At 36.9% G+C, this 59,347-nt stretch overlaps 2 protein-coding genes across 9 annotated transcripts; one reads left to right on the forward strand and one right to left on the reverse strand.

Moving 5' to 3' along the window:
- Positions 1 to 18,736: 18,736 nt before the first annotated feature.
- LOC110692204 (phosphoribosylglycinamide formyltransferase, chloroplastic-like) lies at positions 18,737 to 21,363 on the forward strand. The gene is made up of 4 exons (XM_021869204.1): positions 18,737 to 18,766; positions 19,767 to 19,954; positions 20,482 to 20,608; positions 20,832 to 21,363. The coding sequence occupies exons 1-4, from the start codon at positions 18,737 to 18,739 to the stop codon at positions 20,940 to 20,942; spliced, it is 456 nt and encodes a 151-aa protein (XP_021724896.1). The 3' UTR covers positions 20,943 to 21,363.
- A 948-nt stretch (positions 21,364 to 22,311) lies between these two features.
- Positions 22,312 to 53,508, reverse strand: LOC110692133 (myosin-6-like). Of its 8 annotated transcripts, none has more exons than XM_021869125.1 (43): positions 51,970 to 52,783; positions 51,809 to 51,887; positions 50,831 to 50,959; positions 47,543 to 47,686; positions 46,990 to 47,135; positions 46,743 to 46,899; positions 46,002 to 46,060; positions 45,734 to 45,893; positions 44,720 to 44,869; positions 44,469 to 44,605; positions 44,241 to 44,387; positions 44,043 to 44,144; positions 43,603 to 43,660; positions 43,401 to 43,502; positions 42,904 to 42,941; positions 42,617 to 42,743; positions 42,342 to 42,512; positions 42,060 to 42,191; positions 41,852 to 41,961; positions 41,660 to 41,720; positions 40,317 to 40,494; positions 39,057 to 39,262; positions 37,231 to 37,350; positions 36,340 to 36,438; positions 35,248 to 35,463; positions 35,024 to 35,158; positions 34,804 to 34,938; positions 34,634 to 34,717; positions 34,402 to 34,541; positions 32,072 to 32,132; positions 31,954 to 31,989; positions 31,791 to 31,865; positions 31,493 to 31,663; positions 30,526 to 30,663; positions 30,181 to 30,360; positions 27,485 to 27,586; positions 27,333 to 27,403; positions 26,978 to 27,077; positions 26,109 to 26,165; positions 23,725 to 23,781; positions 23,148 to 23,228; positions 22,965 to 23,053; positions 22,312 to 22,882 (listed from the first exon to the last, which is right to left on the reverse strand). In XM_021869125.1, exons 2-43 carry the CDS (start codon positions 51,827 to 51,829, stop codon positions 22,768 to 22,770), a joined length of 4,797 nt encoding a protein of 1,598 aa, XP_021724817.1. In that variant the 5' UTR covers positions 51,830 to 51,887; positions 51,970 to 52,783; the 3' UTR covers positions 22,312 to 22,767. The 8 variants fall into 8 exon arrangements, with proteins under 8 accessions (XP_021724817.1, XP_021724813.1, XP_021724816.1 ...); XM_021869121.1 differs by lacking the exon at positions 51,970 to 52,783 and adding an exon at positions 52,852 to 53,508 and having other exon boundaries at positions 22,760 to 22,882; XM_021869124.1 differs by having other exon boundaries at positions 22,760 to 22,882; positions 52,013 to 52,783.
- Positions 53,509 to 59,347: the final 5,839 nt, after the last annotated feature.

The raw sequence follows: 59,347 nt of genomic DNA on the forward strand, positions 1-59,347 counted from the left end.
TTCTTAAAACCCAAAACTTGGGTATTTATAAGGAATGGAGACTTGATCTCCATTCGCCCATCAATGTGGGAGATTTGCAATTTCCTCTATTTTATTTTAATCAAAACAAAATAAAATTACAATTCAATCAACAAGCTACAAGTGGCACAAGGATGGAGAGTGAGTAGGTGAGGACCACCAAGGGGGGGGGACCAACTCACCTTGCTTGTAACACCCTAGAAATTCCTTCCCTTTAAAATACTTGTTTTGCCCTTTTTAAAATACGAAAAAGGAAAATCTAAGACATTACCGTCACCGTGTGAACGGCTAAGGCAATTATCAAAGACACACAGCGGAAGACTACCTTTAAAACTATTTAAAAATCAAGTCAACTTTAAAAGTCAAACCAAACGAAAGTAAAAGTCAAACAAAATCAAACGAAGACAACCTACAACTTGGAACCATTGTAGGCCCTTAAACCAAAACACTTGAAAATCCTTTCGCGTTAGTCTCATGATCAACATAAATAATAATAATAATAATTCAAAGCAATAACACATCATATTCTTATGAGAACTAAGCATGATTCCCTCTTCACTCAGGCCCATCATGAGTATGTTTCATCACTTGAAAAGCTTCTCTCTACTTGTCCCCACTACTTGCCATTAGAAATGGGTCGTCGTAGGACCAAGGTAAAGACAAGGCCAGACAAACACACAATACACACAATCAGCAAAGCTGAGTACATAAGCGTAATTAGCACACACTAACATGCTTTCATCCTATAAACATACAACTTACCTTGATGCACCTGTTTACAAGCACACAATATTCAACATTTGACTCGACTACTAACTAATACTTATTTAATTTTTTTAATTACACATCGAACGGGTTTCCAACCAACTACCTGCCTCAAATAAATTGAGGTAAACTACACCGGGAGCTAACCGAGTAGGCAAATGTCACATGAAGTGACTGGATCCTGCGAATAATAAATAATAAAAATGGAAAGTACAGCGTCATGTACCCCCAGTAGGAGTTATGGTCAAACATAAAGTCGCATAACCCCCCCCCCCCCATATGTTCATACTCAAGGTATATACGTTCTAAGAGTTTTGGTGTGTAATCTCTTTCACTTTACGTGATTTACAAATTATTAGACTTGGTGATGACTCTCAAACACAACACAACCAAACATTACAATTCACTCAAGCAATCAAACAACCAATTTAATTCTTGAATATTTAGTGACCATATAAATTTATTGTGGAATCCTTTTTAAACTACCTCAGTGTTAAATAACACCTTAAGTGCATAAGGCACCGCAAATCTTATCCCTCGGTGTTAGAAACACCTTAAGTGCACATAGGCACCGCAATATAATTTATCCATGTGTACTAGGACACTTAAATAGCTCTTTCCTCATGCTTATAGCATCAACAAAAATTATATGAACCATAATAAAATTCCTCTTCCATAATCCAAACCAAGATAAACATCCAGTTTAACCAAACATGCTTTCTAACATGCCAATAATAAAAAGTATGGTTCAATATCAATATGCCAATATAATTAATTCCAATCACCAAATCACCATAAATAATTCATCATCACAAATCATTCACCAACATTAATCCAATCAACAAATTTCATCCAACACCTATCATGATACTACTTGGAATTAGTTTAACAAAGCCTAGCATTCTTCTATACACTTAAACTTTACCAAGTACGCAAACGTACCTTGAATAAGATCTCAAAATAGCCACGATTACACAAAGTCATTCACTTGGAAGTCTCTTACAAACCACAACTATAAAGGAGTATTAATACCCTTCTAACACAAAATTCCAGCAATATATACTCTCTTTAAAAAACTCAAAAACCCCTTTAAAATAATCTGAATTTTTATCTAAAACCCTTACTTTATACCCCAATTAAATGGGTAATTAAAGATCTTTTCAAGAGACTTAAATTAGACTTATATATAAAAATTCCAGCATTATTAAAACTTATAAAATTGTTGTAATTTGGTTTTAAAACATTAATTTTAATAATTTCAATCAACCACAATCAAATTCCATCCATAAACATTAATTTAAAAACCTAGGGTTTCCAATCTTGGGGCTTTTTAATTAAAAACCAAAATCTGAAAATTATAATTAAAATACTTGTTATTAAACATCCTAATAATCATCACAAAACCCAAAAACAACAATTGGATTTAGGGTAGATTTAATTAAAATAAGAAAAACAACATATATCTTTCGTTAAAATAAAAACTGCCCAAAAACCATATTTAGAGGCTGAATTTGGCCACGAAAGGGTGGTGAATACTACCATAGGTAGTGAGGTTTGTATAAAATATTGTTTACACACGAAAAACACTATTTTTTTGTAAAATCGGACGAGTTAGAATTTAATCGTGATTGCATCGAGATTAAGAAAATTACGAACGGAGAATACGTAACATGCAACCACATGGCCGCCGCTGCCACGCTGTCTGGTGGCTGCTGCCACCGGCGAAGGTTGTTGGTGGTGGCCGGCGTGTGTGGTGGTGGTGTGGTGGTTAAACAATAAATAATAAAATTAATTAAGTAAAGGGAAAGGGGAAAATAAAATAACAGGAGAGAGAGAATTTACCTTTGGGTGAACTCTACCCTAGGCACATAAGGGGTATTTATACCCTCTCTCTCAATCCTCCTACTTACTTCCCTTAGTAATCCCTTTCCTAATCAAATTAGGATTTGACTTTCTTTAAAACTTTGATTTTTAAATTGTTTAATATAAAATAATGTGCCCCAATATTTTAAATCATAAAATCTAATATTTTCAAGATTATTATATAATAAAATATATTTTTAATTAAAACCATTCTTTTTGTATTGAAGAAACCCTAAATAATTTATTTCATATTGTTTAAATACTTCAAGAAATACTTATTTAAATTTAAAATACGTATAAAAATACGGGGTATTACATTGCTCCCCAGCCAAGCACCAACCATTGGTCCCCACACAAAAAACCGGACCACTCCACCACTTGGCTTACTGGTAGCCTGCCAAGGTTTCCAGCAGGCGCCTAGCAGCAAGGCTAGGCTGTCCAGCAAGCACGCCTATGCATGCGTGCTGCTAGTAAGCCACACATGCTGGGCTGGTGCCTATGCACTGCTGGGCTGCTGCTACGCGAGGCCTAGCACGCATAACGTGCTGCTGCTTGGTACCCCTACGTTGGCACGCAAGCACAACATGCAGCGATGCGTGGCCCAGCTTGGCTAGCAAGCATGCACGGCCTAGCACTTGCATGCGCAACACGCTGCTAACATGTGCGATGCTTGGTGCTAGCGATGGTTGGGTGCTTGGCCTAGCATGCTAGCAAGAACGCAACACACCATGCTTGCGATGCTTGCGGGCTATGCTTGCCTATACCTATCACGATGCCATGGCTAGCGCTGCTATGCTAGCACGCCTAGCCATGCTTGCAAAGCCACACAACACACACGCATGCACGCATCTTGCGATGCTTGTGCCATGTGATGTGCGTGTGCTAGGGGATGCTAGGCACCCATGATGCGCATGGGTTGTTGACCTTGCCTAGCCTAGAACTTTCATGGCTAGGCCAATGCGAGGCTACGACTAGGCTCAAACTTGTCTCTTGCTTGATTTCACGTCTCGTCGAATTCTAAATTCGAATCGACTTGTGACGCTCGGTCTCGACGCTCTAAGCTCGATATCCAACGTCTTTGTTCGTAATACTCTAATGACTCATCTAATCCTTCGGATTGATTCGTCGATTCAGAACGATTATCCGATTGGGGTACGACCCGAAGGGTTCAGTCAAGATTAAGCCGTAATATTAATTGTGCATTAATATTACTGATCGAAAGTGGCCTCCACCTAGGCATTCCGATCACTTGACCTCACTGAAGAATTAGCTTTCTAATAATTCCGAACCCTCTATCGGAATAATAATACTTGTTGGAAGGACACATTCCTTTCAATAACAAGTAACTCTCTGCATTATATCCCATCATGCTCTTCATGCTTCAAGTACTTGTTACTTCCTCTTTACTCAACTCTCTACTCACCATATAAATGGGTCATAGTAGGGTCAACCAAAGGAAAACCAAACACAAACAACAAAGTACGAATCCACAAAGCTGAGTACATATGCACCACACTAACATTAATATCGTAGCATCAAAATAAAAATAATTAAAACATGCTCGCCACATAATCACAAGTCAACTTACCTTTGACTCATAACTAGCAATATTAATTATTAATAATAATTTTGGATTACGCATCGAATGGGTTTCCTTCCTTGAAAATAGCCCATTTAAATATTGAGCTTCCAATCAGGGAGCTACCCCAATTGGCACCTACTATGTCACCCTGTGACGGAATTCCAGCGCATTAATAATAAAAGAAAGTACAACGTCCTGTACCCCTGTAGAAGCTATGGTTAAATATAAAACCCCATAACTCCCCTCATATGTTCATACTCAAGGTGTATACATTCCAACAGTTTTGGTGCGTAATCCTCTTACACTTTACGTGATTTACCAACATAACTTGTGATGACTTAAACCAATCAATCAAGAATACACATATCAACATTCAACACATACTTTAAATTCATTCTTAAATTAATTAGTGAGCACATACTATTAATTTTAATTAAGGTCCCTTGCCTAGTTTTGTGCACAAAATTGCACGATTACTACCTTGGTGCATAAAATGCACTACTAAACTTCCTTGACTCAAACTCAACTTACATGAGTGAGTAAATAAATAAACCAACTTCTTGACTCAGCACCAATAATAAATGGGTGAGAAATAAACTCATGAATCATGTTCAATAAATATAACTTTAGCTCTTTAATTCATATATAAGCCTTGCTTATTAAATACATGCTTTTCTTGATACTTGAAAATAAAACATACTTCCATGATTCATACATATTTAACTTGTATCATGCCTCAAATAACATATTCACATGCTTGCATAAAAATTCATGCTCAACCAACATCAATTCCAAGCATATAATCAACCAAACATGCTACTAATTCATCACTTACATTATACTTTACAATCCTAGCATGATACTACGCATACACAAATATTCTTGTGCACATACGTACTTTGAAAAACGCCTAAACTCGGCCACACTCGCTAGAAATCACCTAGCTCGAAGCTTCCTACAAATAAGAATACATAACTTTAATTAATCAACTATTCTCACAAATTTTCAGCAACTATAATACACTTTAAACCTTACTAATTAACACAATTTAATGACATAAAAGCCATAAAACCTTTTCTCTAAGTGGGTACCTCAAATCCTTTCAAAAAAGACTTAATTTTAATGACTTAAATAAAATTCTAGCATACTTATTTAATATAAAACATCACTAATAGAGTAGGAAATCATATTTAAATCATCAAAACCTTTTTCTTTTTTATGGGTTATCAAACCCTAACTCAGTAATTAAAAAGTAGCGTGCATAGATAAATTTCAGCATTAATTTGAGGGCTTTAAACTCATTAAAAACATGTTTAAACCACTAATTAAATAACAACAACAACCTAGGATCAAACCCTAACTGTTTCGGGGTTTTCTGATGTCCTGCGGGAGAGTTACAATTCCGAGACTGGAATCGGACGCCTGTACCTGCAAAACAAACGGATGCTCCGGATGATTGGAGATTCGCCTCCGACGGTCAAGTTAGTACTTGATTAAGGAGTAATTAATGCGGAAATAAAAGTGATTGGGTATCTCTAGGTGAGAGTGTTAAATGTGCGTAATCCCCCTTAATGAGGATTAAGGGAGGTATTTATGACCTTGGGAAACGTGCCAATCCTAGGTTTAGGTTAACCTAGGGCTGATTGGGCTTCCCTTGGAAGTTGGGCCTAGGTGGCCGGTTTCTCCATTAGGCATGGAGGATGCCACGTGTCATGACATAATAGGTCCAAGGTGGACGAATAGGCGTGTGCCACGTGGCGAACCCTGACAGTTCCGATTGGGGGACACTTGGCAGGACCTGATTGGCGCACGTGGCGCATTCCGATTGGTGGGAGCAAAATCCCCTAATCATTTGCCCCTCACAGGTGGCACGTGACTGGTCACGTGTTACCTGTGACAGGTGTCGCACTGTGACAGGCGACGACCTGCTACAGGTGTCACTCGGCGAAAGGCCGAGAGATTCTCCCGCCCAAATTTTGAATTTTGGAAGCGACCCTTCGCCTTCTTGCTTTGCCTATATAAGGGTGTGTTGACTTCAGTCATTTTCACACTTGAGAACTTTTTATAGAGAACATTCGGACCCCTGAACTTGCTCTGACATTTCGGACTCTTTCTGCCTACCGCCTGCTCTGACAAGCCGACTGCACAGGACTTTCAGAACTCCATCAACTGTACTCGTTTAGGTAACCGTCGGTTCTCTTACTCTTAATTTTCTCTTTATTTTATTCTTTTTTGAAATGGCACCACGGAAGCACACGACACGACCTAGGTTAGTGATCAGCCGGTCACCGGGGACGGCTGAATCTAGGACTAGGAGTGCCACCTTCCCTTTTCCGGACCCATCTTTTCCCTTTATACAAAGTCCGACTGTCTCTGTGTCTATGCAGAGCATGATGGCCAGAACAAAAAGAACTGCTAGGATTTTGAACTCAGACGGCTCCTCCCACAGGGTGCCGATAAGTGAAACATCTGACCAGGCGCCTGATGTGGAAGTGAATCAAAGCGGCTTGAAAGCCGGCAGTTCTGAGGGAGGAGTCAAAGTGACCCCTTCTAATTTTACAGTTGACAAGTCTACATTCTCTCCTGCTCCTTTTGAAGGAGAGGAGGCGGGCCCCTCTGGGAGAGGGAAGGAGTCGTCCTCTTCGGACTCGTCAGAGGACGAATCCGAGTCTAGCTCTTCTGGTCATGCTTCTATGGACACAGAAGAGAAAACAGTCGCCTACAAGAGGCGAGGCTTTCTCACGCAGTTGAGAAGGGGGACAATTGGGCGGAGCCATCCGCCTCTTACCGAGAGCAAAATACCCCCTACTACTGCACTGTCCCACGGGGCCGGATCACGGTCATGCAAGAGAAAGTGGGGAGCTTTATTGCAAACCACACAATGGGCCCCGGCTTTTTAGTTTTCGTGCCGGATCCAGAAGACACAGTCGTCTGGCCGGCTGGTACTAGTTATGATGGCGCCTGCTTTGGCTGCTACGAGGCGGCCATCAAGGCTGGGCTGCACTTCCCACTACATCCGACTGTTCAGCGGATCTTGGATGGGTATGAGTTGGGGTTATGGCGGTTAGCCCCGAACTCCTGGGTCAATGTACTCGGCTATGTGGCCGAGTGCGAACTGCACGGGGTGGAGCCAAACTTCGAGGCTTTCGCCCACATGAACTACCTCAGCCGGACCCCTAAGGCAGGCGGTACCGGCTGGTATCAATTGACGAGCCACAGAGGCTACCTCATGACAAGAGGTAAAGCAAACAAGTGGAAGGACTGGCGAAGCACCTTCCTTATCATTGAGAGTTCAGACACAGAGCTGAACAAGCGCTTCAACAGGTGGAACAGGAATCCGCCTCTTCTTGCAGGCGGCCGCAGCATGCCGCTTGTTCCCCCCAAAGCCAAGAAAGAGATCCTGGATAAAGGACTCTTTAAAGTAGAGTCGAGGGTCGACTCTACTACAGGGGTACGAGAGCAAGTACCCCTGCACTGCGTCCCGAGCTTCAAATGGCTCTATGACGAGTACTTTCTGGTCGCCTGTGGCCTTAGCAGTCGGTGTTCAAGAGGTAGCCGACCTGTCGAATACTCTGTTTTTCCATGCGTTACTGTTATGACTTTTTATTAACTTTGCTATTTGTTTTTGCAGCGGACGCCATGGGCAAAATTACCGCCTCCAAGACTGCGGCGGCCATGTTGCGGGCCTCTATCATGCAACAGTCCTCAACCGACTCCCCCAACAAGGGGGCGCCCTTGGTGAGCTTCGAACCTTTCACTCTCTTTTTGGAGTTGGGTTTATGCATATACTGACCGAGTGTTTTTTTTTTTTTTTTTTTTTTTTTTTTTTTTAGTCGGTCACTCTAAGAGCCTCTTCTTCCCAACAGCCGGACTCCAAGACCCGGAGGACGACTGTTGCGAGCTCTCCTGGTTCTGCCAGGAAACATGCGGCGGCTGAGAAACAGCCGTCCATTCCTTCTAAAACTCCAATCGGGCCGCCTAGAAGTATGAAGCTGTCTTTGTGAATTTATACTTGCTCCCTTCTTTACTAGGTTTAACTCGTTTGTTTATAATTGATGCAGCCGGCCCTCAGGAGTCGGACTTGGTCGAGGTGGCCAAGTCTATGATCAAAGTCGTTCCTCCAGCTGAAAGGGAGGCGGTCAGGGGTGTCGGCACCCTTGACCTTGACGGGATTGCAGGGGTCCTTGCTGAGGTATACTTAGCATATTTTTGGTTATTTAAATTCCAGGACGCCTGTTTTTTGTTTGGAAACTGACGTCTGTTCCCTTTTACTTAGGCCCTGCTCCGAGTGAATGGCCTTCGCAAGCCTCTTGAGAGGAAGAACAAAGAGGTAAAGGCTGCAAAAGCTATGGCCGCCTCTGACTGTGATAAGGCAATGTTTTAAATTGCCCAAAATGAGATTTTGACAATTGATATTCTTTATTATCAGGCGCAGGCTACTTCTGCTATCCAGGCTCAGTTAGAGGCGGCCCAGAAGAAAAATAGTGAGCTGGAGGCGACCATCAACAATCTCAAGGCCGATCTGAGACCTCTTCGCCAAAAAATGTCCTCATACGACACCTTGGAGAAATCCTTGGCGCACGTTAAGGAACGCCTGGTGACCCAGGAGAAGAGTCTTACTCAGGAGCTCTCGGCAAAGGCCGAGCAAGAAAAGAAGGAGCTGGTCCGAGAGATGATGGAAGACTCTACTCAGATCCAGCGCCTGACCTGGGGCCGCCTCTTCCCCAATGCCGACTTTTCCTCCTGGGAAAAAACGTACCGCCAGTGTTCTGATAGATAAAATCAAGAGATCCTGGCGGCTCCTGAGGACGAGGCGTTGGAGGAGGAGGAGCCGGTAGTGGCGCTTGTGCCGCTTGGGGGAGATGCATCGAAGAAGGATGCAGCTGAAGCCGAGTCCAGCAAAAAGAGTGCTGACCAGGCGGCAGCTGCTACTATTGAAGATCTGCCCCCTTCTTAAGCTTTATGTCTTCTTTTCACAGCCTGCGTGCCGTTTGTTTCTGTTTACCCGGCCAGGGAGCCGAGGTTTTGAATATTTTGCCGGTCTTAATGACCGGCTTCTTTTGTAGCTTTTACCCGGCCAAGGGGCCGGGGGTATGAATGTTTATGCAAAAAATGTTTCGTTTAAATTTGTTTCGATTTTGCTAAGTATCAAAACTTTGATATCCAATTGCATACTATACCGACTGTTTTGCATGGCCGATAGTTGCGGACAGGTACGAGGTAGTTAGTCACGCCACCTATGCCCCTGGACGACTGGTTGTCTGTTTCCAGGCTAAGCGATCAGTCGACCACTTTAAAGACTGGATCTCCTTCAACCAAGTAGGAAGGTGGTTTCCTACCTGCCTTGTTTGTTTTTTAAGCTAGAGACTCTAGTCGGTCCAGGCCGACTGTTCCCCGCCACATTTAATCTAGTGTGAACAGGCGCTGTATGAGCACCTTTTTAGTTTCATACTAAATTTTTAAGGAGTGACCAAGTAAACATAATTGTTACCTAGTCGCCAAGTGACTGAGTAGTAGAGGTATCAAGCGGTGGGTACCGGTTGTTCCCCTTTATTCGCCAATGTTTGTTGGCTATTAACTCTTAAGAGACCGACTGTTCTTATCCCAAGTAGTTCAGTCGGTTGGTTGACACGGATGGTTACTGCGAACACTTGTTTGACCTGATTAGTCAGTTAAGTGAGAGGTATCCTTGTCCGGGAAACGGCTACGTGGTTGTCTTGGTTAGACAGTCGTATAGGTGTCGTGTAATGATTTTATAGAACAATGTTCCACCCAAAAGGGAGCTTCTCTCTGCGACGAATTTCATCCGGATGGATGCCGTCGGACGCCTGCTATAATGTTAGGACAGGTCGAATTGAACTTATATTTGGATCAGTTGGCTTGGCGCCTGGTCTGATCATTTTAGCTATGAGCCTTTGATAGTTCTTGGTGAACTGTGTTATGGGAGAGTAGCCGGTTGTATGAAACAAACGGCGTGCCCCTCTTAAGTAAGAATGAAAAATAAACATGGAGAGTAGCCGACTGTTTGTCAGTAGGCATGCCCCTCTTAGGTAAGAATGAAAATTAAACATGGAGAGTAGCCGACTGTTTGTCAGTACGCATGCCCCTCTTAGTACAAAATTAAATGAAACATCAAACTTTTATTAAGTAGCCCTCGACTATTTACATTATTCAAAAGAAATATTTCTTAAGATTATCTACATTCCAGGTTCGAGGCAACGGTAGGCCGTCTGGTGTTTCCAGACGGTAGGTACCGTCCCTGACCTCTTCATAGACTCGGTAGGGTCCTTCCCAGTTGGGAGTTTCTCCAGTTGCCCCTTTTTCAGTCGTCCTAATGGCCCAGAGAACATGTGGTAATTCATCCGCCCATAGGCCGCCTGCTCGTTCAATCTTTTTCTTGAGACCGTCTGAGATGATTTTATTAAAGGCTTATACCTGGCCGTTTGCTTGTGGACGGCCGACTGATGCAAAGTGGTGTGCAATTCCTTGGTCACCCAACCAGCTTTTGAGAACAGGCGTCTCAAATTGAGGACCATTATCAAAAACCATAGACATGGGAACCCCGAACCGAGTGATGACATTTTTCCAGATGAATGAAATTACATCCTTCGTCTTGATTCCCTTTACAGCCTCCGCCTCCACCCATTTAGTGAAGTAGTCGACTACAACAAGTATGTACCTCTTTCCGCCTGTAGCAGGCGTATAGGGACCCAAAATATCCATGCCCCACTTAGCAAACGGTAGTGGGCTATGAATGGTAGTGAGGTCAGTAGCCGGACGGTGAATTAGTTTGCCAAACCTTTGGCACTTGTCACATTTTTTCACCATCTCCATTGCATCTGCTTCTAAAGTAGGCCAAAAGTAGCCCTGCCGCCTTGTCCGTTGAGCAAGCGACCTACCGCCTATATGGGAAGCGCAGTAACCAGAGTGAAGATCGTCTAGTATCTCTCGTCCCTTTTCTGGAGTAACACACTTTAAGTAGGGTTGAAGGTACCCTCTTTTGTGAAGTTCTCCCTTTATCATTTCAAAACTGGCTGCCCGTTTTTTCAGCGCTACCGCCTGGCGATGATCATCCAACAGGGTACCGTCTGTCAGATATGCCCTGATTGGATCCATCCAGGTTGAGCTTCTGTCTAGGATTCCAATAGGGTCTTCCTCGATGCTTCTCTTCTCCATTACTTCCCAAAAAACAGTTCGAGGAGTATCACAAGAGGCGGACGATGCTAATTTTGAAAGTGCATCCGCCTGGTTGTTTTCTGATCTCGGCACTTGAGTCAGATGAAAATCTTCAAGGGATCCGACTGCCTGTCGTACCGCCTGTAAATACTTGATCATGGCCGGATGGGTTGCTTCGTATTCGTCATTATACTAACTCACTATCAATTGTGAATCAGAACAGGCGTCTATCTTTCGTGCCCCTGCCGCCTTGCACATGCGGATTCCGGCTAGTAAAGCTTCATATTCTGCCTCATTGTTTGAGGCCTGAAAACTGAAGCGTAGAGCATACTCGTACCTGTCGCCCTTTGGCGACTGACATATGACGCCTGCTCCACAACCATTTGAAGTAGAGCTTCCATCCACATATACCTTCCAGACTTGGTCTGGATCTCGAGAATCAGGGAGACGAGTCATCTCAACAATAAAGTCAGCAAAGGCTTGCCCCTTCACTGCTTTTCTAGGCTCGAAAGTAACTTCGAGGCTCTGTATTTCTATGGCCCATTTGATCATCCGGCCTGACGACTCCATGGTGGTCAGTGGCCGCTTGATAGGTTGATCTGTATACACGACGACTGTATGTGCCAAAAAGTAGGGCTTCAATTTTTTAACAGCCATGAAGAGCGCAAGACCAAATTTCTCCACTAAAGGATACCTCAACTCGGCATTTTTTAGTACATGACTGACAAAGTAGACCGGTAGCTGACAGCCGTCTCTTTCAGCAAGAAGAACAGCGCTTAACGCATGATCAGAGACGGCTAGGTACATGTAGAGTACTTCTTTGGGCAAAGGGCTGACCAGCCTCGGCAAGGAATGCAAGTGAACTTTCAATTTCTGGAAGGTCGCCTCAGCATCCGGCCCCCATTCAAACCTTGCCTTCTTCTTAATGGCTTGGAAGAAGTATAAGCATTTGTCGCCTGATCGGCTTAGAAATCTTCCCAAGGCCGCCAGACAACCTGTTAACTTCTGAACCTCTCGGACGGTACGAGGCGACAGCATGTCGATGACCGCCTGCACCTTCTCAGGGTTCGCCTCTATTCCTCTCTGATTGATAAGGAATCCGAGAAATTTCCCAGACTCAACTCCAAATACACATTTCTTGGGATTGAGCATGACATGGTGCCGCCTAAGTGTGGCGAAAGTTTCTCGGAGGTACGACAGATGATCTATTTGAAGCTTAGACTTGACAATCATATCATCAATGTATGCCTCGACGTTTCTCCCAATCTGATCAAAGAACACAGTGTTTATCATTCGCTGGAAGGTGGCCGGGGCATTCTTAAGACCGAACGGCATGACCGTGTAACAGTATAACCCTTGATCAGTGACGAAGGTCGTCTTCTCCTGATCTTTCTTCCATAAAGGAATTTGATGGAAACCAGAGTAGGCGTCCATAAAGCTCATCAAAGCATGGCCGGCTGTTGAGTCGACCAGGTTATCAATTTTTGGCAGAGGGTAACTGTCTTTGGGGCATGCCTTGTTTAAGTCTGTGTAGTCTACACACATTCGCCAAGTGTCATTCGGCTTTTTAAAAAGCACCACATTTGCAACCCAGTCTGGGAAGTAACATTGCCGAATGAACCCTGCATCAAGTAGTTTTTTAACTTTGGCGGTTGCCGCCTGACTTCTTTCTTCGCCATGGTTCCGTTTCTTCTGCCTTACCGGCTTCTTTTTCGGATCCACAGCCAGTTTATGTACCGCCAGGTCAGGACTAATGTCTGGCATTTCGTGGACTTCGAATGCAAAGATGTCCTTGTATTCTTTCAATAGTTTGTGAAAATCGTCACCCAGGACTCTCAGAGCAGTCGTCCCAACTTTGACTGTTCGCTCAGGACGTGAGTCGTCTAAGATCAAGTCCGTATGCTCACCAGCCGGCTGAGGATGGAATTCATCCGACCGCTCCTCTGCCAATGATTGCTATTTTCTGTCTTTTCTTGCGGCCCCCGTCTGGGCTGCCTTTCTCTTCTTGCCGCCAGCTTCTTGAACAGGCGCACTCTCCTTGACATTGTCAAGGTCTGTTTTTCCACCACTTGACCCAGCGGCCATAAAAGTGGGCTTGATATCCGAGAGATAGCACTCTCGGGCCATCCTCTGATCTCCCCTTAGGGACCCGACTGTTCCATTATCCCTCTTAAACTTGAGCAACATAAGAGATGGGATTATAACAGCCTTGGAATTATTCAGGGTTGGTCGTCCCAGAATCATGTTGTAGGCCGAGAGTTCTTCTACTACCAGGAACCGGACTACCATGTGTCGTCCTTCCCCTTTTTCACCAGGCGGATGGGTAAATCCACTCGTCCCACTGGGTGGACGACTCCTCCTCCAAACCCTACTAAAGGGTGGGATGCCGGATGTATGCAATCAGTATGATATTTTAGTTTTTACAGACATTTGCTACTGATAAGATCTGAGGAGCTTCCAGTATCTATAAGGATTCGGCCAACTCTCTGGTTGGCCACTTTACATTCAATAACGATAGGGTCGTCATGCGGCCCCCTTACCCCTCTGAGATCTTCTTCAGTGATGACAATCTTAGGAAATGAATATTTGGAGGGCCGTTCTTGGTGAACGGAATTTACATCTAGCCGCCTTATATTGTTTTTGTTGCCCCTAATAGTGGGACCGCCTCCTGCGAAGCCGCCTGCAATGGTGTAGACGACTGCATCATCTGTATCAGAGCTGTCGGCCTGTTGACTCTTTTTGGCCGACTGCTTTTTCGAGGAAGTGTTCCCCGTAGATTTCTTGACATAAGAGTCAAGGTCGCCTTGCTCAGCCAGGCGGTCCAGATACCGCATGAGACTGATGCATTCGTTGGTGTGATGACCAACATCTTCATGATAATCACAGAATTTTTCTTGGTTCCGGTTGCTTGCAGAACCCTTCATGGGACCGGCTTCTCAATTGAGATCCGTCCCTTGATTTCCTTTAGGATAGCTTGGCTATCCTTGTTAAACGCATACTTTTGGGAGTATGGTTTGAATTCTTTTTTCTTCTTCTGGGCCGGCTGTTTAGAGGAATCAGCCGCCCAGACCTCTTTTCTTTTCTTCTCATCTTTGTTCGACAACTGTTTCTGTCGTCCTTCTTTTTTGTCGAACTTTTTCCCGTCCGACTGTTTTGTACTACAAAGATCAGTCGCCTGTATATAGGCTTCCGCTTCAATCAAGGCCTCTTGAAGAGTCGCCACCCTCTTTCGGACCAAATCAAATTTGAATGTCGATCCGTCTTTTAGGCCTCTGAAAAAGTCAGTATAGGCTACCTCATCCGGTAACCCTTGAATCTGTATTCTCATCAGGTTAAACCGCCTGATGTAAGAACGAAGCCCCTCCTTCTCGCCCTGCTGAATCGTTCCTAAATCAAGGGTCGTCTTTTTCGCAGGTATGTTCATGGCAAAGTTGGAGGTGAATAAGTAAGCAAGCGTCCTGAAGTTATTCACACAACCAGTCGGCAGGTTGCCGAACCATTGTTGTGCGATTCCTTTGAGAGTCGCTGGGAAACACTTGCACCAAGTGGGATCATCCAACCCTTGAAGGTACATCAGGTTGGTGAATGCCATCAAATGGTCTTCTGGGTTAGTAGTGCCGTCATAAGCGCCTACTAATACATTTTTCACTTTGGCCGGCTGAGCGGCTTCGGCAATTTCCTTGGAGAAGGCCGACGGTTGTTCCCCAAGTCTAAACAACCGTAGCTGCCAGTCCATAGGTTGGACATTCTTTGCTGCATGCCCACCAAACAGAGGTGGCTGCAAAAAATATTGTTGTTGCGGTACAAATGGTAAGTTTGGTACCGCCTGGTCACTATGAAAGCCGGACTGACGGGAGGTGCCGCCTGACTGACTCTCATGATACGACTGAGTATACTTCATCGAGGTATTGCGTAGACTGTCTTGGAAGTCTGAAGTAGAGGCCGACTTTGACAATCGGTCATTCTTTTTCTATTCTAGCAATAGCCGAGCATCTGTGTATGTTTTCTTCGACCCGTCCGCCTGAATATGACGAACAGGTTTCCTCTTTCCTGGAGTAGGAAAGCGGTACTTTGTGAAATCAAGGGCAGGCGGCTCCCACTTCCTAGAGTTAGGATGAGGGGTCGCCTCTCGCCCTTGAACTGGCTTCCTCTTCCCTGAAGTGGAAGGTTTCTTAGCCGACTGCTCCTTGGCCAGAGTAGGCTTCTTGTTGAGCAACTCTTGAATCTCTCCCTTGAAGCCCCTCATGAAGGTCATGAGTTCGTTTCTTGTAATGGGAGCAGACCCATCAGCCGGCTGCTGCTGAACAGGCGGTGCGCCGGCTGGATCACTGAGTCCAGTTTCAAGATGTTCTCGTTCCCTCCTTTCGGTATGACGGGTGCGTCGGGCCCTTAGGGTCCCGACTGAAGCTGTGTGAGCTTCAACTTCAAATTCTTCCTCAGTATCATGGTCCGACTGAACTTGAGGGTCGTCTAGGGGACGCCTCTCTTCAGGAGTTGGTACAGACGTGGATGCCATCTCAGAAGTACTCTCCCCACAGACGGCGCCAAGATGTTTCGGGGTTTTCAGATGTCCTGCGGGAGAGTTACAATTCCGAGACTGGAACCGGACGCCTGTACCTGCAAAACAAACGGATGCTCCGTATGATTGGAGATCCGCCTCCGACAGTCAAGTTAGTACTTGATTAAGGAGTAATTAATGCGGAAATAAAAGTGATTGGGTCTCTCTAGGTGAGAGTGTTAAATGTGCGTAATCCCCCTTAATGAGGATTAAGGGAGGTATTTATGACCTTGGGAAACGTGCCAATCCTAGGTTTAGGTTAACCTAGGGCTGATTGGGCTTCCCTTGGAAGTTGGGCCTAGGTGGCCGGTTTCTCCATTAGGCATGGAGGATGCCACGTGTCATGACATAATAGGTCCAAGGTGGACGAATAGGCGTGTGCCACGTGGCGAACCCTGACAGTTCCAATTGGGGGACACTTGGCAGGACCTGATTGGCCCACGTGGCGCATTCCGATTGGTGGGAGCAAAATCCCCTAATCACTAACCATAAACATTAAACTCCCAAATTTTAGGGTTGTAAATTGGGGTTTTTGATTGAATAAAAATCTGAAAATTACATAAATAATTTAACAACCAAATACCCAAAATCAATACTAAAACATAATTAAAATCATGCTTTAAATTAATGAAAACAATAGAATTAAATTAGGAAGAGAAAAAGGAGAGAGAAGGAGGGGATGGCTGGCGGTGCGTCAACTACTGTTGCTGGCGCCGGTGGCTGCTGGCGTGCGTGAGAGGGAAGAGGAGAAAGAGGCGTGGGAGAAGAAAGAAAAAGAAGAGAAAAAAAAAGGAAAAATAAGGAGAAAAAAGAGAGGGAAAATAAAGAGAAAACTTTTGGGATTTTTGTGAAATGTGACAATAATGATTTTAGAGTGAAACTTTTTGAGGTTTCGAAGTATTTATATTCTCATTTTAAAACAAAAACTCATAATTACAAAACTGTCATTACTAAATCCTACTCCACCTTGATTTTTTCTTTTGGGCCAACTTGTTGGGCTCTTAAGTGTCCTTAATTTCCCAACATGTTGATCCAATCATTTAAATAAAGATGACCCAATTCAAAACACTTTTATTGCCTCAATTAATGACTCATATTATTTTATACACACTTACATAATATTTAAATAATTAATTTCTTTTAAAATGAAATGAATCATTTTAATTTATAAAAATAAAAATAAAAAAATAATTTATATATAAAAATCTTATAAAAAAATGGAGTATTACAGTTTGAGTGTTAAGTCTTCTGTGCGGAGGTGCCGACTCACGTTTCTTCTATTATTGTTCCGCGCTCCGGCGAGTGGGACACTTCTAAGATTCATCGGCTCTTTGATAGTCAGTCGGCTCAATGCATTCTGGCACTTGAAAGACCACATCGAGCCATGGATGATTTTGTATACTAAAAGTTCTCTAAGGATGGTCGCTTTTCCACTAAATCGACCTACTCTTTGTTAGTCCGACAATCTGTCGTTTCGATTGTCAGCACTCCAGCTCCTGATCTGTGGTGGAATGTTTCTATGGTCTTCCTCTTCTTCCTCGAGTTAAGATGTTTTGCTAGAAGTTACTTTATGATGCTTTACCCTTACTGGAAACTTTATTTTCCAAGGGTCTTCCGGTTAATCCAGTGTGTATTTTCTATCACACCAACCTCGAGACGACCTCTCATCTTTTCCGCGACTGTCCCTTTATTCGTCCTCTTTGGACTTCAACCCTTTTGTCTCTAGATGGTAGGTTGCTGGTATCTACTCCATTTCATGACTAGGTTGTGGCTGTGGTTTCGTTTTATAGGCGGTCCAAGGATTTCGTTGGTATGGTATCTTTCGTCTCCTTCCTCTGAGCTATTTGGCTTACGCGGAATCACTATATTTTCCGGAAAGCAATGTGGTCTCCTTCTTTGATTTATCAACTTTCTCAGGAATGGACCACTCGGGCGGTTCAAGCTCAGGATTTTCAACATCATCTTTTATCTTTGGAAAGGCGTTCTCCTACTCCGTGTCAGGAGTTGGTGCCTTTGTGTCTGCAGGGGGTGCCTCATATCGTCTCCATCATTGGCTGATTTTTTACGGTGGTTGGCTTTGCCAAGATAATCGTGCAGGCGCCGGTTGGGTTTTCCGAGAGATTTCGTCGGATATTGTTCTAAGAAGTGGTGCGCGGGCTTGTCGCGTTGCTATTGCTCTTCAGGCAGAATTACAAGCTTGTTTGTTGGCCCTTCAAACTGCTGTTCGTCAGGATTTTTTTTCGTCTTCTCATCTATATGGACTGCGCTCCTCTGATCTCCACGTTTCAGCACCCTAGCTCCACTACTATATCCTGTTTGTGGCTGTTTAAGGAGATTCTCCCCGTTTTTCTGTCTGTCGGCTTTGTAAGGTGCCTCGAAATTGGGTTGCTCCTACACATTGGTTGACTGTTCGTGCTCGTGACCGCCATTTCCTATGCTGGTCTTTTTAGTTAGTGATTGTTGTTTTGTTCGTTTTTTTGTTAATGATCTTTGTAAAAAAAAAATAAATAAATAAATAAATAAATAAAACTGTTACCTGCCTATAGAACTCCAAGAGGAATTGATACTATACAAAGAGGTATAATTTTCATTTTAAATCATTATAAAATCCAACCAGTCCTAAAGAATTTATATAATTAGGCGATCGTATAAAGACTAGACCTATTTATTTATTAGACTGAACTGGGGCAGGCTACTCGTTGAATTGCTCTCTCTCTCTGAGTTCTCCATTGAAGCGCACTCAACATCGCACTTGACGTTCTCCACTACAAACCATGAAGTATTTGTTCTCAGCAGCTTCTGAGGTAAGTTGTTTCTTTTAGTAATCTTCATATCAATTTCACAATCCAGGGTTCAATTTTATTTAATTGTCAGTGCAGTAAGTGTAGGGTTCGCAAGTCTGAACTATTGGTACTAAATTATGTTGTTAGAAAAGAAAATTATGTGATTTTTGGGCATTGTTTGATAATTGAATCAAATTTGGTTGCTAATGTATTGCACAACCCTTTAATGTTAGACCTCTTCTTGTTTGATAATTTGTTTGTGTGTGAGGCTAAGAGAGGACATCTGTCGTGTTGTGTGTTTGATTAAACTTGATTTTGTTGAACTCATGTTTTAATTAAGCTAGTTTACGCTCCTGGTCACGAGGAGGAATGAAGCGAATGAGGAAGGGCTAATGGGATTAACCTGTTGTTTCGTTTGCCCCTTTGTTTTATACTACTCCATAGTACAGATGGCTCTGGGCCGTGTCGGGTCGTGCCAGGCCTACGTGCTTTGGGCTTAGTTAGGCCCGGCCCATGGCTTGGCCCACGAGTTTTGTGTCGTGCCGTGCATGGGCTAAGAGGGGTATGATGGTAAAGAACCAAAAATGAAATCAAGTAATTTGTGTAGAACATAAACGCAAAGTGATTAAAACAAGAAAAAGAAAAGATTTAGTAAAATACTAAAACATTTCCATTTAAATTGGGTAGCTCAATTGCACTCCATTATTGAGGTAATTCCATGTGTGTTTGTTTGATACTATTCATCCACTTTGAGGTCAAAAAGTTTATCTTAAGATTTGTTAACTATATTTTTTGCTTTTGCAAGATCACCAAATTTGTTGTTAAAGTTTAAAAAATCTGGCCACAGTAAGTCCACCTATAACTTTTGATGTTACTTTTTCCAAATGGGTCATGCCATAATAATTCTGATTCTGAATGTAAGATACTTGATGTGCCCCATCCACGTTTTTGAGGCTATTTCTGTAATAGAATTTTGGTTTGAAGATCTTGTTTCTCTGTGTACTTATTGTATCACTTTTGAATTTTATGCAGGGAATTTGAAGTGGACTTCATTCTTCTTGCTGGATATTTAAAGCTTATACCAGTTGAATTGGTTCAACATTTTCCTAAGTGTATACTAAATATACATCCTTCACTTCTACCAGCATTTGGAGGCAAAGGCTATTATGGGCTCAAGGTTCATAAAGCAGTTATTGCTTCTGGAGCAAGGTAATATTGCTATTAGGAATTATATTGTAGGTTACTCGTGATTTTTAGTATTTATATTGCAAAAAGTGTAGAATTTAGATTGCATTTGTTGGTTTTTGGCACGTTTAAATCACACATTAGATCATCGTGAAAGAATGAGGAATCTGATCAATTGTTTTCAAGACAGCTGCCTGTACTGCTGTACACTTTAAATTTCGATGCCAATGCTGTTTTTTTGGGTGGGTGCTTAAATATATCAAAAGCTGATGTGAATGGTTCTTTTACTAAAATTTAGATGTGTGATGTGAAATGGTTGTGTCAAAGACAATATCTTTTGTCCCTTGATTTCTACTTTAAATTTGCCCTTGATTATGTTGGTTCACAATATGTCAATACATAACCCAGATATGTGGCAATAGTGAATCATCGTGGCTTGATTAGCCAATTGTTTTTAGCATAGCTCTAAATGGAAGTGCAAGTGTCTATTTATTTTAGGAGTTTGACTCTAAGCTAACAATACTCTTCTTGAATACTCTTTTCTTGTCCAGATACTCTGGTCCTACTATCCATTTTGTTGACAAGGAATATGATACTGGCCGGATCCTTGCCCAGCGAGTCGTGCCTGTGTGTGCTTTTGACACTCCAGAGGAGTTGGCAGCTCGGGTTCTGCATGAGGTAATGTTAACTCGAGGGGCTTTGTTAAAAAATTAGTCTGCAAGAAGGGTAATAATGCAAAATTACGAGTGTCATTATATCCAAATTACCAAAGTTAGCGTCTACAGCTATGAACCTGCGTGGTCGATTTTCAAGAGTCTTGATTTCATCAGAAAATTATGTACTGCTCAAATAAACCTGTTTTATATCTTATGCAAAATCCTTTATTTTTTATCTTTTACAGGAGCATCAGTTATATGTAGACGTAGTTGCAGCATTATGTGAAGACCGGATAATTTGGAAGAATGATGGTGTTCCGCTTATCCATAGTAAAGAAGATCCGCAGCAATACTAGGTTAGCTTTGGCTGGTAGGAGATCAACCTCAGGGCAGATCACATATTGCTCTATAAAAAAGAGCCTTAATTTTTTTTGGACACATTCAGAGTCTGACAAATTTTGGCACTAGATTTGGTATTGGTGCCCTTCTATATCAGGATAGAGCTTCTAGGATTCGATCAAGAAATTTCTATTTCTGACCATTTGAGAATTGTACCAATAATGAATGATACACTTGTATCATCTATAATTAATGTAGAAGTTGTAATTCCAATCTCTTTTGGGATATATTGGAACGAGGAATGTCGATACACTGACCATGTTGGAGATAGCTATTGCACATTGTAAGATTCCGATAATGATAAATTAGCAGCTGAGTTTTGGTTTTACTTGCTATATAATGGCAAATGGCAAATACGAGGTACATTTTTTCTACAAATGTATTACTTATCACATCTGCTACTTAACTATTGTGGCAAATATGAAGCAGCTCAACACTTTCCTCTAAAAAACTACTCGTACTTTATATTATTTGTATACTCCAGATAATATCTCTTTCACCACAAAGATCCACAACCAAAGTACTAATAGTTAGTTTCAGTTTGTACATTACAACAATACCCTTACGCTACCCTTAGCTGGGCAAAATTACCCATGTTGATTAATTAATAGTAATGAACTGCATGTAAAACTTCTGATACACTGTATAGAAAGCCTGGGTTACTAGTAATAGACTAATAGTATAGCAACAAAACATCAAACCTACTATTCGGACATCAAGGGTGATTCTCTTTGGGTTGGACTAACACTACCTCCTCGACTAATCTTGAGTGCTCTTATTGTTTTCTGTATTTCCATTGTCATATCACTGTCTACACTATATGATGACAGTTTCTTATGTGATTTTTGCAAATGAAGTTCTAGTGAACTACTGCTCGGCCCAACATTCTTCTCGCATATAGGGCAAACTTTCATGGAAGGTTTCCTCTGTTACCACGTAACATAATTAGCCTTAATGACTGACGCAGTTAACCACTGCTAGTCATTAAGGGTATTTGGTGACATTTTTGTGAAACTCGTGGTTACATAGTGAATTTGAACAGTTTCATGGGTGGTGAATAAATAAATTATTCAAGGGTACATGGTGAAAAAACCGTAAAACTCTCCTCCCCTCCTATGCCTTCATTTCCCCAACCTCTTATTCAAATAAGGGAACTTGTTTTCGTCCATTTCCCCTCCTTTTCTCTCCATTTACACTTATCTCCAAACAAAATGTAAAAATAAACCATCCATAGATGAGACAATGCTTAATGCTTCTTCAAGAAGGAGGTAAGAAATTCAGAGTTCAGCCAATTTACAAAAAACTATTATTAGTGGAATGCGGAAATGCAAGAAGATTTGGCATTAAAGAATAATATTTCCATTGAATTCGACGTACACCTTTAGATACAACTGTACATACAAACCTGAAAAGATTTCCTATCTGTATTACCACACCAAAGAATGGGAGGAAGATAATCACAACTTCTCTCTCCATGCTACATCGAACACAAATATCCTACTCCTATCAAAAAATAAAAAATTTCGACGACTATTGGGGCAGTCCTAGAAATCAAAACATCCAGGGTCCATACAATCATTGATGATGACGAGAAGCCTAAATCTATGTATATCAAATACTGATAGTAAATTTACAACTAGGGAAATGGATGTTGCACTACTTTAGAAGAAAAATGGTACAAGAGATAGATAACCTTTATGTGTGAATGATGAATTTACACTGGGTTAGTTTGAGCTCATTAGGTGAAGCAGACAAGCGCTGGAGATACTTATCATCTCAGCCTCACTCCTGTAGAAACTGAAAATCTGGATTCTCAAGTAACAGAGGTGGTGGCTTCACACCGGCAAAGTCTCTCTCATCCAGAGAAGGAGATAGGTCATCAACAGGAAGGGGTATGCTGCAGTTAAAACATATTATCAAAAGTTTAGAATCGGCTATTGAAGGAAGAAAAGTGATTTCTGTGTGTTCTCTCTTTTTACCTGGAATTATCATGCAATGAACAGGCTTTATCACTGTCCATTTCACCCTCATTTTCTCCAGGCATTGATGTCTTCATACTTAAAATGACCTGTAAAAATCCAAAGCAGAATCGTGCCTTACACAGTTACACTAAAGGACAAGTAACGATAGAATATCATGACTATAACAGCTTATGGGCTTACATCTGGAGAAACACTAGTAGTGTTATAGTCATCATCCCAGTATGTTGTACATATTTTATATAGCTGCTTAACACTCAATAGCTGAAAATAAATACAATACCAAAGTTAGTAAAATTTGAATACAGGTAGAAATTATAGTCAAGTTTTCCATCATATCTTGAATTTTTATGTGATATCTCAAATGTTCAGAAAAGACAAATTATATTGATGAAGACTGCCCTCTATAGACATCCATAGCATAACAAAGAAAGAAAAATAAAGTTTTACATTTACTCTGTGCAGCCTAAATGGATGAAAGTTGAGTGAGATGATTATTTTCTTTTAACTTGGAATTTACGTAGCTCTAAACAAAGAGATTGATCTATTATGGGGTACTGAGTACTTTGTTCCAATTTCATTACCAATCCCTGGCTCGTGCATTAAATTGCACCCATTAAAGCTAATTTCCTCACCTAGGCAAAATGCTAAATTAATAACGGGATTTTACATTAGTTAAAAAATATGATTCCAGTTTAGAGCATCGGGTTTCTGTTTCCATTTGCAATCTACACCTACAGTGGAGAAGAAAGAAACTTACAGGACAGAGATCGCTTGTAAGATCTTCAAAGGTGATCCTCCCCTTGTGGTTTATAACCTGTTGATGAAAATATAAAAATCAGGTCATAATTCCAATTTTATAAGATTACAAGATCCCCTTTCATTGAGTTAAGCAGCAAGCATACCAATGAAACAAGAAGGCCAACCATACGGAATTTTTTACAAGCCAAATAATGGGAAACAGATGTTGACATAATTTATGTAACAATAAGAGATTGATAGGCCTTGTAGAAGCTTGTAAAATGAATTTATGTTGCAACATAAAATCTTGATGGACCAAAAAGTGAAAACATACAATATGACAGTTTGAACACTGTCATGAAGAGTATCATAAATGCATAGACAGAATGTTTGCCAAGTTCATTCAAACAAGATGGCCAATTGCTTGATGCCCAGTTTTTAGTTATTGCACTTTGTAAAGATTGTTCTTGTTATTATTGACAGCAGTATGAGGGTATATCAGAATTTACAGCACTCAGGCCTTCTCATAAGAAATAACTTGATGGAAAGAGTTGGTGAGGTAGCCAATCGCCAAGCCCTAACGAAGATATTGAAGAACAGATAAAGATGAAGGGCCTAAATTGATTTTATAAAAAAAAAATGAAAGACCTATACTTCCGCTGATCCCTTAGGAAGCAACAATCTAATAATTATCTCTTTCTAATTCTTAATATTGGGAAATTTAAGTATTACTTCCTTCGTTACTATATATTTGATTCATTTCTCTTTTAAAGGTTAAAAATTATAAAAAAGAAACTTTTTTAGAATCGTTTCAATGTGGGTATCCAAATAAAAAAATTCATAACTTACACTAGTGTGTATTTAATGATATAATCGATCAAACATACGCATTGGATATAGCACACAATGCAAGTGAGTAGAATGAAAAGCATATATATTTTTAAAATTCTTTTAAAAGTAAAAGATAAAATATGAAAACAATGAGATAAAATAAGAAATATCTACATGAAATATTAAAAATTCACTTACAAAAAGACAGATATTAAAAACAATGAGATTATATTTATATAAAATCAAAAATCAAACACTTAAGTTCAATCATAAGAAATTTATATGTAGCGCAAAATAAAAAGTATCAAACACCAAAAACAAAAGGAAAAAAATGAACCATCAAACACTGTCATTTGTGTTGTGACATTCAGTGCTAGAAACAATACTTAATAGAAGCAACTATCACTCTAACTGCACTTTATTTTACATGCCCCCACTCTACAAGAATTATATAAGCAACTTCATATGACTAGGATACACGGGTGTATTAGAGGTCTTTTATCTTATAGTTAATAGCAGTACTATCTTAATGGCAAATGTTATGTTCTATATTTTACATCATTGTAGGTTTGATTGTGATTTTTTGATGTAATTGTACTGAGTTATTGTAATTTGATGTAATTTGTTATCGTCAATTTATTCACATGTTTATTATGTAATGGACGTGGTAATGAATTTGTGACTATTGTTTGAGTTGCAGTGTTTAGTTTGAATATAAATCTTTACATTCTTGATGTAATTCTAAATAATTTTCTAATACTGTTTATTCAATGTGAATTATGCAATGGTTATCTCATACACCTCCTCTCTCTCCTACCTTATTTACAAGTATAGGCCATAACACTATCATTAAATTAGAGATAAGGTTGAATTAGTAACAGTGTTCAAATAAACGAGAAGCTATTTAAATGAACTCCATACTTCCTCCGTTTTTTTTTATAAGTGTAACATGTAAGGGAAGTACAATCTTATTAAAGAGGAGAGAGATAGAGAGAGATAAAGAAGTAGTCCCATGTGATGAGGGGGGGGGAGAGAGAGAGAGAGAGAGAGAGAGAGAGAGAGAGAGAGAGAGAGAGAGACCATTTCCAAAAGTAGTGATGTTGTACTTATTATGCAACTTCCAAAAAAGGGAAACGTCGCACTTATTAAAGAACCGGAGGAAGTATAAGAGATTATCAATGAAGTATATGGTAAGACCAAATCACATTAGTACGAGCTCAGATCCTTCTAAACACAGCTGACTAATGGTTATATTATCAATTAAGTGTTTAAAGAAAGATACTGACAAGAGTATGACTGTCATGTCAACTGATATTGCAATGTATATCCCAAATCAACTCATCCTAATCAAATTAATCTTGCCAAGTATAATATTAATCAAAGGGTAAAGTATGGGAAATGCTGGTTGAATTGATTTAAGCCCTTGTGCAAATATAAGTTTATCATTGGTTAAGAGATCACTCACAATAGATAGTCAATAGAACCATTGTATATTCACAAGTTCACACCTTCACACGACAATGAGTCAATTGAAAGGTAAAACTGTGGGAAAAAAACAGCATATAGACTTACCAGAAATCCAACAGCTTGCCTTATGTGCTTAAGTTCATCCCATGATGATCCTGTACACTGCAATTGACAAAGATTAACATAATTTTACAGTTCCAATAAATTGATATTGGCAGCAGTAGATGATTCCTGGCTTCCTGTCTACTTAAATTATAGGGTTTTCTTTGAAAATGAGTAGAGCATGGAGACATAACATTCCAAAGATTTCTATCATGGGACAGTCTATATGATTATATCCAGAAGATCTAACACTGAATATTTGAAAGTAAATAGTTTGTATAGAATACTAAAAAAATTCATAATTTACTGCTTGAAAAATCATATCTTTGGTAATATCTGATGCATAAAATGAATTTTCAAACAGCATTGATGAAAGTTTATGTAAAGCCCTTTTTTAATTATAAATATTTTTGTTGAAAAATAAAGTAAAAGTTTCATCAACCAAAAATCATGAGAAGACAAGTAGCAAAGCTACAGTAATCCCAAAAAATGTACTCCCTCCGTTTTGTAATAATCGCAACGGTAGGGAGTGCACATAGTTTAAGAAAAATATAGAGTAGGCTTGTAGGCTTCAACAAATAAGTGAGGTTGGTATGAGAGAGAAATAATAAAAAAATAGTGTAAGTGGGGTTGGTAGGAGAGAGAAATAATAAAATATTTGTGAAAGTGGGGTTAGTATGAGTGATAATTAATAAAATAATAATGGGTCCTTACCAAATAAGGAAGTGTTGCAATTATTATGAAACATACATAAAAGGAAAAGGGTGTTGCGATTATTATGAAACGGAGGGAGTAAAAAAAAGCAGCCAGATAAAACATTGTAAAACATAGAAAGAATATTTATCTAAAGCTGAAGATTGTCATACAGATACCTCATCTGTAGCTTCCCCACACCATGCTTCCAATTTGTCCAACCCAGCCTTGACATACTCCCCATTGCTGAATGTGCAACACTCACGATTCAGGAGTACACTGTTGATTTAGAGAGAAGAAATTTAGATTTTAGTTGCATGCTCCAATAATGTAGGAAATCTATATATTCACATTTTCCCACTGAGTTCAAGTTGTGCCTTAAAATTTCTTAAGACTCGCAGACCTACCTCTAAGCAGGCTTCCTGCCCTAAAAGATTTGGCAACAGATTCTCCTAGCATCAAAGGACTAAAATTATGTATCAAGACCACCATGAGATGTGATCTAGACCAGTTATTAGGAAAGCAGAATCTTACCTGTTAAAAAGTTGCACGTTGATATACGAAAAAATCTGTATAAAGATCTTTTGTACATATACTTTAGGAACCTGACACAAATACAACACTACTCGTGAGCGACAAGGCAGTAAGTATTGCCACAATTCCGAGGACTCAATGAAAGCACATACATGATTCTCCTTCAGTGTATTAAGAAATGAATCAAGGCAGTCAATGACGTCCTGCAAATGGTGAACCGATGGATCTTCTGCTACCTCTGATGTCTTTGGAGCCTATGTGTCATGATTGAAAATAATTAAATGAGAAAAATCCAAAAGTTGTATACCAGACATAAAACAGGAAATGGAGCAACTTGTGAGAGTTGTAATGTAGGTAACTTAGCAAGCTTACTGGAGTTATTCAACACCAATTCAAACTCATTGATGCCTTTTTGTTCTCTCTTTTGTCATAGGGTAACTAACTTTGGACATATTTATTGTAATAGACTAGATAATCTGACTTATTGTATATTGATTGAATAAGAAGAAATAATAAAGATGGAAGCTTGAATTTTGATTGACAATGGTGCAAAGGGGTTACAAATGATAGGTTTAATAGCTTTAGGCTATTACTTTCAAAATAGTGTGAGGCTATTACTTTCAAAATAGCGTGAGACTATAACTTTCTAACAATGGATTTAGGCCATAACTCTCTAAGGTTTCCCCACTACAAATTTCTGCCTATCTTCCTTCCACTACTTGCTACCTATTTATACTACTTACTTAGCTAAGCAAGTACAACTTCCCTGCATTTATTAATTCTTGTGTTCATCCCTAAAAGCCAACATGGAAGCTAATAAGCCAACATAACAACTACTGTCTACTGCAGCATTAAAGTAGTGCTTCCCCTTATGGTGGTGTGTTAGCCTATCCCTTTTTTCTGCTTCATCTGCAAGTGTGAATAACAGGTGGTGTGTTGGCCTGATTCATTACATTTATTAACTAATAATATGACTATGAACATAAGGTTATTCATCTTTTTATTTGATTATGAACAACTTGGTTATTATGTTTTATTCTATTTTTTTAAGAGATTAAGGACCAAAGCAGAGAGAATACGAAGAGATTAAGGAAGAAGAATAATTAGGAAAGAACAAGTAAAGATATGACTGTACTAATGGTTATTAAGATCAAGGTGGCTAGCCTCGTCAATCTTTCGAGAGCATTAATTACTTTCCATGACAATAAACATGATGTCTTTGTCTCTCATTTGGTCTATTTATAGGACTCCTTATCAATTTTTAATACTTCACACTTCAAATATGAAGTATGGATTTGCAATTGGTAAAACCCATACCATGTGTTTTGTTGACAAAATTATCTAAAAACTTGTACCACAAACCCATAAGGTACAGAATTTGGGTAGGTGGGTTTAGTTCATACCATATCTCTAGGTATCAATAAGGGGGTCATATACATTCCTTAAGGGAACCAAACTCATGGCATTAGGTATCAAGTACCAACCCTATACTACCTTGGTTACATTCTCGATTCCATATCCATACCACATTGAACCAAACGCCCAAGCTAATGATTCTTGTATCTTAGGACAACTTATACACATGTAAATCTAAGGGGTCGTTTGGTTCACTAAGCTGGAATGGATTGGTGTGGATTCTCATACTTGGGTGGTATGGATTTTATATCCCATACCAATCTAAAGTTGTTTGGTTTAACCATGGAATGGATTCTCATACTTGAGTGGTAGTATGGATTATGAATCCTTGGGTGGGGGGAGGGGGGTGGGTATGAGATTCCAATGGAATGGGGTGGAGTTAGAATCCCCCAGGTATGAGATTCCATACTTAAATAGCCTAACCAAACAAATAAAACCATGAAATGGATTCTAAATCCATTCCAACCCATTCCAAGAAGTTCAACCAAACAGCCCCTAAGAAAAGTTGCCCCCCACCCAAAAAAAAAAAAATCTCCCAATCCCTTGTCCCACTATAACTATCCCGTGTTTGATTTTGGTATGTCCCTTGGATTGTTCTATTTGAGTTGTTAAGAAGATATATTGTTAATAAAAACTACCTCTAATTTTTGTTATACTCAATATTAATTGGGTCAAGCTAAGAAAACAGTCTTTTGTTATTATAATACAAAACAAAAAATATCATGTGAGATCTTGTTAGCTTCATTCAATGTATGGTATCTAAATATGAAATATTCATAATTTACACAATATGAGCATATATAGGCAATCTGAGTGAGTTGAACAATTCAAATGAACACAGACATAAACTGGGCAGTTCTTGGCTCTGCTGAGCTCCTTCATTCTTTAGTTACAACATTAAAACCTGGATGGGATATGGTCTATACTATTGTTGCTTACTTGTCTTTAAAGACAGAGAATGAAAATGTTAGATCAAAATCCAAGTTTTCAAGCAATTGCAAAACTATAAAATGTCAGTGTCATGGAGTTCCGCAAATATTAAGGTAGTAAAACTGCAAAAAGAGTTGTTTCCTAAAAAAAAAAAAAAAAAAAAAAAAAAAAACCAAGAGGGGTGGGTGAGTTGATGCGAAAGATATGAACATTATTGTACTTCCTCCATATTGTTTTGGATGCATCACTTTCTAAATAAGGAAGTTTCAAATTAGATGCATCGCGTTACTTTTTAGTTAATAAATTCTCTCTCTCTCTCTCTCTCTCATACCACATGGGTCCTCTTTTTGCTTTCTCTCTATCTTTCTCATCTCCACAAACTACCTACCAGTTCGTGTTTTTAAAAATGATGCATCTAAAACGAAACAAAGGAAGTACGTTACTTAGATACCTCCACACAAAAATTTGATAAGCTTATGAAATAAAGCCAAGCACAATGAACCTGTCTAGAAGCAGAAAGTAGAGGTGACAACTCTGCCTTAAAATTATCTCGAATGATCGCAAAAAACATTTCGACATAAGCCGTAAGCTGTTGCTTGAAAAGCAAAGCTGGTTGCTTGGCCTCGACAGGGCGAACTATATCAATTTGTAGATTTGCAGACGAAGGAGAGGCGCGAAATCCCTAGAAAGTTAAATAAATTACAGAGAAGTTCAAGTAATGTTCAGGGATTATTTTAAAATATTTAAGTAACAGAGACCAAGTAATTGAAGACACAAGAAATAATCTGTTTAAACGAGTGTAAGCCATAAAAATCAAAACAACTCCAGATATATGAAGTGAAGTTACTTGGGCCATCCTCCCGAAAAATGTTGGCGGCTGAGGAGGTTTCCAATCTTTATTTGCCTTGAAGCTTCTTTGCAGCAAGAACAACAGTGTAGTTGTGTTAGACAGCCAATAAGCCAGATGACTATTATTATCTGAATTCTGCACCAATTAACATGAAGTGGTTGTCAAGTTTCTGGGAGAACGGAACAATGCATAGTACTGAATATACAATATAAACATGATGTGTCAAATCAACAATGGCTATGTTACACACAGAGTTTGAATATTTCGGATCCAGGAAATCAACAAAATTATATCTCTTCACCAGCCCTTTTCTTAACAAAACGTCCTTACTTCAATGGCAATGTTTCACACAGAGTTTGAAAGTTTCAGGGATCCTAGCTCTTCGTGAGGCCAGGATATGTTATGAATAAGCTAATATTTTTGTAGTCAGATGCGAGACCTCCGTTTTTTTTTTTTCAACTTTCCATCTAGGTTAAGTTTTTTGCTCTACAAACTTCTACTTTATTCCTTTTTTTTTTTTTTACAAATCTCGTTGTCCAACTTTTGTACCATCATTCTTTTCACAATTACTAGGGTGGCTAACGCGCGCATTGCTAGCCATGTCAGGGGAGCTCTAACAGTTTGACTTTATGTCACTACTTTAGTTTTTGATAGCATTCTCGAGAGAATATATATAGACACATTTTTTAGGGGTATAAATGTCTGCACACTATTCTTAATTATTAAAAAAAAAAAGAGTTAATTAATATTAATGATGGCAAATAAGAAAATAAACATTTTAGAGGTTATGATTGTCCAAAAACTATTTATAAAAGTTATCGCAAACTTTTTAAATGTTAGGGATTACTAACAAAAATTTCATTAGTCTAAAACAGTGCTGAAATATGAACAAGATATCAAAAAAGAGAACCAAAAAAATTCCAGGAGTACTGTCCAGAGAAATTATTTATAATTGTTTATATACCTGGAATGCAGAACTAATCAACTCGGTAAGCCGATCAAAAACATTTGTCCTTTCAGCATCAAATGTTTTCCAGTGAAGCAGACACTTGTACATTGTAACTGCAGCAACTGGTTTTCCCTGACTAAATCCAGCATCTCCAGCTACGCATTTGATAAGAGAATCTGCAAGCTCCTGCAAACAAGCAATAAAATTATTGGTAGAACTACAAGCTCTAGCCCAAAGAAGATAAAACAGATAGCTTGTGCTGAGATGAGAAAGAGCAAGGCTTGTTGCTCAGTTAATAAAAATTGTTACATACACGCTGTCTCTCCATATGTGATTTCCTCATAGATTCGGTGCCAAAAACTTTCTTAGGTGTTCCACTTGGAAAGTCCTGTAAAACAAGGATATCTTCACTTTGTTATCATACTTAGATACAATTATTGAATGATATATGAAATGATTCATATTTAATGGCTTGCCTTGTTGGGTTCATTCACATGACCATTACTGAATGACTGAAAAGACCATGAGAGCATAAGTGCATGGAAAATGAACGTAAAGACAGAACTGTTCTGAAGTTTGAAAAAACCTCCATACCGGATAATCTGAAAATTTGGTCTTGCGCTCAGTTTCCATGTAAGCTATCTTCTCTTCCAGACTGAAAAATCCTAACCATAATAAAAATGCTTGTCTATGCAGTTAAGCCTACTAATCAACACAGATGAGAAATGCGACTGTGAGATCTTAGCTACATTTCAACGAAATACACAACACTGAAAATGTGAAGGAAGAAAAAAAGGAACAATTTACAAAGAGTTAAATTTGTATCCTTCATATTTTCAGCCGTATGAGCAAGATAATAAAAATAAGAAACAACAAGGCTAAAGCCTTGACCCCAAAAGCATGGGCCAAGAACAATTACCAGTGGTCTTCCACTGATACATTTTCCCATTTAATTCTATATTTCTATATAATGCTATATGCTCTTGTAAACCCAATTTTTACGCATCGTTTTGACCCCCAGCATTCCTGACATCTTTGGCTTCTTTCAACTACTTCTAAAATACCCATATTTCCAACTCTCCACTTTTCTCATCAATACATTTTTTGGTCGATGTCACACATGTCCAAAAGCATCATAACCTGTCTCTATCAATATCCATCACTCCAACCTGCCTTCGATTATCTTCATACTTAATTATATCTCTTAAGGTGCCTCCACTCCTTTTGTGAGTCACGTTCTGGTCAATATTTCAACTTAAACCCTCAAAATTCTAACTTTTGTCTTTGTCACTCTACCTTAGCATTAACCACAACTCTAGTATCATCATCAATACATGAATGTGGTAGAAATGGGTGTGATAAGGTGAATGAGAAGTAAAATGAGATGAGAAATATTTTGAATTGAAGAGATTCTACATAAGGCCAGAGAAGCATTTATCAAGGATATATGATGCAAGAAACCATCTACAGTGGTTTGGACTAGTCCAACATCATGAGCAAGAATCACCACAATGGAGGATTGGAAAAATGGAGACTAAAAAGAGACCAAGGGAGACAATAGATGACCGTGATAAAGCATATATATCAAGGATATTAAGAAATTGAGTCTCCCAAATCAAATTATACCAAAGGTAATAGTGTAGAAAAAGATCCATGTGAGCAATTCATGGGGATGACATTTTGGTCCTTGTAATTAATCCCATTTCTTTAGGATTATGTGTTTAAAATTCAGGTAACACACGTACATAAAAAGAAAAGGAGGGCTTCGATCACAGAACAAGATTCTTATGGAAAGAAACCCTGAGATAAATGGATATTTGGGTAACATAGCCAGCGTGGGAAGCAAGCAATTTCTAACCCAAATTGACCAATGTGACAAAGTACTTAGGTTGATTATAATCCCTACAATATGTAATGAACCACCCTCCTCCACCACTGCTTCAAACCTACAGCAGGCGCAGGTCACAGAAAGTGCAGCAACAGCAACAGGGGAGCACTCTCCACCCACAACAGCTTGCGACACCAACTCCTTAGAGCTGCAACAGATGCTTGTCTTATTAGCTTACTTTATGTTGCTTTTTGTGCTTTTGGGAAAAAGATAGAATGTAGTAATTAAGGCTTGATGCCACATCATAGACTAGTGTAGGCCTATATATATGGGAAGCTTAGGAAAGAGAAGGCATGCAGAATATTTGTAGCTTGGGCTTTGGAGACTTGTGACCTAGAGCCACTACCTTGTTACTTGGAACTCTTTCAATTTATCATTTTATCTGTCTTTTCCCTCCATTATTGTTTCTTTGAGTTATTTTGCTTGTCGAAATCACGTAGTCCGTTGCACAATAAGTTTTGGGAAAATTGGATGTTAGGAAAAGTATCATAAATCAACAGAATGCGAATGTGAGTCTGAATTCCATCTGTCACCATCTTAATCCTTACTTGTCCCCTTAAGAAGGTTGCACTAGATGTTAATGAGTTGGTACAAGCAGTTGAAGCTACAAAGGTCATTCATAGAGCTAATAGGCAATGAAGGCCTTTGCAAGAGAAATGAACTTCGCTTTCAGTTCTTAATTAACAAAACCCCACTTTCTTCTTTTTATATTCACTTCTAATCAACTAAACCCCACAATCTTATTTTTGTTACTCACCTTCCTAAAAACGCATGCAAAAGGGAAATGGGACTTTTTTTGAGGACGAAGGGAGTATATGATATGGTAATGCAATTTGTATTAAAAATTGGTTGCAACGAGTCAATGATGGCTCCACTAGAGTGTCTAAGATTGATATATGAATTGTTTGAGTCCACATGACCACTAAAGATCCATTACAATCACAACCTATTATATCAGTAGTTCCTTTACATACATTTATATAAACTGACACACAATCCTTATTAAAAAGCACAAATGTAAAGAGCTGTCAAGCACCTGTGCACTGCAATTTTGAGTCCAATCATCTTTGACTCAGCTTCTTGTGACTGCTTTAACCGCTCTTCACTTAGCTTGCTTGTTTCCTCATATTTTTTTTGAGTTTCGTCAATTTTCTGCTCCAATGAGCTTACCACTCCCTGGGAAGAAAGGAATGTATTGCTATAAGTATCAAAAAATGGCAGTTCTGTGTGAATTACACGTCAAGCAGGCCTGCACTAAGAAATCTCACCTCGAGCTCTTCAGTTAGCTTGCTTGTTTCCTCATATTTCTTCTGAGTTTCATCAATTTTATGTTCCAATAAGCTAACCATTTCCTGGAAATTTTCATTAAAATAAGTGCCCAAATACAATTGCTCCACATGAATGACAGAACAAGAAAACTTACATAAAGATATCTTACCTCTAGCTGTTTATTTTCCACAGCAAGTCTATTTATCGACTCATTGTCAAAAACAGGATCTTCACTCTGCTTGCTCGTTTCTGCACATTTCCTCTCAGTTTCATTGATTTTTGTTTCCAATGAACTCACCAGTCTCTAGGAAGCAAAGAAAATTTTAAATGAGAGCAAAACAATTGTTGTGTTAGGAAATAACTGTAGATCATGCAAGGCCTAAACATACCTGTAGCTGTTCATTTTCCGCTGAAAGTTTATCTATCAGTTCATTATTAGAAACAGATTCTTGATTAAGCTTGCATATTTCCTCATGTTTCTTCTCAGTCTCGTCAATTTTCTTTTCTAGTGAACTTACACATTCCTGGGAAGCAACATTGAAATTGAAAAGGGAACAAACAGGAATAGTTCCTTACATAGAAGACCAAGCAAGATATACAAAAGCTACGTTACCTTGAGTTGTTCATTTTCAACAGTAAGCTTACTCATCAGTTCATCATTATAAACAGGTACTTCTTGTATAATAGGGACTTGCTCAGCTGCTTTTTTCACAGCCTCCTCACGCTCCTTCATAAGCAATGTCTTAGTTTCTTGAAATTGCTTCTCCATAATTTCCAGAGCCTGTTGTAGCTTTTCATTTTCTTGATTCTTCAATTCTTCAAGAGCATCCTTAAGAAAAATAACAAACAAATGAAGAGAGATATCTAATTAGTGATAAGTATATGAGAAATAGAGATATAATTGAAAACTCACACAACATCGATTTTATATATGATATCAGTTTTCATTTAGTTTCAAACATACGTTGCTGTTCTTTGTTCAGAATATATTTGCAGGTAAAAGTTATGTTTTTTTGAAATGCTTGAAAGAGGAGGTAGATGCAGAGAACAACATATTCTCTATAAAAGCAAACAATAAACAGATCTACGAATTGTGTAGATGTATGTAGAGTGGGACAACCTCATTGAAGTCCTTACAGCAATCACTAAAGATGAAACCAGGTAAATCACCATAACCTTAACAAGATTTGTACTTTGTCAGATCTAATACCAAAATGAAACTTTGACATTCTAGAGGACAGGAGTACAACACATTACTAAGAGTGTAAATGATTCTGCCACTTTTGATAATTCAATCAATCAAAGCCTTAATCCCATAAGTGGGGTCGGCTACATGAACCAAAAGTGATTATTCCGTATAGTCATCCACAAAAATCTTCCTCCTCCATCCCATACAATCAAATACCTCATTCTCATGCAAATCCACTTTTGATGATTATAGAAATAAAAACAAATAAAGAAAAACTCAGGAGTTCTCCTGGTAAATATCAATCAAGTGTGTCAAGGATGAAATACAGCAGGCAATACAAAAACAATGTATAAAACTTTATGAAGAGAAATTCATTATTTGTTCACCATAATAATACAGAATTACTATTCATGTACTATTCATGTAAGAGTAAGCTGAAGTCATGGTTGGAAACACCGGAGAATTCATGATATACAATAGTAAAAGGCTAAGCTAATTATTCACCATAATACTAACCCTCATGCGTTTCTCTAGCTGCAGTCGGGAAGTTAGTTCTTCAACTTCCTTTTCTAATCTATTCTTAGCTTCCTTCAAAGCACCTGCCTCCTTTGCAGCCTAGCACAAATGATCATAGAATGAATTTATAATTGAGAAAATTAAAGGTGAAGTAGCTGGCAGTTCAATAGAATAAATAGCATAGAATAAAATAAAGCAGACTAATTTTATAAATTAATATACAATCAAACATCAACAAAATTATTGGTAATATGTAGCACAAAAGACAAAGAAAATGTACTTTCCCACTAACCGGCTTGCATGTCACAGCTTTTCCTCTAAACTATGGGACCATAATAAATTATTGAGGCCATAGGACAGATACCTCAGATCATAGAGTCAACTACATTCAGGACAAAATAACATCAATCTTTGCTTTCTCCCTTCTCCCTTCCAAATTTTCTTTTTAAATCAAAGTTTATCTACTAATATTAGGCTCATTAATCTAATTCATGAAATCAAGTTTAAACAAAGATGCAAAAAAACACAATGACGATGTTATTTTGTTGACCAACACACATTGTCCCTCAAATAGGTAAACTGTAAAAAACAGTTGTACAGGGAAACTATTCTGACTTCTGTGGATGAAAATGAACGCCAGTTATTAGTATGGGATGATTTGTGGCGTTTAATTGTGTACATGGGTCTTTAACTAGAAGTAGTCTACTCCAGTAATCTCACGCATGCAAATGCAAGATTTCAACATATGGGGGAAGGAACATTGTCAAATCAATGATATGTTGATTCTCCATTGAACTAGAAGCAAGGAAAATCAAAGCAGACGCATTTCATATCAGACTAGTTCACAAAGGTCAAGAAAAAATCTGCTTAAAAATGTTTTCACTTTGTCACCATTTTAAGTTTCCGTAATTCTCTTCTTGCCATTTTAGACCGCCATGCACATTGTGTTATAATAGCTGCTTTCCTCATCCTTCGATAATGGTATTGGGCTTTGTACCTTCTACAATGACTCTGTAGTACACATGAACATATCACAATAAGGAAAATATTATTGCATGCTAAAATATTGAATAATTATTGGATGAAACAATAAAGGAGGGCAAGCCATTTTAAAAGCCAAATTAAACACCTACTAATCCATTCACAAAAACTTCTGATAAGGGAATTGTATGGTTTCCATGGAGAACATAAAGTCTTCATATACATCTTTTTATATGATTTTGTTTTAAGAAAATTCCATGTATAATTACTATCCAGCACTCCATTATGGTAAGATTAACTGTCTAAACTACCATTACACTCCCTACGTCCACAAATAATCTTCTTGTATTCCTTTTTAAGATGTCCATAAAAATCTTCCTGTTACTTTAAATAGAAAGTTTTCTTTCTAAACCCATGTGAAGTGGACCCCTCTACTACATCACTTTCTCTCATAATCTCACCCACCCTAATGCATTTCTTAATATGCGTGCCTAAGCCTAACAAAAAAAAAAATCATGGACAAAGGGAGTATTATTTTACACAAGAAAAGAGGACAAGCCATTATCAAAACTAAATAAAACAACTATTGATTCATTATCAGAAATAAGATCTAAATTAGTTCTCACAAACAATGATATACGTAATATGTAAGTTTGCCTCTTAGGTATCTTATAATGCTACTTCTACATAATCCTTTCCTTTTTTTTTTTTTTTTTTTTTGGGGGGGGGGGGGGAGACGTCAATATCAAACTTTACAAACTTTTATTGGGATATCACCCTTAGAGAGGCTCAATACGATAAAGTTCGGATGAAGCTCACAAAGCTTGCTTACCAACTCAGTATGTTTTGTGTTTTTCAAGTAAGGGAAGGGCTTCCTTATTTTTCCGACTACAAGCAGGTGTCTTTCTCATGTAACAAATCATTTAGGAACATTGTCATATTTTTTGTATGACCTTCAGTAGGAAAATGGGAAAGTGTTTATAAGTAAACCAACTTTTTTTGTGGTCGTGTGGGTAATTCGATTAGATAGATATAATAAGATTATAGAAAAACATAAATAACTGGGTTTGCATTGTCTTCTCTAGATATTTGTGTAATCAACTTCTATACAGCACATGCTGATGGTACTTTCATTTAAAGATTAACATGTGATACGAGGACAATTTTTGCATCTATATTTTTCAAAGGACCTCTGGTCCTCCCTTGTACATTCTTCTTCTATCTAAAATAAAGAAATTTTCACCAAAAATGAAAGGTTCTTACCATTCCAATTGTGTTCACTAAACAAAAATGTGACATCTTGCCCAATATAGACACCACCATACGGCTAAAACTTTAGTTCTTTTAAATATAAACTACTTCCTCCATTCCTTAATGTATATTCCATATGACATTTTCAACAAATTGCAATGCACATCTTTAAGTACCATCTTTAATCATGTTTAATTTATGAATCATGAGAAATTAATAATTTAAAACTACACATTGAAACGAATCTAACAAGATCTTACATGAGTATTTCTTTTCTATACAACTCTCCATCTAGTTTCTCCTTATTTATGAATTAGAAAAGATAGTTAAAGGAGAGTTTGTATATAGTGTAAAATGAGAAATGGAGCAATTATGAGGATTGAGGATGTCTATATAGATAAAAATTCATGGCCAAAGTTTCTCTCTTCAAATGGAAAATTCCAAATGAGACAAGCATAAAGGAAAGAGGGAGTATGAGATTTAACCTGAATTTTAATTGCAGCCCTTGTCTGTCTTCGAAAACGAAGCTCACTACGAGCAGCCACGCTCCGCATACCTCTTTCAATTGTCATAGCAGAAGAGTATAACTCTAAGTAAGATTTCCTGGCAAGATGCCTGCGTAACTCCTTTTGGATTCTCAGACATGCTGCTTCTTTCTTCTTGTGGTCAAACACAGATCGAGCAACTTGTCCTGCAATGATAAGTTTGAGTTAGTAGAAAGCATATAGATGTGTGTGCATGTCCTCAACTAGTGCAAGTCTGATCTATTGGCAACTACCATCTATAAATAGTCATATTTCCACAATAAAGTGATTTTCATACAATGAGGATGGTTTAAAATTCATTTTTCAAAATATTAAACATTAAGGAATGGGCTATCTCAAAGTGAAACAAAATTCAATCTCCTCAGAGCTCTATAGCCTTTATATTATTAAGAACATTTCATTTTTTACACATAACTAATAAAGTTTTCCTGAAGCAACTCCAGCTCACTTATCATGCTTTGATCCTAATAATCTTCTTTACAAGGTCTTCATGGTACTGCAGGCATTAACAGTGATTTCCGAATGAAAGATCAACCTCCATATAATCTAACAAGAATTATATTTGCCTTAAAGATTCTGAGGAATTTGCTTCTTCAGTAGGGTATTAATCCAACATTGGCCACAAAGTTATTTGGGAATGTTATCGGGGGCAATACGCCAATACATATTTGGAGTTTTGGATTTTTCCTTCGTCTCTTATCAAAATCCTAGTTCATTTTGGTTTTTAATGAGAGATGAAGAAAAACAGTTTGTTGAAGGGAACTTACGTCATTCAAATATTGAGAATTGTAATTAACTTAAAAACAACTCTTTCACAATTGTTTATATTGAAAAATGGTTGTTAAAGCCATATTTTCAAGTATAATTAAAACCACAAGGTTACCATGGAGAAATAAATTTAGGTTGACTTCCAAGGATAATTACCCATCACTTAGGGTTACGTTTTAGAATTACCCATTGTTCTTAGAGATTACATTAGAACTACATTCAATTATCTTGTACTTAGGAACTAGTACTTCACAAAGATCACAAATTCAATTCTTATCTTCCAAGAATACATCTGTTATGCTTATCCAGCAGGCTAGCTAAGTAGTCATTGCTCTTTTGCAGTATAGAGGCTTATTACTTTATTTGTATATTTATTAAGATGGAATTAGAAAATACTTCTTGGGTAGAGGTCCTAAACAGATATAGCAGTACCTCTGCAGAAGGTTTGAATATGTATAGCAGACAAGCGCATTTGTTTGAACCATCTGTGGAAGAAATAAGTCCGGATTTGCTTCTGAATTTTGGTAGCAGATTGTCCTAAAACCTCATTCCTGAGTGCATCTAGTTCAGCCATCTGGCCTGCTCTGAGAAACACTTTACTTATACCGATCTGCCATTAAATCATACTTAGAATGATCATGCAAGCTCATGCATTTAAAAAACTACAGAATGTACATGTATACTTTGGACATAAGAAAAATGTAATTATGATAATGTTAAATTAAATCTATGGAGACAGGAATTGGATACTCGAGGCTTAAGGCAAAGTGATGTAAAATAGAATGTGTCGAGTAAAATTTGATAGAGGAGAATTTGGATGAATATACTGTTGAACTTTTTGGGATAGAAAGTAGAATTGTCTTTTACTGAGTGTTGAGTGTTTAGAGTACATCGTCGAAACAAAAAAAAAAATGGAGATTTTGACCAAGATATTTCACACAAGATCAAACTTGGCTCAAAAAGGGAAGATCATTGACTGTGCATCACTACAGTGCCTCTGAAGAAAAAGTTTTATAACATGACTGTTTGATAAGCTTTACTATAAGGATAGGAATACTAGGAATTTAAGATAGATCATGTTTGTAAGAAAAGATGTGTTAAAGGTGGATGGGAGGTAAGACGTGGAATCTGCAATTAGTAATTCACAGTAGTGTTATGAATAACCAACTCTCTGAGTTTGGACACATCCAACATTAAAAGACAGTTTTCCAAAGAATAGAAAATTGTGATAATGGAGTAATTACAGCAAGTCAAGGTCAACCAAGGATGACATGGATTGTAAGGGTGAAAAATTATATGAAAAAAATTGGATGCCCAGGACCATCTCATATTGGACAGACGAGAGATTGGTGGGAATGATTCACATGAATGACTCATAAAGATGACATCTTGGATTGTGTAGCTGACCCATCCTTCTAGGATTATGGCTGTGCCATTGTTTTTGTTATGGTTTTGAGTTTTTCAAAAAACAGTTCACAGTATACAATATGATACATAAGATGCCAAAATTAGGCTTCTAAAACAACACTGGCAGGAATATTCAATACTTTTGTTCGTAAATCATAAGGCAATTCAAAGTAATAAACTACAATTGCTAATTTCTATTGGGCACGAAAGAACCATGATGATGAATGGAACAACTATGGCTTTATGACCTTGCTATGAACTGATATTATCTCATAGAAGACCATAAGAGCACAACATGGACTTGGTAAAAATTAACGAACAAACTGAACAAAAAAAAAATACAGTGCATCATAATAGATCCGTCACACCTGATAACCGTCAAGCTGCACTTTCTTTAAAATCTTTCTACATGCAGTGACTTCATCGTAGCTGTAGAAAGCAAGTCATAGAGATAAAAGGTCATAAACATGTAAAATGATTGTGAAGGAAAAGAAAACAACACAAACAAGAATCAAAATGTAAGACGAACGAACCATAGTATTAAACTTAGGTTATTTTACCTGCTATTCATAATTTCTGGAGCAAGAATACAACAACGATTTATAAATTCATGAAATGGCTTTCTTGTGGGGAATCCAGCGCAGCTAATTCTTATAGCCTCCATGACCCCCTAAAGGAGATAAGCAGAATTCAAGAGTCCTGACTATGCAACATACTAAAGTTCATACAGTATAACACCAAGCAATACAATAAGCAGAAAAAAAATACCCCACAACGAAGCTGATGCAGAACATTACTGTTCTCAAATATTGCAGGCTTAAGAAGATTATTAGGCTTTACACAGCGGATATAATGTGGCTCTGTTGCGCTTAGTGTCTCTAACAGTAACTGCAATTGGTGCTGGGTAAACAAGATGATGAGAAATAATTCAATATGGAAGCTTCAAACCATGGGAAGCACAGAAAAGAAAAGGTGAATCTCACCCTCAACACTCTCCAGGGGAGGAGAATGGAATAAGAAGAGAGAGAGAGAAAGAATTAGTAGACAGACCTTAAAGCTGGTACCTATAGAGGAAAACTTAGAAGATTTAGCTGACTCCTCAGGAGAACGTGGAAACAAGCTTGCCACAAAGGCACATTCGGAAGCACTAAGAAGTTCTTGATGCTCTGGAACAACATAATCTTTGTTCTTATCCAAGAAAAACTCGGTTTGGTAGGTCACCTGCAGCATAATTATTGATAGATTAATATCAAGATAATAGGTTTTTCTATTCAACAAGAGACCCTATCATCCTTGTATATTATTCCTCATCAAAAGTGACCTACCTCACCAGCATAATGAGAAATGACGAAATCTGTGCGTGATAGCTTTGGTTTGCTGAAGCGTTTATGATTGCTGAATGTCTGGTACAGCTTTTCAGCAAATGTCTCATGCGTTGATCTAGGAAACATACTATGAGAAAAACAAATTTCATCAACATTGAAAACCATGACCTACATGTCTATTTTGCTGTTTTTCTCATTTTGCTATTTAAGGAGAGGAAGGAGGTTGAATATACATAAATATGAAGACAAACATTATCATTTAGAAACTTAATAACTCCAATACATACCAGGCTTCGTCCAGAAGAGCAATAATACCACCAGGTTTCTGCAATCAATACACAGGTTAAAAGTCAGGAAGGTTGCACACACAGAATCCTCTTTTATCTTAGGTAGCAGGGGCGGGAGGCTCACCAACATAATGGGAAACATTATGTTAAACTGGTCGGGATAACATTTTCAGGGAGTGTACCCAATCTTCATAATGGGAAAACATAATGTGGGCATGAAATAACATATATAGAAAAGACTTATTACACCAAAATAATCAGTTGTCTCCTCATTTGCTTTCTCTCACAAAAATCTTGAAGATTTGGATACATCTGATTTGCTTCTTATAAATAAATGGCATAAGTATTGAGTGACCTGAACAAGGGGGTTTGGGACACTGATTTTTTTTAGACTTAGAATCTTTGCTAGTTAAACTTAGACCTTAAGTTTATTGTGAAACAGTAACAAACAAGCTCTGTGTACTAGTCAAAACAGGACAACAGCAGCGTATACCAACCTTTTCAATAAGATCAAGAACATCCTGGTTGTCAACAAACTCAATATAGCTCCAATCAATTTCTTCTCTAGTGTATTCTTCTTGCTCCATCTTAAAAACATGCTGCCAGAAAGGAAAACAGATAAACAAATACTATAAATAATAATTGTTCATCATCAAGTACAGCTATCGTTTAAGATTCTTAATTACATAACATAAGTACCTGATTAAAATGTTGCTGTAGCTTCTCATTTGTTAAATTAATACAGAACTGCTCAAAGCTGCAAAGAGTAAATTGAACCTCACAAATGAGTAGTGTACAAACTTGAAGGAGAGCAAGCAAAAATTTCTTTTATTTCAAAAACACAACAGCATAATAAAACAAATGATTTCAAATGTGATTGTCTTAGCTTAAAGTAATTTTATGACATGGCTGGCATAACCAGACCAACAAACAGTTTCAACAGTCTGCTAAAGGTAAACAAAGAGAATCCATAGGTCAACCATTCAATAACTGAACATTTGATTGTGCCTGCTAGCACCTATGTGGTGACATACATCATTTTGTCAATCATATAGTTTCTCATGCATCAAATCACTTTTTCTCAGTTCTATATGGTAAAACCTTTCAATTAACAACAAAAGTGCGTACCGGTTAAGCACCTGTTGGTCTTGAATGTCTCGAAACCGTAAATGTCCAAAACTCCAATCAGAAATTTTGAATCAGGATCCTGACCAATTGAACTATTTATCTTGTTGACAAGCCTGAAGAAATAGAAAGAAACCTTAGTAAGACTGGCTCATCTTAACCAGCTTAAAGGTCAAATATTTTACCATAAGATAGAATGTCTAAGAACGTACCAGTCAAACAACCTGGAGTAAACAATTTTGGCCAAGGCATCTCTACTGACAGTAGCAGCATCTGGATCCAAATTCTTAGTAATCGACTCACCACGAGTAAAAATCACACGTTTGCAAAGAGAATCCTCAAGGGCCTTCTTGTCACACCTAAACACAAAGTACATGTGCATGAGCTACATCAATAAGTTATATATAAGATAAATGTCACAAGTGCAAGAAGCTGCTCACATGAAAAGCTCAGCGGCTGTTCTCAGATGAAACCTAGATTTTTCATCTTTGGGTTTAGAGGAATCTGAATCACTCTCTTTTGCAAATTCAATATTACCTAGATGGAGAATTGCAGCCACAACTTTGAATATCGCATCCTATGAAGGAAATGGATTATAATAAATCCTATTTAGGTAAGAAGACGAATCTATAAATCTATCCAGCATGATATGTTAAAAAGAATCTCAGACATTTCTTTATGTCCATACTACCTGCTCATGAGAACTAATTCCAACAACATCCATGGCTCTTCTAGTTGTTAAATACTCTTTTGCGTCATCTATGACATCAACCTCGTAGCAATTTGATTGATTGAGATAATGAAAAGTTCTTGGACTGTCCAACTTAAACCTCTCGACAACCTAAGTGAGCATAAATGAAAAAAAAAAAAAAAAAAAAATTATTATTTGACATGGATTCATAGAACTTGAAACAAAGTTAACAGAAAGCTTGCTGCAAGTACATAGCATGCATTAGAAAGACATTAAGGGACATAATATAAACAAAAAACTGGAAGTAATACAAACTTTTTTGAGCTTGTTGCTGACAATAAAACAAAGTTCAATTTTATACAGCCAATGAGCAAAGTAATAATGAGTTATCAAAACAAATTTTGACACGGTACCCAGTACTACCTTGATTTTAAAAAATAATACATCAAGGCAACAAAGGAAACTACTCAAACTAGTGACATAGAAAAAGTCTGATCAGTAACAGGAGTTTGAGGATGGGCGTAGACAGATATCAAGGCTCAAAGGTCTCAATCTCAGATATTCTTCCTACATTATAGCAAATAACCATGGATAAGATTATTGAAAAATTCCCTGAATCTATGAAAATGAGATGGTGAAGGACGAAAGATCTAACTGTAATATATTTTTATTTGCTTCAACATATGGATAAAATCCTTACTAAAGTTTTTACTTTGAGACTTAAAAATGTTTGAGGCAGTTCTGTGAAATAAAAACTCATGCTTTTGTTTGAATTTTGAGACTTGCTAAGAAATAAATTAATGCATATCTTCTGAAGAAATTCACAAGAATATAATTCAGTTCTCAATCTTTCTTCTGCAAAGTCTACAAGCCATTTAGAAATTTTCTTCTCTCTTGTACAGCACATCAGCATCAACACTTCTTTTCTTATCTGAACCAGCAATAATTCTAGCCACATGTAATAACATATCCAAACACCACACATAAAGAAGCATCTACTCACTAACTAATTACCTCTTTTGGGGCAGCACACAGCATGTAGAAGCAGTGATAATTTCTTTCAGGATCAGACACCTGACAAACACGAGATCTTTCTAGTAGATAAGTTCTGATAGCAGCTCCTGAAATCCTCCCCCTTTGATCAAATTGTATCTCCACAAACTTGCCAAAACGACTGCCAAGTTATACATTGTTCAAAACTCAATTTAATGAGAATGATTGGAGACAAGGTTTATTCAAAAGTATGGGAATGAATATTTTAATGGAAAAGCAAGATAAATACCTTGAGTTGTTGTTTCTCACGGTCTTAGCATTACCAAATGCTTCCAGAACTGGGTTGGACTGCATAACAAAGGAGGTGAAAAAAAATAACAGTATATGTTATAAAAATAGATGAAAAAGATATTGGTGTTGTAGGACCAAATGTCCCTACCCAGATAAACAAAGTTGACATATGATGCTTGTCAATACTAAGATCATATGTACTAATCAATTTAAATTCTAGTGCCTTTACCACTCAAGAAATCAAAGGAACTACCTTCCCCGTATCATATGCTTAGCTACATACTTGTATTAGCTTTTTTTACACTGTTCTTGAGCCAAAACCTAGTTCTTTGAATCTCAGTGATTGCTTGTCCCCTTAGTAAAAATTAATTTAACACAACCCCCATGTAAGCTAGATATATACCAAATTCAAAAAGTCCCTCAATCAAAAGTAAGGCCACCAGGTTCTTTCTTAGGAAATGCAACATATGTAGCAAAGAAAGCGTTTTTCCATGACAAGTTCTATGACCAATATCTTTCCAAACAGAAAAGTTGATTATACAAATGATCCAATTAACCATCATAGAGACCCTAATTCCTTAACTGTAAATGGTACCTAAGTCCCTTCTTACAGCAGAAATAGACAATGCTATGAGTTGACTATCTGCTTACAAATTCTGGAAAGCTATGTGATAGATTGAATCAATTCTAAGTTATGATATGCTTATTGTACCAAAAGCAATTATTTAATCATTTATACCTCTAGAACTTGCTGCTCGACAGTACGTCCCTCAGCATTAGCTCTTCCTCCCATATATGCTAGAAATTGCATAAGACTTTTAGTACTTTCTGTTTTCCCAGCTCCACTCTCCCCGCTAACCAATATTGACTGACTTATTCCTTCCTGTAACATCATTCTGTCATGAACATATGTAATTAACAACAAGGTCCACAGGAAAAATGAGAAGGCAGCTTCAAAATTGACCACAAAAAAAAAACAACATTACCTGTATGCAGAATCTGCAATTGCAAAGGGATGCGGGCTTAGTTCACCTAAAGCTGCTCCTCTATACTTCTCTTTCATAGCACTATCATACAAGTGAGGTAGCCTTTGGAAAGGGTTCACAGCTATCAGTATATTTCCTGTGTATGTCTAGAAAGAAATTTAGTAGTATCAAACTTATCTGTAAAAGATGAATACTAAAGTTTTACTATTGAGTAACAAGATATAATTACACAATAAAATAGGAAATGCGTCATTGCTAGCATATTTCCCATTTCTTGTATGTTCCGGAAACAGATAGGATGATCATAATACAAACAGTAATTCAAAGCACAAAATTCTCTATCCTGGTAGCTTAATGCTCAATATCAAGCAACATAGTGATAAAAGATTATTTAAAGACTAAAGAGCACTGATAAATATTTGCACAATTATGACAGGTATACACAAATAAATTTAACTCATTAGTATGACTGCACAAGACTAAGAGTTTAAATTGTGGTTACATATGTATGCACATATGCAAAGAGAAGAAAGGAAAATTGCTTATCGCTTACATAAATTTCATTGATATCATAACGACATTTCAGATTATTAAGAACCCCTGGCTCATGTAGATAAGCCAGTTTGGTCATATCATCTACACCAGAAGGAGGTGCTTCGGGATCCTTTGGATGAACCCTGGATGCATTAGCAACAACCTGTATTTTTTCAAAGAAAATGTATCATTAATGGCATAATGATACCCACTAGGGAAACAAAAGGTCCACCAGTGTTAAGAATATAGAAAACAGAACCAATTACATTTTACAAAATTAGCAACAATGCAACATGCTATGCCAGGGAATGTCAGATGAGGAGGACTCTATGAGCATTAGCAAGATTCAATAGTTGTAATGTAAGTATTCAACATATGATACTTAAATAAACATAGAATAGAAGATGTATGTGTGCGCGTGCATGTGTGTGTGGGCATGTGTGTGTGTGTGTGAGAGAGAGCATATTAGATGCATTTTAGATCATATTTGCATGCTTTCTTCTTTCTTGCCTTACAAAAAGAGCTAAAGGGAACAGGGAAGAATTCCCTAAGAATTCAAAGAAAAAAAGAACCAAGGATGTTTGCTTGCCCCCGAGCCAATCATCATCTCATCATCATCATCATCAAACCCCTTTGAGAAGCTTATATTGTTGCAAAGTTCACCATTTCTAGCTCTGCCATAATTCAGTCCAAGGAAATCACCTAAGCTAAAAGACCAGCTCAGCCAAAAAATACAAAAAAGGAAGGAAAAGACCATGCATCCTCTCCGTTCAGAACCACAGCCTGTTCAGGGACTTCAATATTTCAATGAGATGAAGAACAGCCATGCATCCACCCTGTTGAAGACCAGGAACAGCCATGCAAGATTGAAGAACAACATGTTCCTCATCTCTGACCTTCAAAGCCATGCCAGGGGAATGGCTAGCTGAATGGCTGTTCCATCCCTGCGCACAAAGTGACAGCTACACCTCTTTTTTTTTTTTTTTTTTTTGAAATTGTTCCCTTTCTATAAGAAGCTTGCTCCTCTTTGTAAAACAACATTGAAATTTTGGTAAGGCTTTGGTTTAGTTGTTTCTCCATCACTTCAAAACAATTTATAATAGCTTTTAATTTCCATGTTATTACTCAATTATTTTTAATCTACTAGTCTGAATGCTAGTAGTTCGTAGATTTTAGCTCTTACAGCTACAAAATTTGGTTACTGTTCATATTTTTATGACGTGTTTCATTGTCTAAAGTTCATATCTTACAGTTACCAACATGATTTGTGAAAAGTCCCTTAGGACTAGGGGTCAGGTGATCACTAGTAGTGTCATGGCAAGTATGTTCCTCTTCCCCTCTAGCACTTTGAGTATATTCTTGCATGATTTGGCTAGATCCATAGGTGTTTTCTATGATTCCGGATTTATGAATTAAGACTACGATGTAGAAAGACCCTTGGATGTGGACTAAATCCGAGGATCATTTAATATGGGTTAATTTATCTTGTTAGTCTTGGACACTTACCTAAGAAAAGCACTCTCATGAGAAGGGGATTTCGCTAGACCTAGGGAAAACCTAGAAAACTTGAGAAAGATCCGAGAGGAACTTGGGTGGTTTCGTAGCTAGGAAAAGTTTCCTCTCTTTCTCAAGAAATCCATATCTCAGATATGAGACCAACAACAAGACTTGTGGTTATATTGGGGCAGAAACCTATGTCCAAGAGCCATGAAAATTTGCGTTAGCCCAAATGGGAACTGGTTTGTAATACACAACCTTGCTATCAATAGTTTGTGCATTAAGAGGTATCCCTTTCCCCTAGTCCTCCTTCGATTATTGACTTTCTCATATAGATTTTAGAAACGTCACTTTTGATTCGTTGAAATTATACCAAGATCATTGTAGACCAACCCATTGCTTAACCAGGTACTATGTATTGAGGAGGGAGCAGAAAGGAATTATTTTTTTGATTGGTTCAATGACCTAGGTTCCCCTAAGCACCCATCACATTCTTTTAGATCAAAATTACTCCTCCTATCCCTAAAACAAAGGGCTCATATCATCCAAAACCTTATCCTTAAATAAAATTCACATTTCACTTATATATATCATTATTCATCTTTAATCAACACAATAAACCCCACAAATTATTATTTTTATATATCCACTTTCAATCAACCAAAATCCATTATCTTATTTATTTATTCACCTTCCAATAAACGTGTGCAAAAGGATGAAACATTTATTTTGGGACCAAAGGAGTAAAAGTGTCGTCATTGTATTTGACTTCATTGAAAGATCCTTGAATATCTAGAGTGAAATACACCAACATATAACAAATATGTATATCTCCACACAAGCTTGTTACACAATAAAAACCTGCACTTTATCAAAATCATTCTTTAAAAGGACCAAAGGTAGATAGAAGAATTATTAAGTTTCAACCAGATCCCAGCTTTCAAATAAATGCATCATAGTACATCTTGGAATCCAATAAATAATATTTTTTTCCTAATCCCTTTACATAAAATTGGAGAATTCTGGCTTGAAAGAAAAATGTCAAATAAGTAACCACTCGTTCATTTACTTGTTTGACCCTTCAAGCTAATACGAGTATGAACCATCAACGACTTATTCATGTTAGTTATTTGATTCTTTTCAGGGTTCCCTTTACCTCCCTTTGTAGATTTCTTCATTTAATATCATCCACTATAGCAAAGAGATAGATGATCTTCCTTTGTGATACCCATAGTACTTATATTAGATAGAGCTCCTTAAGACTAAGAGGTGACTGTTTAGGCATGAATACTCTAGTGCATCCACCAAAAGTTGGAAATTGTAACGGCACTGAAACCTCAAGACGGCTATTAAATTGCTTCCCATGAGTCATTTAACTTTCATAAGTTGAAATTGTAACCCATGATCGGCTGGAAGAAGTCTGTCTCTAGTACTGCAGCCGAGAATGTTAAGTAACTGGTATATACTATATAGCACATATCAACTCGTAGACAGATAACATTGCATTTTATGCTAATTACACCAAATCTGGACCTACAGCAGTGCTAGGGCTGTAGAAAATTATGATAGTCATGAGTAGGAGAGTAGGACAAGCTAATGAAAGAATAATCAGCACTTTACTCCATTATTATATAAAAATCTTGCAATTTTTCTAATCAAATTTACTACTCATAAGCAAAAGAACCAGTCAGATTGTCCTAACTAACATTCCCCAGCATGGTCAATTAATTCTGTTATCTTATTAGGTCCTCTAAATGACAAAAAGCATGGTACAAGTATTTCAAAAACATTCAGATAGAAAGAAACTCACAGTGTTCCCTGTTGTACACTTTACTGTAAGTTCTTCACCATTCACTTCCACTACTTCTCCATCTAGCCATGCTTCCTCATTGTCCTCCACCCAAACAAGCGATCCGACCACATAATTGATACTTGCGGCCTGCACAATAAAATTAAAAAATACATATATGAGCAGGTCATTGTTATAGAACCACTTGCTGATTTACCATAAAATCTGTCTTGTGTAACAAATGACTGTAATAGCGCAAGAAATTATGTATTACAGAAAGAAACCTTTAATAACTTTTGAACTGACATAATTTTTTTATCCACTTATATTGAACATTATTTAATTATTTTCCCACTACAGCATGCATATTCTGTTGGGTTACTTCCTTGCAGCCTAGCAACGCCAACAATTACCATTGCCAATGTACATATTTTGCTGTCTGGTTATAGGAAATACTATATACTTGTATTACCTAATTTTACCCTATTGTACCCTCAATTCAGTGAGAAAAATGCAATTGAATGTACCCCTTCATCTGTCATAACCAGTAACTTTTTTCATGTTACTGGTAATGTCTAGTTTGTAAATAAATTACAAATATTCAGAGCCGTATAAATACGAGCAACCCCCAATTCAGCACATTACCTACTATCAACATTATATCTGCCAATCATAGAAAGCACATATCTTTAATCTATACTTTTTTTCCAGTTGTATAGAAAACCAAAAATGGCATCGATGTAGACGGGATTCAAACACAGGTTCGATACTACCCTAAGACTCCACAAATTAAGCTAGCCAGCTTTATTTCCTTTTCAATTAAAGGTCAAAAATATCTGACGGGAAGCGCCATTAAATGATCAAAATACTATGTTCACAACAAATTATTGAACAAATAGTCCAAAATGAGCTAAACAAAAATCTTCAATTCCAGAAAACAACACAATCTGAATCAAACAAATCAAAACTTAGATAAAACAAAATCAAAATCATTCTTACCTGTTTTGGAAAAGTCCCCATTTCGCCTCAAATTCGTATACAAAAATCACATAATCTGACCTTAACCTTAATTTTATTTCTGAAAAAAGGTTGTAATCAATCACAATTAATTAACAACAACAAAAAAATCAAATTAGGGTAAAAAAATCATGAATTCTTACAAATATTAAAATTGAAAATCATCAAATGATCGAATTTTCGCACCAGAATAGCGATGAAATTAACAAAAAATGTAGGTAAATTAGCGGTGATGTTGAGGAGAGAGAAAGTTGTTGGATGATCAAAGGAAGAAAGAGAAGACTAATTTCCTAAATTAATTGGTATTTTTGACCCAGTATTAAGTTATGTTTTTTTTTTTTTTTTTTTTTTTTGGTATTTTTGGAGTGCTGCTCCATAACCATGCATGATTCATTGATGCATGTTCATTAGCTCGTATGTCTTATAATAATCCAGACCGTTATGTTCTTTGTGGGAAAATTTACCAAAATAATTCGAACCATTTTCTCATTTTAATCCAAACTACTCTTTAACTTACAATAAACCAAATTATAGGGGGTAGTTGCCTATTTTAGTTTAAGCAAGTAAGCAACCGGCTAAACAGGTTAAACGTGTGGGGCCCATTTTTTTTTTTTAATTGCATTTACTCCTCCTTCACCGTTTATTATGGAACCATTTACTTATTCTCCATAAATCACCATCTTCTACTTCTATTTCATCTTCCTCTAGTCACCATCAAAATTTCATTTTTTTTTTGGTTCCTCCTTTCAAAATTAAACCATGTTTCCGCTGATTTTCTCTTGGGTCATATTTGCTTACTACATATTCAATAGAAGTTAATTTGGTGTAAGGCACTTTGTTCCTCCTTTCAAAAAAAAAAAAAAAAAAAAAAAGAAGGCAATGCAATTTATCTTAATTTAGCAACACAATTTAACAAATTGTCATGTAATTAGGAATTGCGAGTGAAAATTTTTCATCCCCAATTGCATTTTCATATTATTTGAAAATTTGAAATACGATAAATATCGAAAATTGCATTAACTTACCATGTCCACAAACCAATGTTCGTCTCGTCTCGTTTTGTCTCGCTTCTAATAAGCTCATTGTATACCAAATTATGTATTTCGCCACTGAGCTCCAATAACATGAACTGCAATTGAAATTTTAATGGAATATTAGAAGCAAGGAAATACATAATTGGACATCAAGGAGAGAAAAAAATGAAAATTTATGAAATTTGATGACAAAATTTGAAGATGAAAGGTCATAAATGTGAAATTGATATTTGATGAAGGCACTTCAATGGAGGAAACCGAGAAAAGGAACAAATGGTACTCCACTATAGTTTGGGTGGTAATAGGAGAGAGAAATAAATGCAATTAAAAAAGTTAAAAGTGGGCCCCACGCATATAATTTAACTTGTTCAGCAGGTTTCTTACTTACTTAAATTAATATGAGCAACTATCTCCTATAGTTTGGTTTATTTTAAGTTAAAGAGTAGTTTGGATTAAAATGAGAAGATGGTCAATAGTTCGAGTTATTTTTGTTAATTTTTCCTTTTTTATACACCTTAGTGAGTTAGAAGGTTAAGATTTAAGATTAAGATCTTGTAGCAGTTAAGAAGAGTTAGTTAAGAGTATCGCCATCAAATGACCTTTACGGCTTTACCCATTTGATTACCCAACTTTTGTTAGTTTGGGATATCAACTACAACTTCTACAAGGAAGTCCTAGTATATCATCGTTAAACATAAGTAAAATTGCATAACAACCTTTTATACTACTGGAAGTCCTAATAGTACTACTGACATGTTTTTTTACGTACTACTAAGAGTGTCTTTTATACCATGGGAATCATGTATAGTACTGCTGAGATTGTTTAGTAGTACTATATTACCTCACAATAGTACTCTCAAAATGTCATTATTTACAAAATTTTCATTGTTATATATTTACTTGTATCTAATAGTAATGTATTAGGAATTCCTCATCAACTATCAAGAAAGGGAAAGACAATCAGTTACCATAATTCCTAATTGTTTTGTTTGTCCAATTCAACTATTCCATTTACTCCTTTCATTACCCAACTTTCTTCTACTTTGATTTCCAAACCCCCCCTCCCACCCCACCCCCGCAAAGGGATGACGAAAGTGGCGGTGGTGGGAAGGGGTGATGGTGTTCCATCAAAATGAGAGTTAGTTGAAAAGAGGAAGGTTGAAGAGTGACTAACATACACCCAAACAACACATTACATCAAAAGGTGTCAGTTTCCTTTCCCTCCCAATCTCTTTCTTAATTCCATTCTGTTTATCTAGAGCGAAGCAAACGGCCCTCCAAAGTTAATAAAGTATTATTCACTCAAGACTGATTCTCTAGACCAATAGTGTCTAATCACTCTAATATATAGAGGCAATGATTATATGCTGCACCCTGGTGACCAGGCCTGATAACATGAACATTTAGTTTATTAAATGAATCTTTAGTACATGAGAAAAGACATTTTTATTATTGGAATTGCTTTGGAAGTCTCTAGATGATCACAAATATTGCGCTATTGCTAGGGTTGTTTGCAGTCCGATTTGGTGCGATTTAGATCCCAAAATTGCGGTTTGCAATTCTGTCCAACTGGACCAAACCGCATTTATAACCAACCACGCCGCAATGTACATACGTTTTGGTGCAGTGCGGTTTGCGGTTTAACCACATTTTTTATGAAATCTTTTTTTAAAAATATTTATCGTGTCATTTTGTGATTATAAATTTATTAATGGTCAAATATTAATACTTTTATTTTTAACCCTTAATTAACTAATAGTCAAAAATTACATCATATTTAAAAAATCATTTATATTATTTATAAAAATATATATTAAATCGGTTTGATGGTTTGCGGTTTGGCGATTTATGGTCTAAAACACAGTGTGGTTTGGTCTAATTTTTTTTTTGAAATCGCACCTTAACCACTAATAGCAGTTTTGTCATATTGGAAACTGAACCGCACCAGACCACCAAAATTTTGTTTGATTTGTGGTTTGGTGCGGTTTAGACTGCATTCTTTTTTAAAAAATATTTATACTTCGTTCTATTTTGTGATTATAAATTTATTAATGGTCAAATATCAAAACTTTTATTTTTAACCCTTAATTAACTAATAGTCAAAGATTACATCATATTTAAAAAATCATTTATATTTTATTTATAAAAATATATATTAAATCGGTTTGATGGTTTGCGGTTTGGCGATTTGTGGTCTAAAATACAGTGTGGTTTGGTCTAATTTTTTTTTTTGAAATCCGCACCTAAACCACTAATAGCAGTTTTGTCATATTGGAAACCGAACCGCACCAAACCACCAAAATTTTGTTTGATTTGCTATTTGGTGCGGTTCAGATTGCACTCTGAAGAACCCTAGGTATTGCAATGATGAGCCATATGGAGGCTTACATGGGGACAAAAAAAGAATTAGGATTGTGGCCTTAATTAAGAAAAAATATGTAAGTGCATACATGTTGAATATGATAAGACTTAGGTATCTAATTTAGGAAAATGTGTTGTTTTGTTTGACATATAACTTGTTTTCTTTATGTGTAGACAAGTATTTTTATGGAAACTTAGTTCAAAATATTAAAGTGAATATAATCAGGTTGCAATTGAAATATTGAATGAGAAGAAAGTGGAAGAAGATGGCTTAAATACATTTTTTTTTTATTTTTTTTTTGTTTTTTTTTGGGTAGTTAAACTAATATGAAGAATTGATTTTGGGATGGAGTTTAAACTTTTACTTTATACTCCGTACTTTGAAGTGAAACAAATAGCTTTTAATCTTGTAATGAAATTATTGGTAAATTTAATGAAGTATTTTAATTTGATTTAGTACTTACAGTTGGTTATAAGAAATTATGCTCATATTTTTCTCAATTTAACAAACTTAAACAAGCTAAGAGGCACATGCTACGCATGTACATATAAGACATTATTATTTTACTCATAATTTTATAATTTTACTTTCTTCTGATTTTACAATAATAAAGCCCCTATAAAAGACATTAATAACAATTTTTGTGTTAATTAAAATTAATTCATTAATGAAAAGTCATACAACATTTACAAAGAAATTGGAATTTAACAAATATGTGATCAAATAAAAAGTCCAATTATAAGCCCAATTCATAACTATATAACCACCGATGACATATTTTAGAAAGTATTGTGATAATAAACTATGGGGAGAAGCGGATGCTATACGTATATTAGATGTTTGAATTGAAATTCTTAATAAGTTCCAACCATTTTGTTAGAAAATTGTATGAGCAAATTTTTATAAAATACATCTATATTTGAGGTTATAATGTGTAAATTTATAATATTCCCTTTGATGTTATTAAAAACTAACGCTATCAAAAAAAAAAATTTGGACCTTTCCAAAAAAGAAAAAAAGAAAAACTTAGTCACCACTAACCCTTTGCTTTTCTTGAACAAAAAAAATGACAAATTAAATTAAAAAAAAATAAACATAATGAAAATAAAAAATTATAAAGTAGTCAACAAATTATTCAAGCAATTACATTATATAAAATTACGCGACACCTAACAATTTGCAAATTTAGAAGCACTTCTATTTGATGCATGCATGGTAAATCTCGGACAATGGACATAGAAAGTTATATATATTGAATATAGAGCAATTAATAATTACAATTAGAGAGGGTACACAAAATAATTGTATAATTTATAAAAGATGAATATGATACAGTTGCTTGAGGAGGAGGATTTTAAAGAGCTCAAGATATTAAAAGTAAAATCTATTACTTTTTCTAATTTCGATTATATAAAAACTACAATTTAATTTCTTTATTTTTAATAATAAATTTTACATCATGTTCTTTATATTTTCAGGTATTTTTGATTTAAAAATAATTTTAAAATGTGCAAATATGCTTTTTTTTTAAAAAAAAATATGTACAGTAATTGTTGAACAAAGTTAAGGGTAGTTAATTTGTGGGTAGTGAACAAATATGTAATACCCTGTATTTTTATACGTATTTTGATTTAAATAAGTATTTCTTAAAGTATTTAAATAATTCGAAATGAATTATTTAGGGTTTTTCACTAATTTAAAAAGAATATTTTAATTAAAAAGTGTATTCTTAATTATTATATGATCTTGAAAATATTTTATTTGATGATTTTAAAAATATTGGGGCATATTATTTTATAAGAAGATAATTGTAAAGTCAATGGTATTTAAGGAAAGTCAAAATACTAGTTTGATAAGGATATGGATCATTAAGGGTAGTGAAGGAATTTTAAGTTGGAGGGATATTGAGAGGGGGTATAAATACCCATCATATGCCTAAGGTGGAGTGCACCAAAAGGTAAACTCTCTCACTCCTCTTATTTTCTTTTTCCCTTAATTTTTCCCCTTCCCCTTTATTTATTTTATTTTATTTTAATCACCACACACGCCGGCCGGCCACCACACGCCACCACTGCCCGGCGGCCACCACTACACACCACCGCACGGTGGCCGGCTGCCACCACCACCATAGCCGACCGCCGCCGCCAGCACAGAGTCAACAACAGCAGCAGCCGTGGGTGGTGGCGCCAACCACCCCCCTTTTCTCCCTTGTGTGTTATATATATATATATATATATATACATATATATATATATATATATATATATATATATTTATATATAAAATAAAATAAAAACTTCTTTTGATTTTTAATTAAATCTACCTAAATCTAATTATTGTTTTTAGGTATTGTGATGATTTTATGGTGTTTAATAATAAGTATTTTTTATATAAATTTTAAGATTTAATTTAGAATTTAAAAAGCCTTAAATTGAAAACCCTAGGTTTCTAAATTAATGTTTATTGAGGGAATTTGATTGTGGTTGATTAAAACTATTGAAATTAATGTTTTTAAATTAAATTACAGCAATTTTTTGAGTTTTAATTAAGCTGGAATTTTTATATATAAGCTATAATTATATTTCTTGAAAGGATTTTTAATTACCCATTAATTGGAAATAAAAGTAAGGGTTTTAAATAAAATTTCAGATTATTTTAGAGGGTTTATGAGTGATTTAAAGAGTGTATATTGCTGGAAATTTGTGTGGAAGAGGTATTAATACTTCTTTGTAATTGTGGTTTGTAGGAGACTTTCAAGTGAATGATTTTATTTAGTCGTGGTGATTTTGAGAGCATATTCAAGGTACGTTTGCGTACTTAGTAATTATTTGAATATGTAGAAGTATGCTAGGCTTTGATTAGTTAATTCCAAGTAGTATCATAAAAGGTATTGGTGGAATTTGTTGAGTGGATTGATTTGGTGATTGATTTGTGAAATATAAATTATTTAAAGTGAATTGTTGATTGGAATTAATTATGTTGGCATGTTGGTTTTGAACCATATTTTTATTATTGGCATGATAGAGGGCATGTTAAATTAAACTAAGTGTTTAATTTGGTTTGGAATATTGAAAAGGAATTTTATTATGGTTCATATAATATTATTGATGCTATAAGCATGAGGAAGGAGCTATTTAAGTGTCTATGTACACGAGGATTAAATTATATTTTTGGTGCCTAAGTGCACTTAAGGTGTTTCTAACATCGAGGGATAGGATTTCCGGCGCATTATGCGTTTAATGTGTCTTGGACACCGAGGTAGATTAAAAAGGATTCAACATTCAATTTATGTGGTCACTAATTATTCAAGAATTAAATTGGTATGTTTGATTGCTTGAATGAATTATAATGTTTGATTGTGTTGTGGTTTGAGAGTCATCACCGAGTCTATTAATATGTAAATAACGTAAAGTGAAAGAGATTACGCACCAAAACTCTTGGAACGTATATACCTTGAGTATGAACATATGGGGGGGAGTTATGCGACTTTATATTTGACCATAACTTCTACTGGGAATACAGGATGCTGTATTTTCCTTTTTATAGGAACTGTATACTGGCACGGTTAGCTCCCGTGTTAGTAACCCTTTATTGGGGCAGGTAAGGGGGAAACCCGTTCGATGCGTAATCAAAATTAAATGACCATTGGTATTGGTCTAGTTAGGTGTTGAATGTTTTGTGTGCTTGTAAACAGGGGCAAGACGGTAAGTTGTGTGTTGTTAGGATGAAAGCATGTTAGTGTGTATTATTACGCTTATGTACTCAGCTTTGCTGATTGTGTGTTTGTATGTTTGTTTGGCCTTGTCTTTACCTTGGCCCTACGACGACCCCTTTCTAATGGTGAGTAGTGGGGACAAGTAGAGAGGAGCTTTTCAGGTGATGAAGCATATTCATGAAGGGCATGAGTGAAGAGCGAATCATGCTTAGTTCTCATAGGAATATGATGTGTTTTATTTTCTTTGAATATTATTTATTTTATTATGATCATGAGACTAACGCAAAGATTTTAAATATTGATTGGGTTTTAAGGGCCTACAACGGTTCCAAGTTGTAGGTTGACTTAGTTTGACTTTTACTTTCGTTTGGTTTGACTTTTTCAAGTTGATTTGTTATAAATGGTTTTAA

The sequence above is a fragment of the Chenopodium quinoa genome, unplaced genomic scaffold (genome assembly GCF_001683475.1).
Source record: "Chenopodium quinoa cultivar QQ74 unplaced genomic scaffold, ASM168347v1, whole genome shotgun sequence".
Taxonomy (NCBI): Eukaryota; Viridiplantae; Streptophyta; class Magnoliopsida; order Caryophyllales; family Amaranthaceae; genus Chenopodium; species Chenopodium quinoa.

Bases quoted from the DNA above. Each gene is read 5' to 3' on its own strand.
- LOC110692204 (XM_021869204.1), top strand. From the start codon at position 18,737: ATGAAGTATTTGTTCTCAGCAGCTTCTGAG. The intron at 18,767-19,766 runs GTAAGTTGTTTC...TATCACTTTTGA, and splicing joins TGTTCTCAGCAGCTTCTGAG to ATTTTATGCAGGGAATTTGA. The intron at 20,609-20,831 runs GTAATGTTAACT...TATCTTTTACAG, and splicing joins CAGCTCGGGTTCTGCATGAG to GAGCATCAGTTATATGTAGA.
- LOC110692133 (XM_021869125.1), bottom strand. From the start codon at position 51,829: ATGGGGACTTTTCCAAAACAG. The intron at 44,870-45,733 runs GTAATTAGTTAG...ATGCTCACTTAG, and splicing joins TGTGTGCTGCCCCAAAAGAG to GTTGTCGAGAGGTTTAAGTT. The intron at 40,495-41,659 runs GTGTGACGGATC...ATTTAATGGCAG, and splicing joins TGCAGCTTGACGGTTATCAG to ATCGGTATAAGTAAAGTGTT.